The 67,820-nt window shown below is 50.7% G+C and overlaps 6 protein-coding genes across 7 annotated transcripts in view; 5 read left to right on the forward strand and 1 right to left on the reverse strand.

The window, feature by feature from the left end:
- Positions 1-5,952: 5,952 nt before the first annotated feature.
- On the forward strand, positions 5,953-15,826 carry Hsd17b14 (hydroxysteroid 17-beta dehydrogenase 14). The gene is made up of 9 exons (XM_036203816.1): positions 5,953-6,027; positions 6,772-6,970; positions 7,160-7,242; positions 7,982-8,048; positions 9,342-9,433; positions 11,301-11,405; positions 14,538-14,605; positions 14,727-14,823; positions 15,498-15,826. Exons 1-9 carry the CDS (start codon positions 5,953-5,955, stop codon positions 15,669-15,671), a joined length of 960 nt encoding a protein of 319 aa, XP_036059709.1. The 3' UTR covers positions 15,672-15,826.
- A 3,356-nt stretch (positions 15,827-19,182) lies between these two features.
- On the forward strand, positions 19,183-31,039 carry Bcat2 (branched chain amino acid transaminase 2). Its single transcript, XM_036208579.1, has 11 exons — positions 19,183-19,570; positions 24,426-24,500; positions 24,790-24,993; positions 26,751-26,861; positions 26,952-27,071; positions 27,226-27,389; positions 29,249-29,391; positions 29,550-29,635; positions 29,840-29,980; positions 30,053-30,127; positions 30,663-31,039. Exons 1-11 carry the CDS (start codon positions 19,256-19,258, stop codon positions 30,699-30,701), a joined length of 1,473 nt encoding a protein of 490 aa, XP_036064472.1. The 5' UTR covers positions 19,183-19,255; the 3' UTR covers positions 30,702-31,039.
- A 16,935-nt stretch (positions 31,040-47,974) lies between these two features.
- Positions 47,975-49,130, reverse strand: Fgf21 (fibroblast growth factor 21). Its single transcript, XM_036184489.1, has 3 exons — positions 48,896-49,130; positions 48,714-48,817; positions 47,975-48,265 (listed from the first exon to the last, which is right to left on the reverse strand). Exons 1-3 carry the CDS (start codon positions 49,128-49,130, stop codon positions 47,975-47,977), a joined length of 630 nt encoding a protein of 209 aa, XP_036040382.1.
- Positions 49,131-51,798: 2,668 nt separating this feature from the next.
- On the forward strand, positions 51,799-52,932 carry Fut1 (fucosyltransferase 1 (H blood group)). Its single transcript, XM_036176966.1, has one exon. It carries the CDS (start codon positions 51,799-51,801, stop codon positions 52,930-52,932), a length of 1,134 nt encoding a protein of 377 aa, XP_036032859.1.
- A 3,015-nt stretch (positions 52,933-55,947) lies between these two features.
- On the forward strand, positions 55,948-60,477 carry Izumo1 (izumo sperm-egg fusion 1). The gene is made up of 9 exons (XM_036176771.1): positions 55,948-56,176; positions 56,674-56,748; positions 57,659-57,745; positions 58,150-58,170; positions 58,401-58,481; positions 58,591-58,691; positions 59,025-59,178; positions 59,503-59,719; positions 60,259-60,477. The coding sequence occupies exons 1-9, from the start codon at positions 55,948-55,950 to the stop codon at positions 60,458-60,460; spliced, it is 1,167 nt and encodes a 388-aa protein (XP_036032664.1). The 3' UTR covers positions 60,461-60,477.
- A 238-nt stretch (positions 60,478-60,715) lies between these two features.
- The window catches only part of Rasip1 (Ras interacting protein 1), an 11,540-nt gene continuing 4,435 nt past the window's right edge, over positions 60,716-67,820 (forward strand). For both annotated transcript variants that reach the window (XM_036172099.1, XM_036172108.1), the window contains exons 1-7: positions 60,716-60,815; positions 60,966-61,106; positions 61,665-62,329; positions 63,082-63,437; positions 65,362-66,015; positions 67,581-67,618; positions 67,799-67,820. The exon at positions 67,799-67,820 is cut by the window's right edge and continues 130 nt beyond it. In XM_036172099.1, coding sequence (XP_036027992.1) covers positions 60,970-61,106; positions 61,665-62,329; positions 63,082-63,437; positions 65,362-66,015; positions 67,581-67,618; positions 67,799-67,820 — 1,872 coding nt within the window. In that variant the 5' untranslated portion in view covers positions 60,716-60,815; positions 60,966-60,969. The remainder of the gene's footprint in view (positions 60,816-60,965; positions 61,107-61,664; positions 62,330-63,081; positions 63,438-65,361; positions 66,016-67,580; positions 67,619-67,798) is intronic.

A 67,820-nucleotide genomic window follows, 5' to 3' on the forward strand; every position in this document is an offset into this window, starting at 1 on the left:
TAATCCCATCTCCATGCTGCTGGATGACGACCCTGAGGAGCCCATCTGTGATCACATGGAGATGCTGGACTTCATCCAAGGTATGTGACCTGACTTGACAGATGTTCCTCTCTATCGTGGATGCAAATCTCTATATGGATGGCAGCAGCTTCATTCAAGAAGGAACTAGGTATGCGGGGTGGGGGGTGGGGTGGGGTGTGTGTGTGTTACAGGCCAAAAGGAGGTCATTTGGGCACAAGCCTTGCCCTGGGGCAATCTTCCCAGAGAGCAGAAATAATTACTCTGACACAGGCTTAAGATGGGCTGAAGGAAAAAAGGTGAACGTCTACACAGACAGCCAATGTGCTTTTGCCACAGCTCATTTTCAAGGACAGATATATAAACAGGGACTTACTAACCTCAGAGGGAAAGACTATTCAAAATAAACATGAAATTGTCCAGTTGCTGGAAGCCATTTGGCTACCAACTAACCTGGCCATTATTCACTGGCCAGGACACCAAGAAGACAAAAGGCCCCAAGCTCAAGGTAACAGCCATTCAGGAAAAGTTACCAAAAGAAGCTGCTCTTGGGGACCCAAACCCCAGACTGTCCTGGAACTGTCTGCTGTCCCTGAGCCCCCACTGTGCCTCAGTGAATATGTTCCTGAGTAAGATCCAGAAGACATCAATCATATTCTTGGGGGCTCCGGAGAGACATAATGGATTGTGATCTTGCTTGACAGGAGACTCTGCATGCCAAAGGTCCTGTGCCAAAACTGGCTAACTGTCTTGCATCCTGACATACACTTGTCACCTAAGAAGACCTCAGAACTCATCTCCCCTCACATCTGGCTATCTGGACACCTAGAAAAACTTCAGAGCATTTCAGACTGCCACCTGACTTGTACCCAGGTCAATGCAAAGGACATGCTTTTCCCAGGCCAACAGAGTCAAGGTACAGTACCTGGTGAATTTTGGGAAATGGAGTTCACTGACATCAAGCCAGGACTGCATGGCCACAAATGTCTGCTGGCCTCTGTCAGTATCGATACAGGCTGAGCCCTTTTTATCCCCTAACGGAAATGGCCCAAGTGGTAGCTAAGAAATTCATAATGGAAATTTGAGCCAGATTTGGCCTCCCCATATTTCTGGGGTCTGACAACAGCCCGGCCTTCATGGTGAAGTTATCTCAATTGCTCTCTAAGGTTCTAAACATAAATTGGAAACTTCATTGTATGTATCATCCTCAGAGCTCAGGAAAAGTAGAGAGGATGAATGGAACTTTAAAGGAGTTTGTTGTTGTTATTTTTCGAGACAGGGTTTCCCTGTGTAGCTTTGCACCTTTCCTGGAACTCATTTGGTAGCCCAGGTTGGCCTCAAACTCACAGAGATCTGCCTGTCTCTGCCTCTGAGTGCTGGGATTAAAGGCGTGCACCACCACTGCCTGAGATTTTTTTTTTTTTAAGATTTATTTATTCATTATGTATACAGTGGTCTGACTGCATGTATATCTGCAGGCCAGAAGAAGGCATCAGATCTCATTATAGATGGTTGTGAGCCACCATGTGGATGCTGGGAATTGAACTCAGGTCCTCTGGAAGAACAGCCAGTGCTCTTAACCTCTGAGCCATCTCTCTAGCCCCTAAAGGAGATTTTTTTTTCCAGAGCTGAGGATTGAACCCAGGGCCTTGTGCTTGCTAGGCAAGCACTCTACCACTGAGCTAAATCCCCAACTCCAGGAGATTTTTTAAAAAACTAATTATACTCTTTTTCTTTTTCTTTTCTTTTTTTTCTTGATTGTTCAAGACAGGATTACTCTGTGTAGCTTTGCACCTTTCCTGGAACTCACTCTGTAGCCCAGGCTGGCCTAGAACTCACAGAGATCTGCCTGGTTCTGCCTCCCAAGTGCTAGGATTAAAGGTGTGTGCCACCACTGTCTGGCACTCAGTATATTTTTGAGACTTTTGTTAACTGGGTTGACTTCTGACCTTATGCCCTTCTCAGAGTCTGATGTACCCCCTACCAAGGAAAGTTCACTCTATAAGAAGCAATCTACGGGCAACCACCTCCTATGATCCCTTGGGTATATGGCAGACTGTTGTCAAATTGTCCCACTCCAATCTCTGAGTTCTTAAAAGGATTGCAATTAACGTTGGATAAGATTCTGTCTCAGGTCCAGGCTGCTGAATCTGTTGGGTACCACCCACATGATCACCCATTCCAGCCCAGAGATGTTGTATTAGTCTGTGGCTGGCTTGAACCTAGATGGAAAGGACCGTACACCATGATTCTCCAGACTCCTACTGCTGTCAAAGTCGCTGGTATTTCTGCCTGGATTCGTCACTGACACCTTAAGAAGGCACCTGAAGAACCTACGAAAGAGGAGCCCAACCCCCAGAGGTGGAAAATGACTGAAAAAGGACCGTTGAAAATTAACCTTTCTAAGGTTTGACTGTCTAACATTGTGTTCTTGCTGTTGAAATTGGCATCATGATTATCCTATAGCAAAACATACACAAACAGAAACTAAATGCATCTTCACAGGGGAAATAAGAGGCTCCCTACCTTAGGGAACACCCTGATGTTGTCTTGCCATGCAAAAGATTGTCTTTATCCACCAGGGCCCATAGGTTGGACAAAAGACGGGGAACAAACAGTCTTTAGCCCAATGGATGGAGGATACTTGGGATGGACTCATCTAGCTGACCAATCCCAGCATAATAACACAGACTTCAGCGTTACCAAATACTCCTTAAAGGTTCTGATAATCGAAGTTACAGGTAAGCTAAAGTAAGGGGAAGTGAAGATTCATTAATCACATCAATTGAATTTAACACACCCAGAGTTTCCCTGTCTGTAACTGATAATGTGGAACACAGTCTCTGGGTCCATCTAGCACGAAAAAGTGAAACTCCAGCCGGGCAGTGGTGGCGCACGCCTGTAATCCCAGCACTCTGGAGGCAGAGGCAGGTGGATCTCTGTGAGTTCGAGGCCAGCCTGGTCTATGGAGCAAGATCCAGGACAGGCTCCAAAGCTACAGAGCAACCCTGTCTCAAAAAACGGAAAAAAAAAAAAAAAAAGTGAAAGTCCTGTGTCAGAGGAGATCCCTCTATTCCTGGGCTCCTAAAAAGAAACTTACATGGAATGGGGGTTTCTTAGCAAAATTATACAAGGCTAACAGGGGACAAAATGAAGTATGCCCTCCTAATGTTTAAGGGCTGTGGCTGATGTCCCCATTGACAATGTCTTCTTTCTGTGTGGTTTATGTTATGATTGCACAAGTGCCCCTTCTGATTGTAATTCTTCTTCTTATCACACCCTACCCTTTGGTAAACAACTTTACTTAGGATGGACCTTTTTCTGTGAAAATAATACTTATTCTGCACTCCCAGCAGGATATAAGGGCTTGTGTGGGGTAGGATGTGTTACACCCATTTTACTCAGCAAACCTTTACAATCTGTTAATAGAATCACAGGAGCTCTTCCTGAAAACTGATGATTCCTCACATCTATTAGATCCCACTGTAGCTGGTGCTACCTCAGCCTTCCCGTTACCTGTCCCAGGACTTGTTGTTGGACACAAAGAGAGGTTTCTAACACAGCCTGTCTAATTTCAGAAACTACTAATGCCACAGCAAAAATATTAGCAGAAATTAATCAAGAAATGGGAGAGCTGAGAACTGTTATGCCCTGATCTTGGGGACCCCAAAAGACCACCACAGAGAGCAAATCCCAAATGTAAAAGCAAAGAGCCTTTATTATCTTCAAGCTCCGAGCTTGGTCTCTCTGTCTGTCTGATGCAGCGGTGATGGCAGAGCCCTGAGCTCAGGTGGGGTGGGGTTTTTATCATAGCAGAGGTTGGGGTGAGGGGATTTCCAGGGTCTAGGACCCTGACTGGCTGACAATTGTCTAGGGGTATCTGTAAAACAAAAATAGGTGTGTGCTAGACTCAGGGATATCTGGCCACCTTATCTAATGGTTGGAATATTTGGGATGTCAGGTACTTCCTCATCCCTGGGTGGATTCCTGGGTTTGGTATCACGTTAAGGCTTTTCCTGGATCTGGGTGTTGCCTGCCAGTAAGTCTGTCAGAGAAGCTGTTTCTGGGCCCCTAAGCCTGTCATGGCTGCTGTGTGGTCAAGCTGTCTGGGGACCCTGTTGGTTAAGCCGTGGCGCTTGTGGCTGGCCGCTGCCCACGATGGCCATGCTGACGGAGGAGAGTGCTGGATGTATCAATTGTGGAAGAATCACGAGCCATGGTTACCTTTCTAGAGCTTTATTGAGAGAGAGAGGGAGAGAGAATGTGGAGGAGGGAAAATACGGAAGGGGAGGCGATACAGAGAGAGGGCACAGAGAGAGCATGCCCGCTTTTTAGGCTGGGATACCATCCCAGGCTAGTGATGAATTAAGGACACAATCCTTACAGACCCCTCCTCAAGAACAACCATTCTTCAAAATAAAGCTACTGTAGATTACCTGCTGCTTAGACATGCTCTTAGTCATCAGCAATTTCCTGGAATGTGCTGTTTTAATATCTCTGATTTCTGTCATATGATTGACAACCAAACTGATATGTTAAAAAAAAAAAAAAAAATAGACAAAACCTCTCAAACAAATTTAGACTGGCCAATATGGCTAAAATGCTTCTCCTTCTTCATTGGCCTTCTAATATTATTTCTACTGCCAACTGACTTTCCCCCTAAGTTCGACTTCACAGATTTGTTGGCATGCATGAATTCCATTGTTTTTGCATCATAGCACCTGTTTTCTTACTTTCCTGTTGCTGTGAAGGCAGCAGGGTCATAGCAACTTTTTTTTTAAAAGGTTTTTTATTTATTATGTATACAGGAGGGCACCAGATCCCATTATAGATGCTTGTGAGCCACCATGTGGTTTCTGGGAATTGAACTCAGGACCTCTGGAAGAGCAGCCAGTGCTCTTAACCTCTGAGCCATCTCTTCAGCCCTATTTCTACTAATTGTCATAATCGGCCCTGTGCCCTCCAGTGTGTCACTGACTTGATCACCCATCAGATTAACAATTCTAGAATCATTACTGCTCAACATCCCTATTATTAAGACATCCCCCTATCTGAGATTTGACCAGGAAACACAAGTCAAGGGGAATGAGGAACCTGCCTGACTCCATTTTGAAGGCAGGAGCCATTATGCTTTATTGTTAAACCTAAGTTTCTATTACTGTAAGAGCTGAGTTGTTCTGTTTCCTAGAACCTGACCTTCTCCAACCCATGACCTTGATTTGTTTTTGAGAATACCCTGACCCTCCCTGACCCTCCCTGACCCCTCCCTAATCACATGGTGCGTGGCCACGTGATGTTTCTTTAAGGTTTTTATTTTTTTGTATTTTACTGCCCCATTGCCTCCCTTCTGTAAAACTGCTCCGGATTTTACTCCTTAAAAGGGGCCCAAGAGGTGGATTTGATGTGCTCTTTAACCCAATTTAAGAGGAGACAGTCTCTGGCCAGTTCTCGGGTGCACCCCAATAAAAATAAAGCTTGCTTCAGGTTGACTCACGTTGTAGTGGTCTTGTTCTCAGCGTTTGAGAGTAACAGTATGAGGAAGCTGGGAGCCAGATACTAAGATTGGGTCTTAGGGAGAAGGCTGAACCCTTGTGTCTAAGGGAGGAGGCTGGAGACTGGTTTTGTAGGTCAGAGGAAGAGGTGCTGTTCTTACAGGTGTGAGGGAGCAGGATTGGAGTCAATCTGAGCTGGGAGGGCTGGGGTCTGGACCCCAATTCTCAAGGAGGATTGTCAGAGTGGGGACCCCTGGGTCTAAAAACGAAGGGTAAGACCCAATTTCCAGGTCTGATGCAGTTCTCGCAGGTGCGTGGCCTTCCTGGGAACACCCCTCCCAGGGCCAGCCTTCAAGGACCCAGCCTGTATATCTGTTCCATCTCACTGCTTCTCTGGACTTGGGGGTGGAGAGAGGCTGCGAGGGTGTGGGAGACAACCGGGATGGCAGCTGTAACCCGATACTCCGGGAAAGTGGTGGTGGTGACTGGGGGTGGTCGCGGCATTGGAGCTGGGATCGTGAGAGCCTTTGGTGAGTAAGGGTCTTCTTGCTTGGTATCTGAATTTTTGGAAAGGACGGGTTGACAGGTTCACAAATTGGAAGAAAGAGACTCAGTTTCAGTCCTTTTTTTTTTAAAGTGATTTATTTACTTATTCTTAAGTGATTTGTTTATTCTTATTTTTCTGTGCATTGATTTTGTGTCTGTATGAGGGTATCGGATCCCCTGGAACTGGAGTTACAGACAGTTGTGAGCTGCCACATGGGTGCTGGGAATTGAACCTGAGTTCTCTGGAAGAGCAGCCAGTGTTCTTAACCACTGAGCCACCTCTGCAGCCCCCCAGTTTCATACTCTTTTTTTTTTAGTTTTTTTTTTTTTTTTTTTTTTGGTTGTTCGAGACAGGGTTTCCCTGTGTAGCTTTGCGCCTTTCCTGGATCTCACTTGGTAGCCCAGGCTGGCCTTGAACTCACAGAGATCTGCCTGGCTCTCTGTTTCATTCTTACACAAGTCAGTTTGGACTGCTGGGTAAGCATGATATGACTGTCATCAAGAGTTCTTCCCCTGGCTCGGCAGTGGTGGCGCCCGCCTTTAATCCCAGCACTGGGGAGGCAGAGGTAGGTGGATCTCTGAGTTCTAGGACAGCCTGGGCTACACAGAGAAACCCTGTCTCGAAAAACCAAAAAGTTCTTCCCCTGATGGGTCCCTAGCTACAAACGATAGCTTTGAGGAATATACTTCTTGTAGGTTTGGGATTTTTCTACAGCAGCTGGATGAAGAAGGGGAATTTGTCTCAAGACTGCCCTTTGAGAGGCCTGTCATGAGACAGGCCATGAGCCAGGTGCTCTGTGTGGCCACAAGAGGGCAGCAGAGGCAGCGGCCCACGTCTGTAGAGCCTATTACCATTTCTTCCTCTCTGTTGGCAGTGGACAGTGGGGCTGAAGTGGTTTTCTGTGACAAGGATGGTGAGTGAGTAAGTCCTCAACTCTGCCTTTCTTCCGTTGACGCAGGGACCCCAGCCTAGCCCTCCTCCCCTCAGACCCAAGTCTCTTTCCCAAGACTCAGGAGTTCAAGCTCCTCCCCAGACCTCTACCCTCAGACTGGCGTCCAAGCCTCAACTCTCCTCCCTCAGACCCAGAGTCTTCCTCTTGCAGAGGCCAGGGGCCGGGCTCTAGAGCAGGAACTCGTGGGCACTGTCTTTGTCCCCTGTGACGTGACTCAGGAAGGAGATCTGCAGGTGAGTGGTCCCTGCCCCTACCCCCCATCTCCAGTACCCAGCACCCTCTCTAGGGCCTCTTTGTCAGCTCAGTACAGCTGGGTCCTTCTGTTCCTTCTCTCTCGGGTCTTTAGGAATGAGCAGAGCTTGAAACCCATGCTTTAACAATTCCTGTAACAATTTCTGACTCCCCTGCCGCAGAATCTGTTCGGTGCTCTCGGGTCTGGTCCCAGTCTTCCACAGTGGCGGCCTGGTTACTGTTTTATCCATTTGACGCAAGCTAGAGTCATGTGGGCAGAGGGGACCTGAGTAGTAAACATGGCCACACCACACTGGCTTGTGGACGAGCCTCTGGGGCATTTTCTTAATGAGTAGCTGGTGTGGGAGGGCCCAGCAGCTCTGGGGTTATGACATCACTGGGCAGCGGTCCTGGATAGCATGGGCTGAACAAGCTGTAGGGAGCCTGGTGTCTGGATCCGCCCTGCCTCCAGGTTTCTGCTTTGTGCTCCTCAGTGTGACCCTTTCCTCCCCAGGCTTTGGTCGTGGTGTTTTGTTACGGCCATGGGAACCCTGACCATGACGGATGGTAGCTGTACCACAGTGCCTAGGCTTTTGGTCTGCTTCCCCAGCTTCCTGCCTCCTCTGCTCTTGACCTATTCTGTGACCCTGATCCCACCTCACTCTCCCTTGTCTTCCTCAGCGGAGCTTGCCCAAGGCTGTCACCTCACTGCTCTCCGCCTGATGTTTGTTATCTCCTCAGACTCTGGTTTCTGAGACCCTCTCTCGATTTGGCCGCTTGGATTGTGTGGTGAATAATGCCGGCTACCGTAAGTTGTGTGGCTTGGGGGCTAGTGTCCTCTGACGCCTACTCATATCCTATTCTCCCATTTCTTCCCCTTAAAATGATTACAGAGGCGGGCGGTGGTGGCGCACGCCTTCAATCCCAGCACTCGGGAGGCAGAGGCAGGCGGATCTCTGTGAGTTTGAGGCCAGCCTGGGCTACAGAGTGAGTTCCAGGCTCCAAAGCTACACAGAGAAACCCTGTCTCGGGGGGAAAAAAAAGTTTAAAAAATTATTACATTTATTTGTGTGTGTATGTATAATATGTGTGTGCTACACAAGTAAGCAGCACACACTCGTGTGTAGTACTTGTGTGGTCAGAGTACAACTGGAGGGGATATGTGTATTTTTACTTGCATATCTGGTGCCCACAGGGGTCAGAAGAAGCAGCTGGATCCCCTGGAACTGGAGTTACAGACAGTTCTGAGCTGCCATGTGGGTGCTGGGAATTGAACCTGGGTCCTCTAGAAAAGCTGCCAGTGCTCCTAACCACTCAGCCAGCCAGCCAGCCTTCCCCCATCTTCATACACAGCTCTAGCCTGAGCTTGTCCTCTTTCTCTGCCATGTCCTCAGGCTCTGCTCTCTCCATCTCCGAGCCTCAGTTTCCATCTTTGAAATAAGAACGATCACCTTTTCTGTTGGGGGTGCCGTAGTCTCTAAAGGAGACAGTGTTCCTTAGGTTATTCTCAGGGCCTGGGGAGCTCCTGCTTTGCTGAAGGCCCGGGCCCTTGCTGGCACCCCAGGCACACTATCAGACACTAGATGGTGTGGCGCTGGAGAGTTTTCCTCTAGCCTAACAGCCGCACTGTAAGACAATGTGTCCCCATGCAAACTAAGGCTCAGAGAGCACCCAGGCCCTCCGGGGTCCCCTCCAAAGATGGAGGTGCAGAGGACTGGCCCCTGGCCATCAGGGCTCCCCTGTCTTAGCTGCTTTTCTTCACAGCATGTAAAGACTCACAGAGTTGCAGGGAGTTCATTGTTATCTCTGTCCTTCTTTTCTTAGGCTGAAGTGTATTTAACCCAGCCACATAATTTCCTTGTGGGGAGTGCGGTGAAGTTCACATTCCACAGTGAGGAGAACAGATATGAGCTGAGGCAGGCTTGGCTCAGAGACTTGAGTGCTGGGATGGCAGGGGCCCAGCATACCTCCTCTGCAGAGCACTCACCGCTGTGCAGCCTCCTTCCTTGGCTTGCTCCCAGCCCTTTGCCTCTCCTGGTCTGTCACCCTCTCCTTCTCCCTCTTCCCTTCCGGGCCTGGCCTCATCTCTCCTTCCCTTTAGACCCACCCGCGCAGTGGCCTGAGGAGACTTCTGCCCAGGACTTTCGCCAACTGCTGGAACTGAACCTACTGGGGACATACACCTTGACCAAGGTGAGACATGGCGGTTAGCTGCAATTGGCATGCATCCCTCATTTTATCAGGAGTACATTGTTTTGTGCCCCTTATCTTCCTGTCCTGTTCTAGAGCATCGGTTCTCAACCTGTGGGTAGCAACCCCTTTGGGAGTCGGATGGCTCTTTCACGGGGGCTGCCTAATAGCAGAAAACATAGATATCTACATTAAGATTCACACGCCTTTGATCCCAGCACTCGGGAGGCAGAGGCAGGTGGAGCTCTGTGAGTTCGAGGCCAGCCTGGGCTACAGAGCAAATTCCAGGACAGGCTCCAAAGCTACAGAGAAGCCCTGTCTCAACCCCCCCCCCAAAAAAAAAGATTCATAACTGTAGCAAAATTGCAGTTATGAAGTAGCAATGAAAATAATTTTATGTTTGGGGGTCCCCACAGCATGAGGAACTGTATTAAAGGGCCCAGCATTAGGAAGGTGCACTAGAAGGATTCTGTTCTATATAGGAAACAAACAGGCACAGATCTGCATCCACCTGCAGCTACAGCCTCCTCAGAATCTTCCAGAGCCTTCCAGGCCTGCTCTGAGGTGGCAAAAGATGCTGAGAACCCGGGAGGTGGGGCCTGGGCTCAGATGGTACATGTTTGCCCAGCAAACACGGAGCTCTAGCGTGATGGTGGAAACTGTGATCTCAGCACTTAGAGGAGGATCAGAAGTTCAAGGCCAGTCTTGGCTACACAGTGAGATTGTGTCTCAAAAACAAGCCAGGAAGGAAAGGGTGGGGTGCTTGTGGTGTTTCCATAGGGAAGGGCCTATGAAGGGCCAGTGAGAATATGTGCTGGTGTTGATGGGTGGAGAGAGAGGCTTTAGGTATAAAGGCCATGCTGGCAAACCCAGTCTCCCAGCACTCAGGACTCAGAGGCAGTCAGATCTCTGTGAGTTCAAGGCCAGCCCGGAATACATAGTGAGACCCTGTATCAAAAAACAACAGCAACAACAAAAAGGAGTGGAGGCATGGGAAGGGTTTTGCTCCCACAAATATTATTCTGGCCACACTTAACTGTCACTGTCCCATTTGAGAGGAGAGAAGGGGCCCTGGTTATCAGGGAGTCCTTTTACTCAGGATGGTCTCATTACAGAAGTGATCAGTTACAGGATCAGAGGGCATGTGACAACCCAGAACAGTCACCAGGGTCCCTCATTCCTAGGCAAGCTGACACAGTCACTATGTAAACTGTGTGGCATTCTCAGGATGGAGCAGTCCAGACAGAGGCTCTTGGGTTGCAGTGTCCAGGCTGCATTTGGGAGTGGTGTGGTGAGCCACAGACCCTTTTAGGTTCCTGTTCTAGGAGGCTCCGGGGTGATGGTTTGTGCTCAGTGATGTTTATTGGTAAGAGCAGGCTGTGCCTGGCCAGCTCCAGTGCCCACAGCACTCGGAAGGAACAGACTGAGCTTATCAAGGTCACACAATGAATCAACACACCTGGGGAGGAGTGGCCAGAGAGGTGGCAGAAAACAGGACCCACTTCCTGTGGTTTCCCACATCACATTCTGACACACCATCTCCGCCATGCGATAAAAGATTCTCCTAATTGTGCCGGACAGGCAGAGTTCTTCCCGGTGCTAGGTTTTTCTGGCCTAATGAGTGCTGGACACTGAACAGATGAAAACTCAGAGAGGAGAGAACAGAGGAGAGAGAGGGGAGTGAGGGAACTAGAAAACACATTAATCCTTCTCAGAGGCACTCTGGCATACCCTAGATACATCATTGCTGTGCCTCTGCCCACAGAGACCCACTGAGAACATGGGCCATAGTCTCAGTCCCTTACTTAAGGGTGCTGGTGGCTGCTCTCCAGGGACCAGGTGAAAATGGCTGATCTGTCTGTCTCCATAGCTTGCCCTCCCCCACCTGCGGAAATGCAGAGGCAACATCATCAACATCTCCAGCCTGGTTGGGACTGTCGGCCAGTCTCAGGCAGTTACCTATGTGGCCACCAAGGTAGGGCAGCCCCTCTCCTCACTAGTGTTCTTTCCTGGCTCTTTGGGCCTCAGCTTTGAGCCTGTAACCTCTCTGGTTTTTTGTTTATTTGTTTTGTTTTTGTTTTTACTTCTTGTTTTAAAAGTGTGTGTGTGTGTGTGTGTGTGTGTGTGTGTGTGTGTGTGTGCTGGTCAGGAGGAATCAGCTCTCTTCTACCACATGGGTCTCAGGATTGAAATCAGGAACTCAGGCCTAGCAATAAACGACCTTATCCTCTGAACCATCTCACCAGTTAATTTTATTTATTTTATTTTATAATTTCTATAGACTCATTATATAGTTCTGGTTGGCTTGGAACTCACTCTGTAGACCAGGCTAGCCTAAAACTCAGAGATCCTCCTGACTCTGTGTCCTGAGCAATGAGATTAAAGATGTGTGCCACCACACCTGACCTGTTTTTGTTGTTGTTGAGACAGGGTTTCTCTGCATAGCTTTGACACCTTTCCTGGGACTCACTCTGTAGCCCAGGCTGGCCTCCAATTCACAGAGATCCACCTGCCTCTGCCTCCCAAGTGCTGGGACTAATCACCACCACCCGGCCTGTTTTTTGTTAAGAATATTTTGGGGTGGGCTAGACAGATGGCTCAGCAGTAAAGAGCGCTGGCTGTTCTTTAAAGGACCAGAGTTTGGTTCCAAATGCCTACAGTGCAAGGCTCCCAGCTGTACTTCAGCCCCAAGCATCTGCTGACCTCTTCTGGCCTCCCGAGAGCACTTGCATATCCATGTATATATTTAAGAGATAATATTTGTTCTTCTTGAACAATTTCATAATATGTACAATCTATCTTGATCATACTCACCTCCCCTCACCTCTCTCAAACCACTGTGCCCCTAATTCATCTCTCTCTTACCTGGTGTCTCTCTCTCTCTCTCTCTCTCTCTCTCTCTCTCTCTCTCTCGTTTTTTTTTTTTTTGTTTTTTTGGTTTTTCAAGACAGGGTTTCTCTGTGTAGCTTTGCGCCTTTCCTGGATCTTGCTCTGTAGCCCAGGCTGGCCTCGAATTCACAGAGATCCACCTGCCTCTGCTTCCCGAGTGCTGGGATTAAAGGCGTGCACCACCACTGCCCAGCTCCTCTCTTGTTTTTTATTTAAGTAACCCACCAAGGGCATCCACTAGAGCGTGGGCAACCTACCAGTGACCACACCCCTTATCCCCAGCAGCCATCAGTTGCAATATTCTTCATTAAGGGGTGTGACCTCATGTCCACCCTGGAATGATAACTGCTTCACCTTGTGCTAGTCTCCTGTGGGAAACCATAGCTGAAGTTAGTTCATGAAAGCAAGGGCTGTGTCATGACCAGAAAACTGCATGTCACAGGACTGCTCTCTGCCTGCCCCAGATCTTATTCACTTTGCCTTCTCTTCCATGTTGACCACTGAGCCACAGCATGGGGTTGCTGTGTAGATCTCTCTCACCTCGGGCTGAGTGCTTAGCAGTCACTAATTCCCAGCATGTGAGTCTTCACATTAACTGTTGCACACTGCCAACACAGGCTTCTTACTGGGCATGGTAGAGCTCACATTCTATCCCAGCACTCAGGAGGCAGAGCCAAGTCTTTCTCGGTCCCTCTAGCCAGCTCCCAAATAATGACATGGACCCTCATTAATTATGAAAGCTTGGCCTTAGCTTAGGCTTGTTTCTAACCAGCTCTTACAACTTAAATGAACCGGTTTCTATTAATCTGTCTTCTGTCACCCATCCTGCTTCTTCCATGTCTCCTGGCATCTCTGCTCCACCTAGATTCATCTCCTACTTCCTCTCTCTCTGCCTGGAAGTCCTGCCTATACCTCCTGCCTAGCCATTGGCCATTCAGCTCTTTATTGAACCAATCACAGCAATATACCTTCACTCCCTGTACAATTATCCCACAACAGAGGCAGGCAGATCTCTGTGAGTTCGAGGCCAGCCTGGTCTACATAGGCTGTAGTGAAACCCTGTCTCACACATCAACAACAAAGGAGGAAGAAAGAGCATTTTTTACTGAGGCTGAACTGTGGTGGGTTTGCCCCTGGGGGCTGTGACCTCCTGAGCCATGGACTTTTGACCAGGTTTTCAATATTAGGCATGAATTCTGTCCTTTAGAACTGGCTTCATAGCCAAGCAGAAAGCAGTTAGATACCCCCATAACATTAATGCCGCTATTGTACCAGCAGGCAGATCTTCTCGCTTGGCAGGTCAGTACTGCAGCATGCAAGGTCCGAGTCTGGGTAAATCTATTGATGACTTCTCTCTCCCAGTGGCCTGCATAACATTTTCTGGGACCGTAAAACTTAGCCAGCAAAGAGGAAGGTTTTAGGCCAGTTCTAGCTTGCTTTCCCAATGTCCTACAACCAAAGTGTGTTGCATCTTCAGCAGTAAGGTCACTAAAACTACATACTCTGTATGTTGTGAGTGTTTTGTCTGCATGTGTGTATATTTACTGGGCTTTCTGGTTCATAGGGAGTTCAGAAGAGAGAATCTGATCCCCTGGAACTGGGCCATCATGTGGGTGCTGGGAATGGGACCTGGTTCCTTACAGGAACAGCCGGTTCTCTTAACTGCCGAGCCATCTCTCCAGCTCGGACTTTTTAAACGACATTTTTATTTATTCATATGTGGCTTTGTCTCTGTGTATCTCTGTGCATATGTGCATGTCACAGCACACATATGTAGGTCAGAGGACAACCTGGAGGAGTCACAGCTCTCTCCTTCCACCATGTGGGTCCCAGGAATCCAACTCAGGTTGTCAGACTTGGCAGCCAGTGCCTTTAATACTAGGCCATGTTGCAAGGCCCTTCTTGACTTTATTTGAACCAGAGTCTCTCCCTGCAGCCTGGGATAGTACTAGATTCATCGCAATCCACCTGTCTCAGCCTCCCAAGTTCTGGGACCATAGGTGCCTAAGCCCAGAAATGTCCCACACTACCTCCCTCATTTAGTCCTGAGTTAGAGCAACCTGTAACAAATTGACTTGTACAGAGCCCATGCACAGGGAATGTCTGCAAGATGGCTGAGACTATCTCACCGAGGCTAAAGCTTGCTGTCCCCCTGCCTGGAAGAAGAGGATGGGAGGGCCTCCATCTTCAGAGACTCAACCCTCTCTGGTCTCTGCAGGGGGCAGTGACAGCCATGACAAAAGCTCTGGCCTTGGATGAGAGTCGATATGGTGTCCGCGTCAACTGGTGAGCTCTGAGAGACAGACAGACAGACAGAGGACAACAACGTGGACAGAGGCTCGGGGCAGCTGGGGATGCCAGGACAGAATAGCACACCCTCCTCTCCTTCCTTCTCTCCCTTACCCAGCATCTCCCCAGGAAACATCTGGACTCCACTGTGGGAAGAGCTGGCAATGTCAACTCCAGACCCCAGTGCCACCATCCTAGAAGGTACCTTGGCCCAGGTAGGACGGGTTGAGAGCTGGGAGGGATGGAAGTAGCTGGTGTGTGTGTGTGTGTGTGTGTGTGTGTGTGTGTGTATGTGTGTGTATGTGTGTGTGCATGTGTATGTGTGTGTGTGTGTGTGCATGTGTATGTGTGTGTGCATGTGTATATGTGTGCATGTGTGTATGTGTGCGTGTGTGTGTGCATGTGTATGTGTGTGTATGTGTGTGTGCATGTGTATGTGCGTGTGTGTGTGTATGTGTGTGTGTGTGTGTGTGTGTGTGTGTGTGTGTGTGTGTGTGTGTGTGTGTGTGTGTGTGTGTGTGTGTGTGTGTAGATCAGGTGGTTGGTCAGGTCTTTCTCCTCTTCTTGCCTCCTTCTTTCTCTGTCTGTCTGTCTGTCTCTCAGAGCTTCATATAATCCATTCTAGCTTGGACCTTGATATGTAGCTGAGAACATCCTTGAACTTCTGATTTTCTTGCTTCTGTTTCCTGAGTGCTGGGGTCACAGACATGTACCATTCTTGTGTGTGTGCTCACTAGAGTACTTGTGTGACCATCTCACTCTCTAGCCCAGGCTGGCCTTGAACTCAGGGCAAACCTCTCAAGTAGGCCTCTCTTGCTGAGATGACAGGTTTGAGCCAGCATGCCTAAGGGAGGCTACTCTTAATTCTCCTCCTGCCTTCTCTCCCCAGCCCCTGGGCCGCATGGGCCAGGCAGCCGAGGTGGGGGCTGCAGCCGTGTTCCTGGCCTCTGAAGCCACCTTCTGTACAGGCCTTGAGCTTCTTGTGACAGGGGGTGCAGAACTGGGGTATGGATGCAAGTCTAGTAGGAACAGCCTCACCCAAGCCCCCATCCTTCCACCATAATGTCCAGTGGGTTATGTCTCACCCGTCCCTCTTTCCTCCTTCCTTTGTGGTACTGCAGATTAAACCCGGGACCTCTTTTGTGCTAGGCAGGGGCTCTACCACTGATCCACACCCCAGCCCCTCACTGGGGGATTCTAGGCAGGGGCTCTACCACTGAGTCACACCCCAGCCCCTCACTGGGGATTCTAGGCAGGGGCTCTATCACTGAACCACATCCCAGCCCCTCACTGGGGGATTCCAGGCAGGTGCTCTACCACTGAGCCACACCCCAGCCCCTCACTGGGGGATTCTAGGCAGGGGCTCTACCACTGAGCCACACCCCAGCCCCTCACTGGGGGATTCTAGGCAGGGGCTCTACCACTGAGTCACACCCCAACCCCTCACTGGGGATTCTAGGCAGGGGCTCTACCACTGAGCCACACCCCAGCCCCTCACTGGGGGATTCTAGGCAGGGGCTCCACCACTGAGCCACACCCCAGCCCCTCACTGGGGGGTTCTAGGCAGATGCTTTACCACAGAACTGTCTATTCACGAAGAAACCCAGGACTAAGCACAGGCTAACTGTGGTGCCTGTTAGCACACCAAAGCCAGGCTGGCAGCCAGACTCCCTCAGTACTTCCCCCTGCTCTTCACACCTTGTCTCCTGTTCTAAGCCTCTCCAGCCCAGTACTTAGCTTCTGATTCCCATTCAAACCTGCCGTTTTGGACATGAGCACTCCTGGTCCCTCATCCTCTCTCCTGTTCTTTCCCCCCACCCTCAGCCCCCATAACCCAGTTCAGTCTGGACTCTTCCAGGTGCCTCTGGCTGTATTCTCCTTCTTATATATAATAAAACCTTCTCCTCCACCATACCGTGGTGTAGTCATGTCATTATTTCATTCATGAACCACACCCCAGCCCCTCACTGGGGGATTCCAGGCAGGGGCTCTACCACTGAGCCACACTCCAGCCCCTCACTGGGGGACTCTAGGCAGGGGCTCTACCACTGAGCCACACCCCAGCCCCTCACTGGGGCACTCTAGGCACGGGCTCTACCAATGAGCCACACCTCCAGAACCCCACTGGAGGATTCTATCAGGTGCTCTATCTACTACTCAGCCACACCCCCACCTCTCGCTAGGGAGTTCTAAGCAAGGGGCTCTACCACTGACCTACAAATTACCCTTGTCTAGTATTTCCCACCCCAAATTCCAGCCTGCATCACCTACCTCCCAGGGTCTGCCCCACATCTTAGACTCTCTACCCACTTATCATTGGTCCTGCACTCATGAAAACAACTTGTATCCAGAAATGAAATCTCATGTTTATTTCCTGTTCTTTACACAAGTCTGTCCACACTAGCATTGTCTCCTTCCCAGCTGCCGTTAGGCCACGTGGGTGTTCCTGACCCCTGAAGAACTCCTGGAGACCTTGGGGCAGGAGGGAGAGGAGCTGCCTTCGGTCGCCAGGGAGCGCAGTTCTGCTACACCTGGGCTAGTCAAAAGGCCCGCGGGGGAGGATAAATTAAGTGGTAATTGGTGGATAATGAAGGAGTCTGCCTTTATTCTTGGTCCTTAGGGGAGAGGAGTTTTGCGCTCTTGGCAGTGCGGTAGTGCGGTGGCGGAGGAAGAATCTCGAGCGCTGAGGTGGGGTGGAGTTGGGACAAGTGGGTCAGAGGGAGGAGGCTGGGACTGAAGGACACTGCCGGGGGTGCACTGGGGGAAGATCAGGCCCTGGACACTCCCCAGGTTGGGCGCGGGCGCAGCAGAGTTCCCCGCACCCCAGGTAGGGGGTGGAACTGCGAGGCTGCTGTGGATTGGCCAAGGCCGGGGTGTGCGGCAATCACTGATTGGCTGCGGCGGGGGCGGTTGCTGCTGTAGGGTCCACCGTGCAGTTCCGAGGTGGTAGGGAGGAGGGCGGGCTTAGCAGCAGAGAGCCTGAGATCCGGGGTAGGGTGGGGTGGGGTGTGTGTGAGAGAGAGGCGGGAGATGGCAGAGGCAGTGTCTGCGGGGGAGGGTGTGTGGTTTGGTTACTGTGGCCTGGGGCAGTGTGAAGAACAGTCTGTGCTGTTGGGATTTGGGAGCAGTTGTGGATGTTGTCCAGTCTGAGAGCCTGCTGTAGAATTACATAGACACCTGTGTATAGGTGTGTGTGTGTGTGTGTGTGTGTGTGTGTGTGTGTGTGTGTGTGTGTGTGTGTGTGTCTGGACCCCATAGTCCCCGATAGACTTCTGATTGGGAAGAAGCTGTGGCATAGTGACCAGGAAGTACACAGTATGGAACAACACTGCCACAGGTGTAAATGGCAGGGTGTAGCTGGGCTAGACAACTGTAGTCCCTATGCTTGTGAAGTTGAGGCAGGAGGATGGCAAGCTTGAAGGCTGTCTGGATAGAGAGTGAGGCCCTGTCTAAATGTATTATGTGTGTATTACGTAGGTTTTTAAATGATGCTGGCAAGCTCCTGATACACTAACTAACCCTGAAACCCTAAAGTTGGGGAGCTGTGGATGACAGGGTGTGGCTTGTGCACCCAAGCTGTAGGCTGCTGTGAGGTTCTGTAGTGAGCTGCTGTGAGATACTTTAGCCTTCCTCTCTAAGGAGACCGGAAGGAGAGCACAATGAACTGTGTCGTTACAAAGAACACGTCTCCTCAACACGTCTCCTCGTGCAGAGTGAGGAGTCTTCCTTCGCCGTCCGCCATCCTCTTTCCCCAAAGTCCTGTTCTTTTTGCTTCATTTGTCTGAGACAGGAGACTAGCTCTCTCACCTAGGATGCTCTCACATTTGCAGCAAATCTCCTGCCTCAGCTTTCAGAGGGTTGGTGCCACCAGGCCCAGCTTCCAAGGGCCTTTCTCTGCACCCACTGACATTGACAGTGAGCTTTTCCTTTTTATCAGAGGACTGGTGACCAGAAAGGCTCTCCCACCCTTGCTCTGGCGACTTTGCCACTGACAGTTCCTCTGAAGATGCATTTTTTTGTTGTTTTATTTATTTTTAGAATATTTTTCATTTTCCCAGACAAGGTTTGTTATATAAACCAGAGACTGTTATATAAATAGTCCTGGCTGTACTGGAACTTGCTCTGTAGACCAGGCTGCCCTTGAACCTCACAAGAGATCTGCCTGCCTCTGCCTCCTGATTGCTGGGATTAAAGGTGTTCACTATCACCCCCTGGCTGGAAAATATTACATTTTTATTTTACGTGTTTGAGTGTATTGCCTGCCCGTATGTAAGTGTACCGTGTGCATGCCTAGTTCCTGCGGAGTTCAGAAGTGGATGGAGCCCTTAGAACAGATAGTTGTGAGCCACTATGTGTCTACTAGGAACCAAACTCAGTCCTCTAGAAGAGCAGTCAGTGTTCTTAACTGTTGAGCCCTCTTTCCAACCCCTTGCTGTTTTGAGGCAGGGTCTCACTATATAGCCCTGGCTGGCCTGGAACTTATTAGGTGGACCAGGATGGCCTTGAACTCACAGAAATCCTCCTGCCTCTGCCTCCGAAGTGCTGGGATTAAAGACATGCTCCACTATACCCAGCAATCTAAATTTTTTAAAAGGTCTGGAGATGTAATTTCAGTGGTTAGAGCGCTTCCCTAACATACATGAGGCCATGATAGGTTTAGTCTCCAAGTACCGCAAAACAAAACCAAGGCTGGGGCCGAGCAGGGCAGGGTGGAGGGCTGGATGGAGCGAGTGTATGACAATTCTGGACTGTTGCAGGAATATGTTCTTTGCAGCAGAGCCTGGCTCCCTGAGGTCCTATAACTCAGAAAGGCCTGGCACAAGTGAGGCCTGCAGAGAGCAGCCATCTGCGGGAGGGGGCGTGAGCAGGGCGGGGCCGGAATGTCTTTCACCAGGCCGCGCCCCAGGCGTGCACAGTTACTGGCCGCAAGCACGGATCATGGCTGCAGCAGTCCTAAGGCAGGTGGGTGCGCGGCGGACCGGCGCTCCAGCCTCTGGGGAACCCGATGGGGGCACACTTCCGGATGGACCACTGGCGTGCAGCCTTTCCGGCTTGGCGTCGTTCCTCTGTGCCTCGGGTTCCGCTGCGGGACGCAGAGGCGGCTGGGCCCCTTGGAAAGGAGTGCCGGTCTTTCTAACGGGCGGTGGAGTGGGTAGACACGGGTGGGGTGAGGGGGTACCTGATGCGAGGATCCTTGGACCGGGAGCTCGGAAGTGGGGAGCATGGAGGAGGGCTGTAGAGGGAGAAGCACAGGGTGGAGGGGATGCGAGGAAATTTTGGCTGGGGCATGCAGCCCGCGGGTTTTAAGGGCCAGTCACTCTTGTGTTCCTTTAGAGAAGGGCCCAGAACTTCTGGGGCTTGGTGTATGACTAGGCATGGAGACTTGTCTGGGAATTGGAACCAAGATTTTATTTCTTGGAACAAAAGGCACATAAAGACGTGTGTAGTGTCTGTTTGAGGCTCCGTACCTGGTTTTGTAATCCGAAGCAAGTGTCTGTGTGTCCGAACGACGCAGATCCTTCAGGCAAGAGTATTTTGGTGCTTACGGATGGTGGCAAGCAGCAGAATTTGGGAGATTCTATGATCTTAAGAGAACATGATTTACAAGTGAGGGCGCAAACAGCTGGGCCATTGGGAAAATGTTTGTTGTTAGCTCATTCCTGACTATCTGACGCTCTTAGTCCAGGCTTGTGAATTCCTGAACAGACCTTTACATTTCCCAGTTGTTAATGATGGACAGAAATGTTCTAGTCAGACACTCTTTGGATATGATAGGGATAACAATCTAGGTTCTGATGGTGTGGTGTTTTTGGATGGGTACAACTTCGCCATACTGGGCCAGTCTCCAATTCTAATGGGACAGATCTGGGCTCTGAGGAAGATAGATTTATCCTGTAATGTAGAAGCTCCAAAACAAGCCTGCTCAGAGCTATGAGTGCCCGGTGGTAAATGCCCACATGGGGAAATCCTGGATTATAAGGGAGACAGTGCTGGCTGGGGTTTGGAAGGACTATCTTGTAGGGACTAGTCTAGAGTGACATTGGAATAGTTCTTGGGTCTGAAAGAGACATCCCTCAGACTTGCCAAGGACAGTCCTAGGCTATGGAGGGGAACATGTGTTTGGAATGGGGCAGGAAACAGCCCTGTGTTAGGACAGCACATGGCTCTGCAGGGGACGGTCCTGAGGTGACAGAGAGGTCTCTGTTGTAGTACAGAGAGCAGTGGACTATCTGCAAGTCTGATGGAAGTATAATCGACAATCAGGACAGCCTGGGTTATGGAAGAGCAGTTCTGGAATCCGATGGGAGCGTGGTGTAGGGACAGTTACCTGGGACAGGGCAGCACTGTACAGTGGTCTTAGTACTTTGCTGACCTGTGATGGAGAATGGAGCTTTGACAAGACCACCCCTGATCTTTGGACATCCGGGCTGTGTTGAGGTTCAGCACTCAGGGCTGTCTGGGACATGAAGGGAGCACTACCATGTCAAACAGAACCCTGCCTCTGCACACTCGCCTTTAATTTCTTAACTCTGCTTCTATCCCTGTTACACTTCATTCCTGCAGCACACCTGCCACTTGGTGCCTCCTTTGGGCTTAATTCCCAAAGTGTCGTGGGAGAGGGGTGTTCTTTGAACCCAGAGAAGACTGCTGGCCTTAGAATTGCTCCGAGAAGATGAGACTAGCACATCATTGTCACCAAAGCTCTGTGGCCAGTTCAGACTAATCTCTGGGCCTTGGCACAGTGCCTTCTCTGGACCTCGAGGCTGTGTGATCATTTCTACCTGCTTTTCCTGCATCTCTTTAGCTCAGTCTAGAACTTGTGCTCTTCCTGACTTAGCCTCCAGAGTTCTGTGACTAAGGTGTGTACCGTCAAACCCAGTTTAGAATTTCTCTGCCTGGATCTCTGCTTCTCCTTCCTCCTAGTGTTGCTCACCTGCCCGTTCCCTGCTACACTTTTATTTATTCCGTATGTGCACGTGCGTCATGGTACCTGTGTGGAGGTCAGAGGGTAATGAGTCAGTTCTGGCCTCCCATTGGCTAGAAGGTACCAGGTATTAAACTCAGGTCCTCAGGCTTGTGGACAGGTGTCCTTACCCAGTAAGTCACCTCAATAGTCCTGTCTTTGTAATCCTATCTATTTGGACATCTCTTGGCCTCCATTTCTTTTCTTTTCTTTCTTCCTTTTTTTTTTTTGTTTTTTGTTTTGTTTTGTTTTGTTTTGGTGCCTGTCCTGGAGCTCTCTCTGTAGTCCAGGCTGGCTTCGAACTCACAAAGATCCACCTGGCTCTGCCTCCTGAGTGTTGGGATTAAAGGCATGTGCCACCACTGCCCGGCTCTTTTCTTTTTGAGACAAGTTCTCAAAATGTAGACCAGGCTGGCTTTGACTCAGAAATCTGCCTGTCCTTGTCTCCTCAGTAATGAGATAAAAGGGGTGCACACACACACACACACACACACACACACACACCCGCGCACCCTGCTCCTTCATTTCATTATTACTGAGGCAGGATCTTATCTAAGCTAGGCTGGCCTCAAACTTGCTACATAGTCAAGAATGGCCTTGGATTCCTGATCCTCCTTTCTCTACTTCCCAAGTGCTGGGACTGCAGGGTTTGTGTACTGCCGGGAAGAAATAAACCCAGGGACTCCATTTTTTTTTCATTTCTTCATCTCAAGATCTCTTTTCTGCATTGTTCAGCTTTTCTGGCTCATTCTGTTAAACAAAAACAATTTTTTTTGGTTCCCTCTGCTCCTGCCTCCATACCTGCTGCCCTACCCAGTGTGGTCTTCCCCTGTACTATGAGTGATGTGGGTGGTAGTGTTGGGCAAGCTTTATGTTACCACCCAGAGACATGGGGGGTTGTCACCCTCAGGTCACCCCAGAAGCCTTCGGCCACCACACCGTTAAGACCATACCTGAGGGTGGGAGGCATGGGCACAGTTGTGAAAGTGTTTACCACATGAGCATGGGAACCTGAGTTTGATCCCCAGAACCCAAGTGGAAAAAATAGGTGCGGTGACTCACTCTTCAAATATCGTCTTGGCTGGGCGGTGGTGGTGTACACCTTTAATCCCAGCACTCAGGAGGCAGAGGCGGGTGGATCTCTGTGAGTTCAAGACCAGCCTGGTCTACAGAGCAAGATCTAGGACAGGCTCCAAAATTACACAGAAAAACCCTGTCTCGAAAAACCAAAACATACACAATATATATCTATATGTATCTCATCAACATCGTTGGTGAGGTGGAGACAGGAGGTTCCTGAACCAAGTTGGTAAGCCTCAGAACCTAATCCTAGTGCCTGTCTCAAAAAGCAGGATGGGCTGTGGAGTGAGGGTGGTGCACACCTTTAATCCCAGCACTCGGGAGGCTGAGGCTGGTGGATCTCTGAGTTCAAGGCCAGCCTGGTCTACAGAGTGAGTTCCAGGACAGCTAAGACTATGCAGTAAGACCCTATCTCAAAACAACAACCAGGATGGGGGGCTGGAGATGTGTCTCAGTGGCTAAGGGCATTGGCTGCTCTTCCAGAGAACAATTCCCAGCACCCACATGGCAGCTCACAAGTGTCTGCAACTTAAGTTCTATTGGATATGACTCCCTTACACAGACTTATGCAGACCAAACACCAATGTACATAAACAAACAAAAACCAGGATGGATATCACCTGAGCAATGACATTTGAGTTTGTCCTCCATACACACACACACACACACACACACACACACACACACACACACACTCACACAGAGCTTATCTGAGCCAAGTGTTGCGCACATCCCTATCATCCCAGCTAGTGCAGAGTCTGAGGAAAGAAAATCATGACTTCAAGCAATGGGCTACAGAGTGAGTTTGAGGGTAGTGGGCAACTTAGTGAGACTCTGTCTCAACCTCCCTCCCCTCAAAAAAAAAGAAAAAGTCTGCTTCTGGCCCAGACTCATCCACATGGCATCCAGGACTCACCTATTGACCTGTGACCTCTGCTGGACCCCCTCATCTCATTGGCCATCATTAGCTCTCCCAGCAGGAGCAGGCTATTTTCCTGTCTTCTGAAACTCAGGACCCGAGGCTTCTCCATGGTCTGCAGAGAAAAACGTGAGGTCAGAGGTCAACAGGAAGGGGCTTCCTGTACATAACTGGTTCTGCACTCCATGGAACCTCGGGGAGGATCAGCAGAGATCTGTGCACTGAGCCTGGCCAAGGGCAAGCACAAGGTGCCCTTCAGCCGCTGACTGTGAAGAGCATAGCACTGGGTGCCCCGTGTGAGGGTGTTCCAGCTGTGTGCCTGGGGCTGTAGCAACTCTTTAGATGTTCCTGAAGAGTAAGCATTAGGACCCCTATGTCTGAGGAAGGAGGACTGGAAGCTTGCACTTGTGGATCTGAGGGAGGAAGATGAAGGAGGACCACTGGGTCTGAGGGAGGAGGTTGGGGTCTGGGCTGCTCACTTCAGGGATAAACAGGACCCGTTTTCTTCTAACTCTCCTCGGGTTTGGGCCCCCAGGCCAGGAGTATCCCCTTACCTGCTCACTGTCCCTGGTCGTTGTCTAAGCTGGTAACAAGCTGGGGGCCAAAGTTCTCTAGTAGGAGGCACGCCTCTCTCGACTTTGCCCTGCATGGTGGAGGGGCGGGAGCTGACTGGTCTTTTGAGGGATAGTCATCCTGATAGGAACTTGGGCAGGACACAGGGTCTGTCTAGCATGTGCTGGAACTGTGACAGAGCCAGTGTCATGGGTCTCCCAAACAAGAGGGGCAGATGAGTGCCAGGGCCCTGCTCCTCCTGCCTCTTGCCTTGGCCATATTTATTTCTCTCCCTACCGCAGGTCTGGGCTCAAAAACTTCTCCCTGTCCCCTGGCTTCTGTGTGGGCCCAGAAGATGTGTGTCCTCCAATTTCAAGGTAAAAAGGGGCGCTGGGTCAGAGGGAGGCAGGTCTTCTCTCTCTCTCTCTCTCTCTCTCTCTCTCTCTGTCTCTCTCTGTCTCTCTCTGTCTCTCTCTCTCTCTGAGGTTGCCTAGTCTTCTGCTCTCAGGTGTTGTAAAGAGATAGTGCTGCATTTCTTAGAAGCCTCGTGGCTCCTGACCCTCGGTGGGCCTGAGGCTGGGGGCCCTGGAAGCTCCAGTCTCTGGGGTTGGGGACTGCAGTCCCATCTGTTGCTGGTTTTGTTGTGGTTTTGTTTTTTCCTTTCAGGCCGCAGACCTCCAGGTTCAGGTGACCAGAGAGCCGCAGAAGAAGCCGAATGCTAGCCAGCCACTGCTATTTGGAAAGACGTTCACAGACCACATGCTGATGGTGGAGTGGAGCAAGAAGACAGGCTGGAGCCCTCCAAGGATCCAGCCCTTCCAGAACCTCACGCTGCACCCAGCCTGCTCCGCTCTGCATTACTCTCTGCAGGTAGGACTAGCTGCCCACCCTGCGGCATCTTCTCTCTGCGTGGCATCTGACTGAGGTCGCCTCTCTGGCGTGTTGCACATGTCTTCCTCTGTGGATCTGTCTTCTTTTCCTGAGGTCATCTGTGTTCTGGGACCCAAGCTAGGTGACAGTCAGTTCCTAAGATGAACAGATCTTGGCTTTGTTGGAACTCTGTGCTCTGAAAGAAAGTGGGGTTCTGGCAAGACAAAAACAGGACAGGACAGCTCATGCAGACAGAAGAGCTAGGTTGGCAGACGCCGTGGGGTCTCAGAGTGGCAAAGGAGGCCTAGGAGGTCATGAGGGACACAGGGAGGAGGAGCCTGGATATAGTAAGACCTCCACAGGCCCTGTGGGAAGTAGTATAGGTCCAGCATTCAGGAGGTTGAGACAGGAGGACTGCCGTGATTTGGAGGCTAGCCAGGGCTATAGCTGGAGTTGAAAAACCAGCAACCCGACTTTGCTGTGACATTGCTTAAGGAGTCTTGCCCATCTTTGTTGAGGCAGTATATTCCATCTGACAGTAGACAGTGCCTACCTACTGTGGGACAGACACTTGGGTTCTTTTCAGCCCCGAGGTGTTATAAGGAATGGTGTAATAACAGCAGGTGCCCATGTTGCTTCTTCTAAATCAAGTTATCTCTGCCCACTGCCTAGAGTTAGTGAGTCAAAGGGCACCTGTGCAGACTTGAACCAGATTCCACACTCACTGCCCAAGCCTGTTTCCCAGAAAGAAGCCTTGCCAATCTTGTAGAATTCTTCCAATAGCGGAAGAGCTTTTAAAAGTTCTCAAAGTGACCGGGCAGTACTCCTTTACTCCCAGCACTCGGGAGGCAGAAGCTGGCAGATCTCTGTGAGTTCGAGGCCAGCCTGGTCTACAGAGCGAGATCCAGGACAGCCAGGGCTACACAGAGAAAATCTGTCTCGGAAAAAAAAAAGGGACAACAAAAAATTTCTCAAAGTGATTTTTCCCTGTGTGAGTGTGGAGGCAGGGATTGGCTGCAAGTGTCTTTCTCAATTGTTCTGCAGCCTGTTTGAGGCAGGGTCTTTCCCTCCCTCCCTTCCTTTTTTTTTTTTTTTTTTTTTGAGACAGGGTTTCTCTGTGTAGCCCTGGCTGTACTGGAACTCAATCTGTAGACCAGGCTGGCCTTGAACTCACTGAGATCCACCTGCTTCTGCCTCCTGAGTGCTGGGATCAAAGTGTGTGTCACCATCAGCCATGGGCCAGCACCACCTGGCTATTTTATTTATTTTTATTTTATGTGTACTAGTTTATCAATGCATAGAGTTGTGTCCATGTCGTCACTGTGCATGCAGTCCCTGCAGGGGCCAGAAGAGGGCATCTTGGAGCTGGATTTACTGATTGTGAGTTCCCATGTAGGGGTTGGAAATTGAACCTTGCCATCCCTCCAGCCCCCTAGGGTAGGCTTTAAAAACTATGTAGGAAAACTTTGTGTATTATGAGCTTTTTTTTTTTTTTCTTGCGTGGGGTGATTTTGAGACAGGATCTCACCCTGTGGGTCAGGAGTCTCTCAAACTGGCACTAACTGGGCATGCTCCTGCCTCTGCCTCCTGGTAAAAGGCTTGAACTACATGGCTGCCTTGCCCTGTGCTTTCTAAAGTCTCCAGGTCTTGGTCTCCATCACTCTGCCCTTCTCTGTCTCCATTTGTATCCATGTGTCTCTTGCTGTCGATGCTGTGGGACTTGGCCCTGAGCATCCCTCCTCCCGTCTGCCCTGCAGCTCTTCGAGGGCTTGAAAGCATACAAAGGCAGGGACCAGCGGGTACGCCTCTTCCGGCCATGGCTCAACATGGACAGGATGCTACGTTCTGCAAGGCGCCTCTGTTTGCCAGTGAGTGGCCAGTCTGCCCTAGAAGGAGAGAGGGCAGAGGGTGGTTGGGGAAATCTGGACCCCTGCCTGACTCCTATGGGATCCACCCAGGACTTTGACAAGCAGGAGCTGCTGGAGTGCATCCGCCGGCTCATTGAAGTGGACAAAGACTGGGTTCCTGATGGCAATGGAACCAGCCTCTATGTGCGGCCTGTGCTGATTGGGAATGAGGTGGGCATTGCTTCGGGAGCTGCTAGTGTGGGGCCATGCATATCCATATCTGTGTCAGAGGAACAGAAAGGCTGAGCCTGGACCCTGGGTTCGGAGGGGGGAGGAGACCGGAGTGTGGACTCCTTGGTCTGATGCCGCCCTGTACACATCATAGCCCTCGCTGGGTGTCGGCCTGGTCACACAAGCCCTCCTGTTCGTCATTCTTTGTCCTGTGGGATCCTACTTCCCTGGAGACTCCATGACCCCTGTCTCTCTCCTGGCTGACCCCACATTCATCAGAGCCTGGATGGGTGGGGTCGGAGACTACAAGGTGGGGGGGTAAGTAGCTCCCCATATCCGTAAGTAGTTGTGCCCTGGGGGGAGGGGATGCTATAAAAAGGTGAGCCATAGTACTCCCACGCTTCTTGGTTGGGGCTGGGTCCCGGGTTGGAAAACCATTTTCACTGACTGTAGTTAGGCTCTGGGCTTTTTTTGTGTCCTTTGTTGTCCTTGGTGTCTGAAACTAAAGACAGAGGAGGATGGGTGCCTGCCTATGGACAAATGAGGTCGGGATGGAAGCAGGAAAGCCGAGCCCGAGTCCATGGGGGCCTCTAGAAAGCAAGATTGCCCCTAGCTCTTTCTTCTCTGCCTTGAAACCTGTGCTGAGTTGTGTCCATGCATAGCTTCCAGTACCACTTGGGCCTCGGTCCCCAATCTCACCCTCTGGGCTTCCCACCATTCTGTGTTGCCCAAGGCCTTAGCACAGGATATTGTGAGGTGGCTGAGTCTCCTGGGGTCAGGTCAGGTGCAGGCTACTGGCATACTGGAACAAGGAAGTGTAGTGACACAGTAGGGCTACTCAGGTCCTCTCAGAATACACATGAGGTCTTCCTGGTATCGGGCCCTGAGTTGGCTGCCCAGGCTGCAGATGGGCTGCTGGGAACTTTGGTGTCCAGATCTACACGAGCTCTAAGGCAGGGTTCACAGGGCCGTGTGGATGCTCCATGTAAGAGGTGGCACTTCATTTGTGGTTTTTTTTTTGGCTACATAGGTAGTGGGAGAAGCTAGGCATGGTGGCATACAGCCATGTGTGCCATGTAGTCACGATCCTCAACCAGCTGAGGCAGGGGGACTATAAAAGGAAGCTAGTGGACAAGGATCAGCAGTAGAGCCCCTGCCTAGGATCCCCAGAGAGGGGTTGGGGATGGAGTTCAGTGATAGAGTGTTTACCTAGCATGTGAGCAGTCCTGAGTTCAAACCCCACCACCCAAAGAAAGAAAGAGGTAGCACTGATTCTCGAACTCTGGGCCCTAGTAAAGGATGGGATCACAGTTGGCACAAGGGAGGCAAAGAAGGCCGGTGTTTGCACAAGCCTCAGAACATGGCTTGGCTTGGGATCCTGTCCTGAGACAGTGGGAGCCTGGGGCGATGTAGGAGTGAGGAAGAGGTGAAGTCTGGTGCGGGTAACACCCTGAGGTTAAAACAGGATGAAAGCCAGCTGTGACCCCAGCACTTGGGAGGTGGGGACAAGACTAGCTTCAGCTACATAGTGCTTTTGAGGCCAGCTTCTACTCAAAGACAGCCTGCTCCCCAGACCAGCTGGGTGTGGTGGCATGTCTTTAATCCCAGCAATGCACAGGCAGCCTGGTCTACAGAGTGAGTTCCAGGATAGCCAGGGCTACACAGAGAAACCCTGTCTCAAAATGTAAAACAAAAAAAAAACAAAAAAAAAAAAAAGAAAGAAAAGAAAAGTGGAGTAAAACAGGCCAAACCACTGGCATCACTATGCCCTAATCTAAATACTCTGGGGTAGAGAGAAGAGGAGCTGGAGAGGCAAGAAAGGGGGCCCACCAACCACACAGGGCCCCAACCTTGACCCCAACTGTTAGGTTAAGAATTATGGCCGGGCAGTGGTGGCACACGCCTTTAATCCCAGCACTCGGGAGGCAGAGGCAGGCAGATCTCTGTGTGTTCAAGGTCAGCCTGGTCTCCAAAGTGAGTTCCAGGAAAGGCGCAAAGCTACACAGAGAAACCCTGTCTCGAAAAACCAAAAAAAAAAAAAAAAAAAAAAAGAATTCTGTCTTGCAGGTATGGGGAGCCCTCACAGGAGGGCTATCTTGGGGAAGGAGACTCCTCCTTGGCTGTGTTGTGGGGAGTGTGGGGGATTCTCTGCCCAGTCTGACCAGGCTGCCCTCCAGGAATTATGGGCCCACTGTGGCTGTGCAACAAGAAGCCCAGAAGAAGGGCTGCGAGCAAGTCCTCTGGCTGTATGGGCCAGACCGCCAGCTCACTGAGGTGGGCACCATGAACATCTTCGTCTACTGGACTCATGAGGACGGGGGTGAGCCTACTTGTGACTCAACCCACACCCCGTATGGTGTCCTGCCTAACTCCTACTGGGTTGCAAGGTCCCCGGGTCCTGGGCAGGTTGCTTCTGAAAGAAAGGGGAGGTCATTTAGGGGTGGGAGGCAATGACACCCATCTTCATCCCCGACTTAGTATTGGAGCTGGTGACTCCCCCACTGGATGGCATCATCCTGCCTGGAGTGGTTCGACAAAGCCTGCTGGACCTGGCTAGGACTTGGGTAGGACCTGCATCTTGGGAGCATAGCATCTGAGCTGTGTCGCTGTGGTGGCAGCTGGGCCCACTGCCATGCTCTTTCTTCTCTGAGTCTGTCTCCCACGCTTGGGCCTCTGTCTTTCCCCGCAGCCTTAGGGAGGGGGTGATGGTGGTCTGCAGCGGGGCAGGAGTATGGGGACTGGAGTGTTTCTGCCCCCTTGTTATGCAGGGTGAGTTCCGGGTGGCCGAGCGCAAGGTCACCATGCAGGAACTGAAGCGGGCGCTGGAGGAGGGCCGGGTGCGGGAAGTCTTTGGCTCAGGCACGGCTTGTCAGGTCTGCCCAGTGCATCAGATCCTCTACGAAGGCAAGGTGAGGCGGAGCTGCCAGGGTAGGTGGGAGAGAAAGGGGGAGCGCCCCATCCTCATGGCTCCTTTTCCCCAGCAACTCCACATTCCCACCATGGAGAACGGGCCGGAGCTCATCCTGCGCTTCCAGAAGGAGCTGAAGGCCATTCAGGTGAGCATGGGAGCAGCAGCTTTTATAATGGGTCCTTCCCTCTGAATACCTGTGGCCAGAAGCAGAGGCATGTTCTGTACTTCAGGTAGACCCCTCTCCGTGAGTCTCTACGGCTCTGGGTCCTGGAGAGATAACCCCTTTTTTATGAGCCTCTCACGACTCCCTGGGTCCCTGGGCTGTCCCTATGGCAGGATGAGCCGTCCTCCCTTGCCCCTCCATGGCCTGGAGTATTCCCATTCTTGTGAGCCGAGAGCTTCCAGAGGACCTCTGGGCTCACTTCCCGGTGAGCTAGACCGGAGGTGACTGGGTATCCTGGCCCCAAGCTGGCTCCATGCCTTTTCCCAAGAGCCTTCAAAGCTTTGCAACTCCCCTGCCTTGATGTCCCTCTGGACTTGTGGGCGGGCCTCTGAGTCTAGGACTACACTTCCCATGAGGCACTGGGGCGCAGCTCTGTGAGCTGTCAGTTGCGACGTTGCGGATCCTGCTGGGAGTTGTAGTTCAGTTGCCTCACTGCAGCAACTCTGTTGTCCGGCAGTACGGAGCCAGTGCCCACGATTGGATGTTTCCGGTGTGACGCTGCCAGCTGTGCCCCCACAGATTGGATCCGCGGACCTATAGCATCCAGTCCAGAGTCCGCGCCTCTCAAGAGACTCACGAGAAGTGCAATAGAAAAAGGTCTGGCCAGACACTTGGGTCTCTGGCGCCCTCGTGTGGTCGCTACACTCCAAAGCCTTAAGGGCGGGACCCAGACAATTTGAACCCCTGCTAAAGGGTTGGGTCTCAGGGCTCAGATGCCTCAGCTGCTTTGAAGGGGGAACCTTGGCATATCATTCTCAAGCTGGATCCCCGGTGCTCTCCATGATTCATTTTTTCCCCTCTCTGCCCTTGCTGCAATTTTGAAATAAAATGCCAAAGAACAAGATATTGTCGTGTTCAAAGCGCCGCCCTGGGATCCTAGGGGCTCAGCACATTTTATTATCAGGGACCCAGCATGGAGGCGTCTCTGACCTGAGGGTTCCTTCTGTATTTTAGTACCGAACCCAACTTACTGGATTCTCCCTGCCACATCAGGTCTCTCCGGATCTTTTCTCTTCTTACAGGGCACTGGTATCCAAGCCCTGTTCCTGGAGTCCTTGCTGGCTCTGTCCTTTCTTGTGTGCTCCCTGGCCTGACCTCCCAGCCTGGTCTTCCGCCTATCTCTGTGTCCCAGCTTCCTCTTTGTCTTCTGGCCGTCACATGCTCCCATCTGACACCAAAGGCTGTTTGTATAATTGTGCCTATCTTAGGGTTTCTATTGCTGTGAAGAAACAGCATGACCTCAACAACTCCTTTTTTTTTTTTTTTTTTTTGAGACAGGGTTTCTCTGTGTAGCTTTGCGCCTTTCCTGGAACTCACTTTGGAGACCAGGCTGGCCTCGAACTCACAGAGATCTGCCTGGCTCTGCCTCCTGAGTGCTGGGATTAAAGGCATGGGCCACTCTTATAAAGTAAAACATTTCATTGGGGTGGCTTGCTTGCTGTTCAGAGGTTTAGTCCATTATGCCATGAAGCATGGTGGCATGTAAGCGCACATGGCGCTGCAGAATTCTGTATCTTTCCAGCAATAGGAAGTCAACTGAGACACTGGGTAGTATCCTGAGCATAGGAAACCTCAAAGCCCACCTCCACGACCGCACACTTCCTCTAGCAAGGCCATACCCACTCCAACAAAGCCACACCTCTTTTTTTTACTTTATTTGCATTGGTGTTTTGCCTGCGTGTGTGTCTGTGTATGGATGTCATAGCTTGGAGTTACAGTCAGTTGTTAGCTGCCATGTGGTTGCTGGGAATTGAACCTGGGTCCCCTGGAAGAGCAGTCAGTGCTCTTAACCACTGAGCTATCTCTCCAGTCCAAAGCCACACTTCTTAATAGTGTCACTCCCTATGAGATTATAGGGTCCAATTCAAACTACCACATTCTACCTCTTGGCCCCCATGAGCTTGTAACAATATCATAATGCCAAATGCGTTTAGTTCAATGTTAGAAGTCCCTGTAGTCTATCATAGTCTCAACAATATTTTAAAGTGCAAAGTTCAAAGTCTCTTCTGAGATTCATTTAATCTCTTAACTGTAATCACCTGTAAAGATCAAATAAAAAAGCAGATCACATACTTGGCACAGGATATACATTACTGTTCCAAACGTAGGGAAAGGAGCATAGTGAGGAAATACTGGACCAAAACAAGACTGGAAACTGGTTGGGTAAACTCCAAACTGCATCTCTGTGTCTGATGCCAAAATTCTCTTTAATCTCCAACTCTGTTCAGTTTCGTTGACTGCAACACATTTCTCTCTCTTGGGCTGGTTCCAATCTCTGTTAGCAGCTTTCCTCAGCAAGTATTCCACAGCTCTGACATTTCTAACATCTTGGGGTCTCCAAGGCAATCCAGGCTTCACCTTCACAGTTTCACAAAATGGCCTGTCTGAGCCTCCATTCAGGGACATCCAGACCCACTCCTGGCCTCAGCAGCTTTATTCCATAACTCCTTTCTTCTATCGTTAACGCTAAACCCAGAACCACGTGGCCAAAACTGCCAAGTTCTGCTGCTTGCTGGGGCTGGAACATGGCCTGCTCATTCAGTTACATCTTCACCAGCTTTCTGTCTTTCACTGCCTAAGCTTGGCTGTCCTGAAACTTGCTCTGTAGACCAGGCTAGCCTCAAAAATCAGAGATCTGCCGGGTGGTGGTGGTGCACGCCTATAATCCCAAAACTCGGGAGGCAGAGGCAGGTGGATCTCTGTGAATTTGAAGCCAGCCTGGTCTACAGAGCTAGTCCAGGACAGGCTCCAAAACTACAGAGAAACCCTGTCTCAAAAAACAAAAACAAGCCAGGCTGTGGTGGCACACGCCTTTAATCCCAGCACTTGGGAGGCAGAGCCAGGTGGATCTCTGTGAGTTCAAGGCCAGCCTGGTCTCCAAAGTGAGTTCAAGGAAAGGTGCAAAGCAAAGCTACACAGACAAACCCTGTCTCAAAAAACAAAACAAAACAACCAAAAAAACAAAACAAAACCAAAACCAAACAAAAAATCAGAGATCTGCCACCTTCCACCAGTGCTAGGATTAAAGGTGTGCCCCACCACACCTTGCTCTAAGCTTTTCTTTAGTTCCTTTTCACTAGTTGGAAACTTACCTGGGTGGGATCTTGCCCTGAGGTTACCACTCCCTTTATTCCGTGTCTTAATCTCTCTATCTCCTTGATACAGGACTTAGCTCCATCCCACTTCCTGGTGCCCTCTTCTTCTCAAACTGTACATTTTGTAAATTTTCCTGCCTAGCTTGCTCGTTTTCATTATAAATCTTCCTTAGAGAAGAGAATGGCTCAATTGCCTTTAGCCTACCGGCTATGGGTAGGTTAAGACTTCTGTTGGTCTTTTCTGTGTCGAACACTCAGATTGCAAGCCCAGCACCACTTAGAGATCTTTGGCAGCAGTTAACTCTGTAGCTCTCACACGATTGAGCCTGTATGATAATGAGTATTCAGAGACGGATAATGCCTGGGGAGCACTCATCAACCTAAGACAGAATACTTGTGTGGCCTGGACAGGTGTCTCCATGACGGGTACGATGACCTGCTGACATCCCACGCAACCTAAGTCAGAAGCTCATTTTTTAGTAAAAGTGTGTGTGTGGGGGGACCTGTAGGGCCCTGGCCCCCATTTTGGGTAACTGTTGCCTTGCTTGCAGACCTTGACCTTGATATCCTCCCTATGCTAATTCCCTGCAAGATTCCACCCTCCTGAATGCTTAAGGGAAGTTCCTTGTCTGTGTATCCAGCATATTGGACGTTAATAGTTTAGATGCAAGATTGTAAAACATCAGAAGTGGGGTTGGGGATTCAGCTCAGTGGTAGAGCGCTTGCCTAGCAAGTGCAAGGCCTAGGGTTCTATCCTCAGCTCCAAAAAAAGAAGAAAAAAAAACAAAACATCAGAAGCGAACTTCTGCCCTCCGGGGTTCTCCCATTGTGCTGTAAGCCTGTACTTAAGACCTCCTCCTTCCTTCAATAAACAGCCCTCGGCATTAAAAAAAAAAAAAAAAAGAAGAAGAAAGAAAGAAAGAAAGAAAAGAAAAGAAAAGAAAAGAAAAGAATAAATAGCAAATGATAGTTAAAGGGAAAAAAATCTTCCTTAGAGTTACCACTAATAACCACACAACAGAGTCCATACTTGGCTGTTTTGAGATTTCCTCTACTGCGGAAATTAATCCAAAACTCTTCACTTTAGCCTCAGGCAGATTCTTCAACAAGGGCAAAAGGCAGCCATGTTCTTCACCAAAATTGTAGGGAGTCACCATTCTAAGATGGCACCGACTTCCTGACAGCTTTGCTGTAAACAACTCCATATTTGGCTGTGCTTGCTGGGCTGCGCTCCTCGATGCTTGCGCATGCGCGTATATGGTGATTTGGCCTTATGTCCTCAGCCTATCCCGTGGCTCCCCGTGCTTGCATTCTGGTGGGATCCAATCACAGATTGACCCGTTCACTTGGTTCCCTATATAAGCAGCTGCCTTTTGGTTCTTGGGGCCCCTCACCTCCCGCTCTCCCTCAACCAAGAAGCGCTCCAATAAAGTGTGATCTGAGAAGAATCCTCGAATGGTGGTCGTTCTTCCTCGCTGGTCGAGGAGCTCGCCGCACAAAATGTCACAAGAATGATCTCTAGGCCACATGTTAATATCTTTTCTGAACCCCCCGCCCCATACACAGTGCTTCTACTAGTATGCTCCATTAGGCAGGCTTACAGTATTCCACTGCTTTCCTAACCCAAACTCCCAAAGTTCATATTACTCCAAACAAAAACATGATCTGGCCTGTCACAATAATGCCTCAGGTCCTGGTACCAACTTCTGTCTTAGTTAGGGTTTCTATTGCTGTGAAGAGACACCATGACCATGGAAACTTCTATAAAGTAAAATATTCCATTGGGAAGGCTCACTTACACTTCAGAAGTTCTGTCCATTATCATCATGGTGGGACATGGCAGAGTGCAGGCAGACATGGTGCTGGAGAAGTAGCTGAGAGTGCTACATCTTGCTGGTAACAGGAAGTTGACTGAGACACTGAGCACAAGAAAACTCAAAGTCTGCCTCCACAGTGACAAACTTCCTCTAGCAAGGCCACACCCACTCCAACAAAGCCACACCTCTTAATAGTGCCACTCCCTGAGATTGATGGGTCTAATTATATGCATACTGCCACAGTCTCTCTCCAGGATGTTGGCTCCTCTGGCTGTGGGACAGGAAACCTCTGAGGAGGCATGGAGCGAGGCCCGAATTCTCTGACTGCTACAGCAGTTAGAAGGATCACACCTCTGTTCCCATTCTGGCTCTTGTGATTTTGTGTGTCCCAACCCTGGCCTCCTCACACACACACTTTAATAACTACCACACGTGCATACAGAGACTAATACCTGGCAGCCAGATGCAGATCTGGATTCAAATCCTGCCCCTTTTTTCTGCTAGCTTTTTTTTTTAAGATTTATTTATTTATTATGTATACAGAAGAGGGTGCAAGATCTCATTCCATGTGGTTGCTGGGAATTGAACTCAGGACCTCTGGAAGAGCAATGAGTGCTCTTAACCTCTGAGCCATCTCTCCAGGCCCAGGGACATGACATTTTATTGCTGATCAAGTTAGCTGGAGAGAAAGGAGAGTCTGCAGCACCATTTGTCAGATATGGTTGGTGCAATCGGTGCACAGGAGCCTTGGGATTGGAATTCTGATTTCTTAGGGCACCAAACCGACCCATTGCCACATCTTGTTCTCTTTCTGCCAATTATTGCTCAAGCAAAGATTAAGGGCCAAAGGGACCCAAGGGAAAATCCGCAGGCCCCTGGGAAGCTTTCTTCTGTCCATCGAGAAATCTGAAAGGACTACCTCTTCCTCCTTCTTTTACTGATAACGTGGAGCTGCCGCACACTGAACCGGGCGGCGCTTTGAAGAGTCTCTCTACTTTCTTTTGGTCAGGCAGTGGTGGCGCACGCCTTTAATCCCAACACTCAGCACTTGGGAGGCAGAGCCAGGTGGATCTCTGAGAGTTCAAGGCTAGCCTGGTCTACAGAGTGAGATCCAGGACAGGCACCAAAACTACACAGAGAAACCCTGTCTCAGGAAAAAAAAAAAAAAAAAAAGAATTCTCACTTCTGGCCGGGTGGTGTGGCACGTGCCTTAATCACAGCACTCAAGGCAGAGGCAGGCCTGGTCCACAGTGAATTCCAGGATCAACACAGCGAATTCCAGGAGAGTCAGAGCTACACAGTGAAACTCTGTCTTGTAAACCAAAAAAAGAAAAAAGACAGAAAGACAGAAAGGCTGAAGCAGGTCTTTGTGAGGAGCTGGTGCAAGCATTTGCTCAGTGCTCATCTTTCTCTTGGCTTCAGGTCCTTCAGTGCTGCGTCAGCCTCTTGGGTCCTTCACTGGTTCTTTCTCAAGGTCGTCTGCGTATCCGGTACATTTCAGGGGTCTGTGTGTCCGGTGCATTTCAGGGGGCTGTGTGTCCGGTGCATTTCAGGGGGTCTGTGTGTCCGGTACATTTCAGGGGTCTGTGTGTCCGGTACATTTCAGGGGGTCTGTGTGTCCGGTACATTTCAGGGGTCTGTGTGTCCGGTGCATTTCAGGGGGCTGTGTGTCCAGTACATTTCAGGGGTCTGTGTGTCCGGTGCATTTCAGGGGTCTGTGTGTCCGGTGCATTTCAGGGGGTCTGTGTGTCCGGTGCATTTCAGGGGGTCTGTGTGTCCGGTGCATTTCAGGGGTCTGTGTGTCCGGTACATTTCAGGGGGTCTGTGTGTCCGGTGCATTTCAGGGGGTCTGTGTGTCCGGTGCATTTCAGGGGGTCTGTGTGTCCGGTGCATTTCAGGGGGCTGTGTGTCCGGTACATTTCAGGGGTCTGTGTGTCCGGTGCATTTCAGGGGGTCTGTGTGTCCGGTGCATTTCAGTGGGTCTGTGTGTCCAGTACATTTCAGGGGTCTGTGTGTCCGGTGCATTTCAGGGGGTCTGTGTGTCCGGTGCATTTCAGGGGGTCTGTGTGTCCGGTGCATTTCAGGGGTCTGTGTGTCCGGTACATTTCAGGGGTGGGGGACACGTTTGTTCATCTAACAACAACAACAACAACAACAACAACAACAACAAACCTCATTGCTGGATCGTTTCGTTTTTAAAAAGTCAAAATGAAAGTCTACTTCCGCTTTTTTTGTCAGGTCACTTGCAGTTTGAGTGACGGCTGTGGGCAAAGCCGTCTGCCGCCTTTGTATTCTCTTTGGCCAGAGCTGGTTCAAAAGTGCCTCACTGATTACCTACACAGGGTGTGATCAGCGTCCTTATGGAATTATCTAGAAAGGGGAAGTAGCTCTACCAACTGAGCCATATCCTGGCCCTTGAAATTAGGTTTTGAAGGTCACTTATTATTAAATAAGGTCAATTAAAAAGGACACATAATGGGTTAAATATTGATTTTTAAGTGAATCGATATTTTCTTTATTTTGTGTTTTAATTTGATTTAGAGAGCATCCATAGGTGTACCCACACAAAGGAATGTTCTTGGGGATCTGCAATGCTTTAAAAATAAATCTTTTTTTTTTTTTTAATGAGCATGGCTGTTTTGCCTCCATGAATGTCTGCACTACATGTGTGCCTGCTGCCTGGGGAGGCCAGAAGCCCACTAGAGTCTCTGGAATTGGGGTTACAGATGGTTGTGAACTGCCACGTCGCTGCTGGGAACTGAACCCAGGTCCTCTGGGGAAGCAGTCAGCGCTCTTAGCCACTGTACCATCTCTCCAGCTCAATGCTTTAAAAACAAAACAAAACAAAACAAAAAACAAAAAAGCAGTGTTTGGCTATGTAGCCCAGACAGGCCTCATACATGAGTGTGTATGTGTGAAACACATATATGTATGTAGATTATATATGTATTTAGATAATACGTACACACAGGCAGGCAAACACACATATACGAACAGGAAAGGACTTCCCTTAAATTTTAAAATGATATGTATTTATTTATTGTGGCTATCAGATGACAACTTTCAAGAGATCGAACTGAGGTTGTCAGCCTTGGCGGCAAGCGCCATTACCCGCTCAGCCATCTCACTGGCCACAAGCCAAAGATTTAAAGGAAACTCCAGGAAACAGAGCCCTGGGGAAGGGCCCAGTTCAGACACAGCGGCATGGTGCTGTAGCGCCACCTGGAGGCCAGTGTGGGGCATGCCGTCTCATGGGAAGAAAGTCATTTAGGAAGGTCAGTTAACAGAAGGGCTTCCAAAAACAATTGTCTATGTGTAGATAGTTAAACGTCTGTGTTAAAACCATCTCAATGAGTTTTGAAATAACTCTAAGTGATTTTTGAACAGGCAACTTCAGGCATGTAATCCCGTGACTGTGGAGGCTGGAGGGTGCAAAGCTTGCCTTGGCTACAACACAACAATTTAAAAAAAAAAAGGTCATCAACTGGGCTCTACTGTCAGCCACTCAAGGCTGAACACTGGACACATTTATGAGTTTTGTTTGTTTGTTTTTTGGAGCTGAGGATTGAAACCCAGGGCCTTGCAATGCCAGGCAAGCACTCTACCACTGAGCTAAGTCCCCAACCCTCCATTTATGGGTTTTCTTCCTTCTAAAGTTTATTATTTTTTTCTCATTTATGCCAAGACTGAGGACCTGAATTTGATCCCTGGGACCCACATGGTAGAAGAGAGAACTGATGTGTTCTCTCTCTCTCTCTCTCTCTTGAACACATACACACACACACACACACACACACACACACACACACACTCAACTATACACCTCAGATGTCCACCGACAGATGTAATAATCAAGAAAAATTCTATCAATCCAGTGTAGCGAGACACACCTTTAGTCCCAGCTCTTAGGAGGCAGAGGCAGATGGATTTGTGAGTTTGAGGCCAGCCTTGTCTACATAGCAAGTTCCAGCACAGCCAGGGCCATGTAGAGACTTCATCTCAAAGAAACATAAAAACAAAAAAAAAAACAAAAAACAAAAAAAAAGAAAAAGAAAAAGAAAAAGAAAATATGTTATATCGACAACAATGAAATAGAATTTGTTTTAAGGGCGTTTTTTCGGGAGAGGGGGTTTGTGTGTGTGTGTGTGTGTGTGTGTGTGTGTGTGTTCCTTGCACATGAGTTTGTAGGTGTGCTTCAGTGTGCATTCCTGCAGGAGTGAGAGTGTGTGTCTGCTGTGTGCATTCCTGCAGAAGCCAGAACAGGAAAAGAGGTGTCTGCCTCTATCATTGTCCATCATGTTCACTTAAGACAGGGTCTCTCACTGAACTGCAGGATCATAATTTTGGCTGCCTGTCTAGGGAGCTGGGGCACACAGGTGCAGCCATGCTAGGCTTTTTACATGGGTGTAGGGGACTCTAACTCAAGTCTTCATGCTCAAATGTCAAGTGCTCTTACCCACCAAGCATCTCTCTAGCCCCTGTTTCTGTTTCTGGGAGTCTCAAATATCCCAGGCTTGCCCCACATTGTGTGTAGCAGAGGATAACAGTGGAGTGGTGGTCACCCACTAAAATGGATGAAGCTGTAACACATATGGCAGCAAGCCCCTTGGAAACATTGAGGGGCAGCTGTGTGTCAGGATGCTGTGTGTTTGCCCCTGATTGGACCTGATGAGAAATATGGTGACATTATGGGGTTGCCTTTTTCTGTTTTTGGTTTTTTGAGACAGGGTTTCTCTGTGTAGCCATGGCTGTCCTGGAACTCACTCTGTAGACCAGGCTGGCCCCGAACTCACAGAGATCCACTTGTCTCTGCTTCCTGAGTGCTGGGATTAAAGGCATGTGCCACCACCGCCAGGATAACAAAATAAAATTTAAAGAAGAAGCTACAAATTGTTGTGTGGTTACCCACACATAGATGCATCTCAGGTCTGCATTTCAGTGGCTGACCTCTGACCTCTTTGTCCTCCTTTAATGAGTGAAAGGAGCCAGGGAGACAGCTGAGTGGCTAAGAGCACGTGTTGCATTTATAGAGGACCTGAGGTCGGTTCTCAGCACCCACACCAGGCAGTTCCACATTAGCACCTCTGGCCTTGGTGGCTCCTGCACTTGTGTGCAAGTCCCCCCCCCACCTATTGAAAAATAAAAAAATTTTTAAAGATTTATTTATTTTATGTGTGTTGGTCTTTTGCCTGTATGTCTGTGGAATGTGCCAGAGCACCTGGAAATAGAGTTACAGGCAGTTGTGAGCTGCCATATGGGTGCTGGGAATCGAACTTGGGTCCTCTAGAAGAGCAGCCAGTGTTCTTAACCATTGAGACATCTCTACAGCCTCCCTCCTCCAGCCAAAAAAAAAATTTGTTTTAAATTGTGTGAAAGAAACACAGACACCTCCATGCTCCAAAAATTCCTTCCACTTTTCCTTGTCAGCACTCAAGTTGACATCAAGGTAATACCTCTGCTACTGCCCATAGCCAAAGGGACAGGCGGCTGTGGAGACACTACACCGGGGTCCAAAGGCTGGGAAGTGTTCAGAATGTTTTACCCTCACAAAACGCCCTCAAGAATGTGTCTCACTATTGGTGGCCCTGTAAGCTTCGAGAAGCCAACTGCACATTGCCTGTAGGTGTCTTTCGAGAACCTTCTCTGCCTAGCTGGTATTGGTATTCTACTAAAGGCAGTGTTTGGGTCTGGAAATGTGGCTCAGTTTACACAGTGCTTGTCTAGCATGCAGGGAGTCCTGGGTTCCATCTCCAGCACCACTAAAATTTGTTCAAGGTCATTCTCAGCTCTATGGTGAGTCCCAGGCCAGGCTGTGTATTAGTTATTTTTCTGTTGCTGTGACAAAAGCAACTGAAAGGATTTGTTTCCATTCAGAGTTCAAGGGTACAAATGCAGAGAGGTCACAGAAGCAGCTGGTCACACCACATCCACAGTCCGAGGTGAATAGCAGTGAATGCTTGTCCTCAGCTAGCTTTCTCCTTTCCCTGTTCAGGAGTGGGGCAGGGGACGGTGTGCTCACTTTCAGGGTGAATCTTCTCACTTTAGCTAACCCAATCAACAAATGACCACCACAGGCAGAGGCCAAAGCACAGCCACAAGCGTTGGGAAGCAATGTCCTCCAAGTTAAAACACCTAAGCCAGGGTGGCGGCGGCGCACACCTTTAGTCCCAGCACTCAGGAGGCAGAGGCAGGGGAGTCTTGAGCCTTGCCTGGTCTACAACTCTAGTTCCAGGATAGCCAAGGCTACACAGAGAAACCCTGTCTCAAAAGACAAAACAACAACAACAAAAACCAAACAGGGGAGAGAGAAGAAAACAAAACAAAAAATTCCATCTTGAAAGGAAAAACAGTAAGACTCAGGAACTTCAATGGGAAGCTTCTCAAGATTCAGGAAGAAAACATCTGCCTGCCTCTGCCTCCTGAGTGCTGGGATTAAAGGCGTGTGCCACCACCGCCCGGCTGGAATTCTTAAATATTGAGCAATTTCTCTAGCTTTTTAAAAAAACATTTATTTACTTATTATGTATATACAGGCCAGAAGAGGGCACCAGATCTCATTACAGATGGTTGTGACCACCATGTGGGTGCTGGGAATTGAACTCAGGACCTCTGGAAGAACAGTCAGTGCTCTTAACCTCTGAGCCATCCCTCCAGCCCCTCTAGCTTTTATTTATTTTTTTAATGGGTGTGTGTGTGTGTGTGTGCGCGCGCACGTGCACGCGCGCATTGACCATGGGAAGTCAGAGAACAGCCCCCAGCACTTAGTTCTTTTCTTCCACTATGTGGCTCCCAGGAATCAGACTATGAGACCTTTGAAGCAAACATCTTTTTTTGTTCTTCTGGTTTTTCAAGACAGGGTTTCTCTGTGTTGTTTTGGTGTCTGTCCTGGAACCTACTCTGGGATTAAAGGCGTGCGCCACCTTCACCGTCTTGAAGCAAACATCTTTACTATTGCTGAGCCATCCCACTGCCCCACCCCCACTAGTTTCATAGTTTTGAAAAGATTAAAACATAACATAAAACATTTCACTAGCAATATCTACTGGCCTGTTTTGTATATAAAACCTGAAGCCAGGCATACATAATGAAGTCAGGACAAAAGAGGGCAAACCTGTCCTTCCATGACAACTATTGTCTTTTCTCTCTGATCTTGCACATGAAGGTCAAAGGCTTGATGTTCCCTCACTACAGAATCACCAACATGGCATTTTGTTTATCCTGTGACTCAGCAAACTCCTGTGTTCACTCCTCTGCCAAATCTGATTTTGTCACAAGGTTTGCGGGCAGCTGCCCATGCTTTCTTCCGCCAAGTCACTCTTTTCCCCTCTGTAAAGATTAGAAATTTTACCCAGGTGGTGGTGTCGGCACAGCACGGCACACACGCCTTTAATCCCAGCACTCGGGAGGCAGAGGCAGGAGGATCTCTCTGAGTTCGAGGCCAGCCTGGTCTACAGAGCTAGTCCAGGACAGGCTCCAAAGCTACAGAGAAACCCTGTCTCGAACAAACAAACAAAAAAAAAAAAAAAAAAAAAAGATGAACAGCAAATAGCTAGGCAGAGGAGGGATGGCAAGGCTGGCAGGCTGGCAGAGAATAAGGAGGGGGAGTAGGTAGGGGGAGGAATCTGGGCTTGAGAGAATGAGGGAGAAAGACAGGGAGACAGACAGCCGGGGCCAGGCAGCCACAAGACAGACAGACACAGTAGGACATACAGAATAAAGAAAGGTAAAAAGTCCCAAGGACAAATGTTAAAATAAGTTACAAGAGCCAATGGGGCCAGCGTAAGATAAGGCTGAGCATTCATAACTACTAATAAGTCTCAGTGTCATGATTTGGGAGCTGGTTGGTGGCCCAAAAGAAAACCTGCTACAACACATGTATGATATATTAATATATATGCATACACATCTGTATTAGTTTTCTATTTCTATGATAAAGTACCTTTACAAAAAAAAAAAAAAAAAAAAAAAAAAAAAACGCCAAAAAACAAAAACCACAACCTAAAGAGGAAGAAAGGATTTCTCCTGGCTTACCCTTCCAGGACAGAGTCCATCATGCAGTAGGCGCAGGGAGCCAGCCGGCCACATTTCATCCACACACAGGAAACAGAGAGAGCAGAGAGCAGGGTAGATGTATAAACCCTCAAAGCTGGCTCGCAGGGACACACAGAAATGCTCTACTTCTTACAGGCTCTCAGACCCCAAACAGCAACCGCACTGTCAGCTGGGAACCACGTGTTCAAACGTGTTCAAACACACAAGGAGGGGGGGTGGGGGTGTGTGTGTGTGTGGGGGCTCCTCATTCAAGCCATCACCACATTTTTGTTTGTTTGTTTGTTTGTTTCACGAGGTAATTTCTCTGTGTAGCCATTGGCTGTCATGGAATTTGCTCTGTAGCCCAGGCTGGCCTCAAACTCACAGAGTTCCGACTGCTGCTGCCTCCCAAGTGCTGGGATTAAAGGCATGCCACCCCCACCCCCCAGTCTATCACAACAATGATAAAGGTTTTTTTTGTTTTGTTTTTGTGTTTGCTGGAATTGGAGACCAAGATCTTGAACATTCTAGGCAAACCCCTATTCCTGAGCCACACCCCAGCTCCTCACTTGGGGTGGGTTTTCTAGGCAGGGGCTCTACTTCTGTGCCACCCCTCCAACCCCAGGTGTCTTATAAGTCTGTGAGTAAATATGCTCTCTAATTTATAAACAGAAATGCATACCGAGACCGCGCTTCCCTGTTACCATCTGCTTATCAGCTAGACAAAGATCCCAGAGTCTGATAACGTGCCTTGTGTGGAAATGAATGCCTGGGTTGCCAGCAAGAGTCTAAGCTAACAAGATTTTATTGAGGCCAATTTGACATCATGCTGAAAATTAGTTAGCCTTTGTCCCAGCCATCCTGTATGGGAGACTAACTTCACAGCAATTTTTTTTTTTTTTAAGACAGGGTTTCTCTGTGTAGCCCTGGCTGTTCTGGAACTCAGGTCTGCCTGCCTCCCAAGTGCTGGGATTAAAGGCATGTGCCACCTTTACCCAGCCGCAGTAAATATTTTCAAGTTTATTCACTGTAGCATTTTGTGGGAGAACAAGAGATGGAAAGAGACCAGGTAGAAATCAAAAGGAAGCAGGTGCATCCAAGTATGATTTGTGTAATCAATACTGAGGATAGCTCCCGGACACAGCAGTAAGGGGAACAAATGCCAATGGTGCATGGCTTGCCCTGAATGCTTGGTTCCTTCCTCCCTTGCTTGCTTGGTCTTGGTGTGCTGGCCAGGCTGACCTCCATCCACCTCCTGATCTTTCTGCCTCAGCCTCTAGACTCAGACTCTGATATGTTAATGGATCAGCCAAAGGCAGTTCCAGTATGTACCAAAATACTGTATTGAAAGGAATGCTTGAGTGAATTTACTAAGCACATTTGAACGGCAAATCTGTGTGGACCTCCTAATTGCCCAGGGCCTCCCATACCAGAAGAGGCCCTGTCACCAGGCCCTGCAGATCTCACCCAGTTTTGAGGGCTCAGGAATCTAAGGTGGAAGTGCGGTAGATTCCAAGTGAGCGTGGCTTAGCTCCCAGCAGTAAACTCTGCCTCCCGTGGTAGGAGGGGCCAAGGAGCTCAGCACAGCTTCTTTTGGCCTAAAGATGTGGACTGTTGCTAGAGTGCTCCTGTCATACCTGAAGCCTCAGTTCCTTCTACAGCACCACAGAAGCCAGGCAAGGTGTGATGCACACCTGTACTTAATCCTAGCATTTGCAAGTTGGGCACAGGAGGTTCTGGAATTTAAGACCTTTTAGCAAGTTTGAGGCTAACCTGGGCTGCAGGAGTCCCTGTCTACAAAAAAAAAAGTGGGGCTAGAGGGCTGGTTCGGGGAATAGCGTTGCGTTGCTACTCTTGCCGGGGAATGTGAGTTTAGTTCTCAACACCAGTGTCCAGTGGCTCACAATCACCTGGAACTCCACCTTCAGGGGATCTGATACCCTTTTCCAGCCTCAGAGGCACCTGTACAATGTGCACATAACCACATAGATACACACATACCATAAATAAAAATAAAACAAACCTTTCAAAGAAGTTAAAAGACACACTGGGCTAGCGATAGGGCTCAGTGGAGAAAGGGGCTTGCTGCCAAACCTGACAACCTGAATTTGATCATCAGTACTCATAGTAGAAAGAGAGAACTGACACACCCAAGTTGTCCTCTGACCTTTATATGTACACTGTGAAACAACATGCCGCTCTCTTCCCCAGGCTGGCCCTGAACTTACTCAGCCGAGGGTGACCCTGACCCGGGTCCTCCTGCCTTGCCTTCACCTACCAGGAATCACCACCCCCAGTTTAAGTAGTGCTGAGGATACTAGTGAGTGCTAGATTAGCATGCTACGGACTGAGCCACATTTACAGCCCAGAAGTCCCTTGATTATACTTACACTGTTCAAATATTTGAAGAAAATAAAAATTGTGAAATTCTTGGCTTGCTATTTTTAGTTGTGGAAGCTTGGTGGTGGACTGTGGAGAGGAAAGTTAATTCTTTAAAAGTTAATTGATCATTAACAAAACCCAAACAGGCACGGCTCTTTCTTGTCTACACACAAAACTCTAGTCAGATGTGAAAAAGTTCCCCCACAATCTTTTCAACAAATGGTCCTGGGAAAACTGGCCCAGAATTTACGGAAAGGAATGAGGAGTCAGTATGCCGCAGACATTGCTAATGCTTGCTTTCAGTGGTAGCACGTCTGTAATCTTAGCACTCTGAAATGCTAGGGGCTGGGGCAGGAGGATTGCTGGCAGTCCTAGGCCAGCTTCTGCTATTTGATAAGACTCTGTCTCTAACAACAAAAGCAAAAAGAAGAAAAGTTCTGAAGATGGAATGTACGCCATGTTTGGGGAGTCACAACTATAACCTCGGCACTCAGGAGGCTGAGATAGGAGGGCTGTGAGTTGCTGGCAGCCTGAACCACATGTTGAGAACCTGTCTTAAAAACAAATAAAGAGTTAAACAACAATATGAACTTACTCACTACTTCTAACTGTACGCTTAGGGTTAACATGGTAAATTTTATGCTTAAGTGTTTGTTGTTTGTTGGTTTTTGTTGATGCTGTTTTGACTTTTCTTCCCTCCTTTCTCTTCTTTCTCTCTCTGCTTCTTTCTTCCTTCCTTCTTTCTCTCTCTTTTTATACAGATCTCACTATGTAGCCTGGCTGACCTGGAATTTCACCATGTAGACCAGATTGGTCTCAAACTCACAGAGATACAACTGTCTCTACCTCCTGAGTGCTGGGATTAAAGTTGCGCATCACCATGCCCAGGTAGATGAAGTGTATTTTGCCAGGATAGAGTTGAATAGTTCTATCACTTATAGAACTGGGTAGACTGAGCAAGGGTGAAGCTGTCTCTTGCTCCTCAGGCCACCAGCCATTATGTGCCTCATGGCTGGATGACCACTGCTGTATTGTATGAGGTTGTATGAGCTCAGGCAATACTGCTATAGTCGGGGTTGGGGATTAGCTCAGTGGTAGAGAGCTTGTCTAGCAAGCTCAAGGCCCTGGGTTCGGTCCTCAGCTCCGACAAAAAAATAAAATAAAATACTGCTATAGAGATAAGACTGATGGCCCAAGTCTGTTCTCTCACTTACTCAAGAAGCTGAGGCAGCAGGAGGATCACACGCTCAAGGCTAGCATGGGCAACTTAGATTCTGTCTCAAAATAAAAACGTAAATGGAAAGCCTAGGTGTGACAGGACAGTAGAGCTTCTGCCTAGAGTCCCCCAGTGACTATGATTGAGTCCTTGCCTAGCAGGACTAAGGCCCATGACTCCATCTTCAGTACTGGAAACAAGAAAGAGATATGACCCTTTAAAACGATACATTAATTTCCTAACCTCAGCTACGGTGGATGTGACTTTACCTAGAAAGAGGAGTCGGATACGATTGTGCACATTATTAACCCCAGCACTAGGGAAGCAGAGGCAGGTAGATCGGTGTGATTTTGAAGCCAGCACTGTCTACATTGTAAGTTACAGAACAGCCAGGGCTACCAGTAAGACCCTGAGTCAAAAGAAGAAAGAAAAAAAGGGAGGGGGAGCCACCATAGGCCCTAAGATTATGAGGAGGAGGAGTTTTTAAGTACCTTAGGGCCACTGAGCTGGCTTGGCTGGTAAAGGCACTTGGTGCCAAGCTTGATGCCCTGAGTGAGAACCAGAACCAGAACCACCAGAACCTCCATGGTGGGAGAAGAGGACTGGACGCTTTTTTGTTTGTTTTGGGGACAGGGTTTCTCTGTGTAGCCTGGCCTTCCTGGGACTCAATCTGTAGCCCAGGCTGGCCTTGAACTCGAACTCAGATCCGCCTGCCTCTGCCTCCCAAGTGCTGGGATTAAAGGCATGTGCCACCACGGCCCGGCGGCTGATGAGAACTGACTCTTGAAATGTGTCCTCTGACCTATAACACACACGCTGTGGCAATGCCCCCCCCCCCAAAAAAAAAGGCAATAGTGGGAACACATAGAGTATTATCAAAATCTACCTCTCTCATGAGACTGTGCGGTGGCAGTGTCCTACAAAGCTACAACAAAAACCTCAGAGTGCCCCATGCTGAGGTAGTTTTGATGAACAGTTCTGGACTGCTAACATAGGCCGTGGTACCAGGAAGGCTTTAGCAGAGTGGAAGATGGTGCCCAATGTGGGGTGGTACCTCAAGGCTCTCACAGTCAAAGGCACACGTTTCAGTTCTTCTTAAACACAGTTTTCTTTCGGACTCTTTATTTATTATCCCAAGTAAGAAAAAATTTAAAATAAATAAATAAGATAAATACCCATAATAAATAAAAAGAAATCCAAAATGATATATCCCCAGCATCAGGAAGATTCAGGAAGCATAGCTGGGGCTTCGGCCCTGCAAAGGCCCCACCATGCTCAGTGGGTCAGAGGAGCCCACGTCTGGGGGCTCTGGCGCCAGGAACCCTGGTAGTTCCTGGGGCTGGTGAGACAGGCCTGGTACAGGCAGGAAGCGCACAGGTCCCCAGGATGCTGGGTCCTGGTTTGAAGAGTCCCTCTGGGGCAGGCGCAGGGGCAGGCCATGGGCTTCCGACTGGTACACATTGTACCCATCCTCAAGGAGCAGCTCCCTGAAGCTGCAGGCCCGGGGATCAAAGAGAGGCTGGAGGACAAAGGAAAGAGCCAGTGACCCACAGCACATTTCCATTTGCCAAGCCCTGACCCAAGGTCCAGCCCCAGACTCCTCGGTCAGACCCTGGGTCCAGACCTGAGCCAACTCCCCTCACACCTGGGGTTCCGGCCCCGGCTCCTCCCTCAATTTTTCTGTATTTAGGTTGGCAGTCTGCCCACCACCTTCAATCATATCACTTATTCGTCATGGGTACCAGACTGTCCCACTGTCAGCAGGAGCAGAGCCTGTGAGAGTTCATGTGGTCACGTACAGGGTTACAGTCCTGACACCTGGCCTCTTGGAAGGCCAGCCTGCCTTTCACAGGACTTGAACCAGTGGTGATCTGCCTGGGCCTAGTTTTCTCCCTTTGCAAACACAGACAATAGGACCATGGCCAAGGGAGAATGCAGCTCTGAGAGAGGAACAGAATGGGACTCACCGATCCGTACAGGGTTCCATCGGGCTGTTGGCAAAGAAACCTAGAAGCCTTGATACCCAGTATTTGAATCACCCCTGGCTTCAAGGCTTTGAGCTCCAGGAGACCTGTGGACAAAACAAAGACATTAAGGTTCTCTCTACACCTGGGAGGACCCAGGACCCCAGCCCTCTCACCAGACTCACTTTCTGGGCTGCGGTGTGTGGCGCCTACCACTGTGCCGTCCTCCCTGATCTCCAGGTGGGCTTCAATGTCCTGGTCGTCATCTGTGTAAAGGTGCCTCTGCCGGACTTGACCCCCAAACTGGAGGAGGGGGCTAGAGTCAGGAATGGGATGTGCCTGGCAGACCCCCAGTAGGAAGACAGCCAGCAGAGGGACCCACAGTCCCAGGACCCCAACTCTAGATTTCATCCAGTCCATCAATAATGCACTTCTCTATGAAGAGCCCTGGCAAGCAAGCGTCGGAGGGCGGTTGTCTGGAGCCGGCTTCTGACTTGGATGACTTGGATGGCCCAGCAAAGCAGGTGCAGGTTCAGACTGGAGCTCAGGTAAAGTGAAAGGCTGTGTCTCCAGTGGAATCCCCAGCTGACAAGATACTAAAGCTGTGTGGTGAATGCAGAAGTCCCAGAATTTATACCCAGACAGGCCCGCCCACGTGCCCTCCCCACTCCTGACGCGTGATATTTGACACACTTGGCAGAAACCTGAATTCCACCGTGGCCAGGGCAGCCTGGACAGATGATGCAATGGAGGGGGGGGGTGGTCTTTCCAACAGGGGTCTGAAGGAAAAGAACTGGGCATGGCCCCCTGGGTCTCAAGGAAGAGTGCTAGGGTCTGACTCGTGAGTCTGGGGGAGGAGGCAGGGGTCTGTGTTCCTGGCTCTCAGGGAGGAGGCTGGGGTCATCTGGCTCCTGGGTACAAAGAAGGAGCCCTGGGCCTCAGACTTTGTGTGTAAGCAACTGAATTGTGTAGTCCACCCTATTTGAACTTCAAGGTTCAAGGGGTGTTGGGGGGGTCTGAGTCTTTCTTTAATCATCGGGAAAGCTGCATCAACTGTGTGTGTGACAGAGGAGTCGCAGGTGGAAGTCTCCCAGCTGGCCCCAGGCCAGTCACCCTCAGCACCCCCTGCTCAGCACTCAGATGCTGTGCCGGCCTCCCTGACGCAATCCTAGGGTTTCTTTCAGGAGAGACAGTCCAGCACTGGTGCTCCCCAGATGCCCGGAGGGAATGGGTGGGGTCAGTCTCTTTCCCACCGAGCCAGGATCTGTGAGGGCGAAGAAGAGCTGGATGATTTCTTGCAGCCAAAGGCATGCTAGGGCAAATATCTGGGTCTGAAGGAAGAAGCCTGAGCAAGGGCCCTTGGGACTGAGGGAGGTCTAAGGGAGGAAGGAGGCTGGGCAATGGACCTTCCTTCAGGTCTGAGGCTGGCCTGAGTGAGCTTCGGTAGCTTGGAGAAATGATCTAATCTTGGAGCAGCCAAATGGAATTCCTGGGTCTTTGTAAGGTGTCAATACTCAGGTAAGGGCGAGGCTGTAGGGCGGACTCTGCATAATTAAAGGCTCAGGACACCAGGAGAGCTAAGGCCTTTGTCCCCAGCCACACCAGCTGCTTGCCCAGAAAGAAAGACAACCCTTTTCACCTCTTCCTAGTCAGAAAAAGTTACGTGCTCCATTTGCCAGTCTAGAAAGTAACAGCTTGGACTCCGGTCTTTAGGATCGCTCCAAAGAGGGGGGGTTTCGGGCGAAGACTGGGTGATGCGCACTCGACTACAGGCCGGTGCTTGGGTTGTGGCAGCTGGTAAACAGGTTCTTTATCCTCCTGGGAGGGCGCAGCTGGAGTGGATGGAGGAGGGGGCGGGTGTCCAGACCTTGCTCCACTGGGGCGTGGCTACTCCCGGAGTATCCAGGTAAGATAAGCACCGGAGAAGGAAACGAGCGTGGGACCCGAGCTCCCGGAGTCAGCCTTGCAGCCGGGCGCTACACCCCGGGTCCATGCAGAGGGTGTGGCAACTTCTGGGGACCAGTTGGGCTGCCAGTGATCCGAGAGCAAGGGGCAAGGGACAAGGGGCGCGGCGCCCATCCACCTGGGCGGAGGACCGGGCGTTGTGCCTCCCGCACCTGAGCGATCCGGTGAGGCGCCCAGCAGGACGCGGCTCCGCCTCCTGCTACCTGCCCGGCCCAAAGGGCGGAGGCTGCGCACCTCGGAACCGTGCCTTTCTCTCTCTTTCTCTGTCTCCCGCCGGCTCTCCAAGTCCTCAGCCTTCTCAGTCAGTTGAAGGAAGGAAGCCTAGAGGGGAGGGCTACAGAGCAGGGGCTCCCGACCTCCAAGAGCGGCCGATGAAGGCTCTATTTTGGGACTGGAAGCTCAGACTAAAAGAATCCGTTTGTACCACCAGCAAGGAGCTCAGGTTAGTCCATACTGGGCATGCCAGACCCCTGGAGATGAGGAGGGTATCCAGGCCACTCTAACCCTATCCCAGGCTTCCTCAAAACCTGGATTCCAATCCCTACCTTCCCCTAAGAATCTCTTCCCTCCTGCCACAGCGAGGCTCTTGATTCAGGAAACTAAACCAGTTCATAGTTCCAAGGTTCAAAGGCTCCTTCCTCCCGGGATGCTTGCAGTGGGCTTTTCAAAGCTTTTCAGCTGCCTTGGATTCACCCGAGCTTTTGTGTTGACCAAGCCTGACAGACTTGGGTTGAATCGTTTCTTTAGCATGTAACTGGTCCTTATGTGAGATAAATTTATTTATTCCTATCTCACAGGGAAAGTTATACAACATCCAGGTGCTTGCTTTTGCAGTTCTAAAATCCTCCTTACCTGGGCTTCCCCTGGCCTGTGGAGGTAGAATGTACCCCTTCCATATAGGTGCACCTGAGAAAGTAGTTGATGTGGTGTTCCCAGCAAGCCTTTGCAGCCACTCATTCACATGTCTCCTAACCCCATCCCAAGAGATTTAAAGCTTTACAACCCTGGATTTAGGCTCTCAACTTCTGACCCGGGAATTGCTCACTTCAGCTCCCAGAGCCGGAGTCCCAGACTCTTCGGCTCACACTGTGTGCCTTCTAATCCGCCTTCCCTTCCCACAGCCATGTGGACCCCCAGCCGGAGGCAGCTGTGCCTGGTCTTCTTGCTGGTCTGTGTGCTCTCCACCGGCTCCTTCTTTTTCCACCTGCATGGAAGAAACTTCTTTCGAAATGAGCTAACTCTCTCTCTCCTGTGTCCAGACTACCACCTGCTGAAGTCCCCAGTGGCCATGGTATGCCTGCCCCGCCCATTGCAAACAGTCAATGCCTCCCCTTCCTGTCCCGGACAATTCTCCTCACTCTCTGGGACTTGGACCATCTCCCCAGGAGGCAGGTTCGGTAACCAGATGGGGCAGTATGCCACATTGCTGGCCCTGGCCCAGCTCAATGGCCGCCAAGCTTTCATCCATCCTGAGATGCATGCCACCCTGGCCCCAGTGTTCCGCATCTCCCTGCCCGTGCTAGACCCTGAGGTGGACAGCCTCACGCCTTGGCAGCATTTAGTCTTGCATGACTGGATGTCAGAGGAGTACTCCCACCTGGAGGACCCCTTCCTCAAGCTGTCCGGCTTCCCTTGCTCTTGGACCTTTTTCCACCACCTCCGGGAACAGATCCGCAGGGAGTTCACCCTGCATGACCACCTTCGGGAGGGCGCCCAGCACCTGCTGAGCGGGCTCCGTCTGGGCCCCTCGGGCATCCGCCCTCACACCTTTGTGGGTGTCCATGTGCGTCGTGGGGACTATCTGGAAGTCATGCCCAATCGTTGGAAAGGTGTAGTGGGTGACCAAGCTTACCTGCAGCAAGCCATGGACTGGTTCCGGGCCCGACACAAAGACCCCATCTTTGTCGTCACCAGCAATGGCATGAAATGGTGTTTGGAGAATATTGACACAGCCCACGGTGATGTGGTCTTCGCTGGCAATGGACAAGAGAGTACACCGGGGAAAGATTTTGCGCTGCTTACACAATGTAACCACACCATCATGACTATTGGTACCTTTGGCTTCTGGGCCGCCTATTTAGCTGGTGGAGACACTGTCTACCTCGCCAACTTCACCCTGCCAGACTCAGAATTTCTGAAGATCTTCAGGCCTGAGGCAGCCTTCCTTCCCGAGTGGGTGGGCATTAATGCAGACCTGTCCCCACTTCAGGCTCAGGTTGACCCTTGGGAGCTAGACAGTCTTTTAAGATTGGTTTGAACCATCTAGAGTCATCCATTTGTATCTCTAGAGACCTGTGGCTTTTGGAATGTGTCTATGGTAGTGCAGGAGCTGGGGGGTGCTCATTTCCAGACTTGCAGGAATGTTCTAGAGACAGTACAACAGAACATCATTGTTTAATGGCCAGAGAAATCCAAGTTTTAGCCCTGTGAGGCACAGTCCTCTCCTCACCCACCCAGCTTACCTTCGTAGAACTTCTGCATTACAGAAGAGAAGAAACTCCTGACTGGCCAGCTGGCCTCCTGGGTTCCTGGAGCCATTCTAGGGGCCTTGGTGGCTGTGTCTGAGAGCCTGGTCCTGTGAGTGCACAGCACACTTCGGGTCCTGCCAGCACTGTAGAAGGTGAAAAGTGTATGCAAACACAGGACCGCTCCAGTGCTGCAGACACGGAATGATGAGAGATCCTTTAAAGAGCTAGCTAGCATCATGTCAGAAAGATGAGAGCTTGAGCAGACCTGAATTCTGCCCAGCTCCTTGGCCCCAGAGAAACCTCACAGACTTATTTAGGGTTGGGAGAGAGTAAATGGGCTAAACTATGGGAGAGAGGAGAGAGGAAGGGGCTGCTGAGGGGCTGCACTTGCCGGAGCAGGGTCTCCTAAAAATCCAGGGACTTTTTTTTTTTTTTTTTTTTTTTGATTTTTCGAGACAGGGTTTCTCTGTGTAGCTTTGTGCCTTTCCTGGAACTCGCTTTGGAGACCAGGCTGGCCTTGAAATTAGAGAGATCTGCCTGGCTCTGCCTCCCGAGTGCTGGGATCAAAGGCGTACGCCACCACCGCCCGGTGGGACTTTTTAAAAAAGAGCAGGAAACTTAAAGAAATAGATTAGCCCTGAGTTTAGGATCAAGGATTTCTTCTCTGATGCTACAGGTCCCCTGGGGTCTGTTTTCTGGAAGTGACCAGGCTTATAGAAAACAAGGGTGTGCCCCTAGGCTCACAAAGCCACTAAATCTGGCCTTGAGAAGGTCCATGGGTTGGGGATTTAGCTGAGTCAGTGGTAGAGTGCTTGCCTAGCAAGCCCAAGGCCCTGGGTTCAATCCTCAGCTCAAAAAAAAAAAAAAAAAGTCCAGGGTGAAGGGTCTGAAGGTGTTCCAGACCCCTGAAGGCAGCTTAAGGCCCAGCAGGAGCACAGGCTCAGAGCAAGAAGGATGGATGTTTGACTCAGCTGTCCGGTATCCTTGATGCTTTTTTCAAGAGTGAAGTTTCCTTAGATAGCATTTAATCTAATCTCAGGGAGTTTCTGGGTACCTTTCCCCAGTTTGGCCTATACAGGCTGGAGAGAGGGCGCTGTGAATTAAAGAGTCACATCAGCAATCCATGTGTCTGAAGTTTTTGGTGTACTGCATGTGTGAATGTGTAACACAATGTGTGAGCGTGTGTGTGTGTGTGTGTGTGTGTGTGTGTGTGTGTGTGTGTGTACCGGGGGACATTCATGACTCATGGATACTGTACATACTCAGACCTGGCAACCTTTGTTGCTAAGTTTGTGGTCCATTTTCCCTTAGTACCTTTCTCTGGAAACTTCAGTATTGGCCACCAGACCTATCTTGTGTTTGTCTTGAGACGTCTCTGTAGCCCAGGCTGGTCTAGAACGCAGTATGTAGACCAGGCTGGCAGGGAATTCGTGGCAATCTTCCTGCTTCAGCCTCCCAAGTGCTAGGCCTACACGTGTGGGTCACCAAGCTTGGATCCAGATCTCCCCTTATCGGGGTTTGAGGTGAGAAGACAAGAATATCTCTATTGAACTACATTTCCCATGCTGTGGGACTGGTCATAGAGAAAGAGAGAAGCTCCAGTGCCTTCTGGGAGTTGTAGTCCTAGTTTAGAAGACTAGCCACTTCCCACATCTTCTTATCTGGATGCCAAGGTTTCTGGCCAGCCAGAGGGCGTCCTGCCGTAAACTTGGGGGGCAATGAAGACCAGAAAGGAGGCCAGAACAAGTCCGCGGCTTCCATTCCGTAGGTGCTGGGAAAGTTCTACGGAAGGGCCGCCACCCTGTGACGTCACGGAGGGACGGGCGGGGCTGCTTTGTTGCACTCCAATCAAACCTAGAGTTGGACTTCTGGGTGGGGCCAAAGAGAGTCCTAGGAAATATTTCTAAGGGAATTGGGGTCCCCCACGTGGGATGTGGCCCAAGTGTTTTGTGAAGAAGGGGCGACCGGTAACTCTCGGAGCCAGTAGAAAAACCCTAAATTCTTCTCCCCAGTATTCCAAGAAAAACCTTAATCTTAGTCGTGATAAAGTATCTGGGCGAAGCATTAGCGCCTGAGGGCACAAAGTTGAAGAGCCGCTGTTAAAGAGTGTTATTTAAGGTACTGGGGGCTTGAGAAGAGTGTGTCCTGAAAGTTAGGGGTCTCGGTCTTGAGGGAGAGTCGACAGGTACTCCAGAAACTGGGAGATGGTTTGGAGGAATGCTGAAGTTTTTGTAGGACCTTCAGATTCAAGGATTTAGGATATTTATTTATTCTGAAGACCTTTTTAGTTTGTTAGTTTTAATTAATTAATTTGGCGACAATTTCAAGTAGGCCACGGTGGTCTTGACTTCCTCCTGCCTCAGCTTCCTAAGAATCGACCCCGGCTTTTGATAGTTTATCTGGTTTTGACTGTTGAATAGATGTCTAGTCTACGGTGTCACGGGCTTGAGCGTCTGAATGTCGATCCAGTACAGGCTCAGAGCTACATGAGTGTGGGGGAGTTTTGGAGTTAGCCCATGGGTTGAAGTTTGAATGGGGCAAGGTTGGGGATCTGGTTTAATAGTTTGCAGGAATGCAATGAAGACCCTAAGTTGTGAGGTTTCCTGGGCTGGGGGACAGTCTGAGTTCACATTTGGGTCTCTGATTAATGTCTCATTTTCACTTGGGAATTTCCCAAAGACCCTCGTATTGAGCTTTGGAATCCTCTAAGACTGTTTTTGGCTTCTGTTTAGTGTCCACCCCGCCCTTGACTTGGGGTGAGAAGATCCTCCAGCGGTGCTGGCGAGCTGGGCGCTCTGGCCTCCATGGGGCCGCGTTTTACACTCTTGCTGGTGGCTCTGGCCGTGTGTCCGGCGAGGCCCTGCATCATATGCGACCCGTTTGTAGTGGCTGCGCTAAAGACTTTGGAGCAGAGTTACCTGCCTGGCCACCTGGCACCCGAGCATCATGAAAACGTAATGAAGAGGGTGGTGCAGGCAGTGAAGGACTTCAAGGATCTGCCTTTGAATCAAGATACCTATGTGGGGGCCGTGGGTAAGGAGCACAGGCCAAGATGCAGACCTCGGGATCCTGGGAGAAGAAGGGCTGGGGCCAGAAGTCCTGACATAGGCTTTCCTGAGTTTAAGAATGGAAAAGTCACTGGGCATAGTGGTCCATGTCTTTATCCCAGCACTTGGGAGGCAGAGGCAGGTGGATCTCTGAGTTCAAGGCCAGCTTGTTCTATGTAGTGAGTTCCAGGACAGCCAGAGCTAGTGGGACCTTGTCTCAAAAAAGAAGAAAGAAAGAAGGGAAAAAAAAGTGGAAAAGTCTTGGGATACAGAATCATAGAGTCCCTCCCCATAGCTTACAATATTGGTTCTCCCAAGATTTTGTGATAAAAAACAATTCCCAAAAGGCAATGAGCTGTTACCTCTTTAACCAGGCCTCTCTTTGCCCAATGGCCTCATGGGAATTATAGTTTCTATGTAGCGGCAAGCCAATGACACAGAAAAGCTGGACTCTGGTGTTCTATGTCTGCCCTCCACACACAGATGAGGACACACTGGAACAGGCATCCTGGAGTTTTCTGAAGGATCTGAAACGTATCACAGACAGTGATGTAAAAGGTAAATGTACCAGAGGATGAGGCCAGAACCTCTGAGAAACTGAGGTCGGTGATGCTCAAAGCTTCAAGCCTTTGCTTGAGTGACATTCTAGCTGTGCCACGTCCTAGTCATGTGGCCTTGAATCTGGGGCTGGGCCGCCTCTTCAGCCCTAAATGTGGAAGATTACAATCATCTCCCTTTCTCAGTGGCTTTGAGGATTAGGATAATTAACAGAGCCAGACAGTGGTGGCACATGCCTTTGATCCCAGCACTGGAGAGGCAGAGCTAGGCAGCTCTCTGTGAGTTCAAAGGCCAGCCTGGTCTACAGGCACCAAAACTACACAGAGAAACCCTGTCTCAGGGGGAAAAAAAAAAAAAAAGATAATTAACAGATGTGCATTTCATAACCCGGTGGCCCAGCGCTGTGTTCCGTGCTTGTTCTTCCCTGGAGGGCTAGAGTGTGGAATGCCCGTGAAGACAGGCGGGGCATCCCTGTATCAAAGCTACTCAGGGGGCTGAAGCAGGAGGATTGCTTAAGTCCAGGATTCCAGAGCAGCTGCGGCAACGTAGTGACATCTTCTCAAGCCAATAAGAAAGAGAGGTGGAGCTGTTGGTGGTGGTGCAGGCCTTTAAATTAATCCCAGCACTGGGGAGGCAGAGGCAGGCAGATCCTTGAGTTTCAGGCCAGCCTGGTCTGCACAGAGAGTTCTAGGACAGCCAGGACTACCCGATGAGATTCAGAGAGGAGAGATAAATGAGAGGTGGGGTATGCTGGGGCATGCTTGAAGGTGGTGACAGAAAGATTGGGTGTTCAAGGTCACCCTGAGCTACACAGTGAGTAGGCCGCATGTAGTACCTACAGCATATGGATTGCTTTATTACACCTCACTTGAGTCTGGAGAACACCTTTCCTGGCTCTGCTTCCTCCTAGGAGAGCTCTTTGTAAAGGAATTATTCTGGATGCTCCGTCTGCAAAAGGACATTTTCGCCACCCTTGCTATGCGTTTCCAAAAGGAAGGTGAGGGAGATGGGAGTCCAGAACCCCAGCCATCGGCTTCCTTAACCCTCTCCTCCGTCCATGCCCTCAAGAACACCTCCCCCAAGCCCTTCCCCTTTGTGCCTAAAAGCTCCTAAACCTCAGACCTCTGCTCAGCACCCACTCCCATTAATTTAGAAAGAAATAGCCTGTAATCCCAGCGCTTGGGAAGCTGAGGCAACCTTGGGCTACACAGGCTGAAAGATAGAAAGAGCCTGTGATCTTGGGACTTGGTGGGTGGTGGCAAGAGATAAAAAGTCCAAGGTCATCCATCCTCATTGACAGAAAGTTTGAGACCAGCCTGGGCTATAAAGACTCCTTTCTGAAAACAAAAACAAACCTGCTTTTCTTTCTCTTCCTTCCCTCCTTTCCCACTTCGGAGGCAGTTTATTGTCCCAACCAATGTGGTGAGTCCAGTGTGCATAATCTGTTCCTCTTGCCCCAGGAGCCTCCCCCATGGGTGATTTTTACTCTCCTTCATTTGAGCTCTCCAGCTTGGACTTCTTAGGCAGTGGGTGGCATTCTAGGGGGTGCTAACACTTGCTGTGAACAGCTGCCCCAGCCCTTGACCTTGCCAAATTCTCCTTTTAGCCCCACCTCTTAGTGGGAGAATACAACTTTAACCTTCGCCCTTCAGGAACGATGTTGCAGACTCTGATCTGGTGTAATAGGTGTGAGAAGCAGGTCCACTCCTGTCGCAAATCCATGGATTGTGGGGGTGAGCACATGACCCAGCCCGATGGCCTAGTGTGAGAGGGTGGGGACCAGGAGAGAGGCTGCACCGAAGGGTTCCCCCAGAAGTAGCCACAGGCCTTCCTTTTGCACAGAGCGCCGGATAGAGGTGCCTCGATTGGAAGATATGGTCCTGGACTGCCAGCTCGGTTGGCATCATGCTTCTGAGGGACTTACGGATTACAGTTTTTACAGGGTGGGGACATCCAACTCCTGTGACCCTTGACCCTAAGTCTGTTAGATTTGTGTGAGCCCCCTGTCCCCTGCCCTGAACCCGACCCTCATGGCCAGTTAGAGGTGTCCTCTACTGACCCCCAGAGAGATCCCACGCCCTAACGTGGGCCTTTCCCATCCTAGCCACGACACCACGAACGGTAGGGGAGTCTATGATGTGTCCTGTCATGATTAGGGAGATCAGTAGTCCTGATTCCTGCCTCCCCTGCACCGAGGCCCTGTGACCTTCTCACCCCTCTACTCCCCCAGTCCCCAAGTTCCCCAGGCCTCTGTGACCCCTTGAGCTTGGGTCTAGGTTTGGGGGAACAGTTCTGAGACCTTGCTGTCCAAGGGGAAAGAACCCTACCTGACCAAGACGATGGTGGGTCCAGAGGATGCCGGCAACTACCGCTGCGAGCTGGGAACCATCAACTCTGGTCCTGCCACCATCATTCATTTCCGTGTCATAGGTCAGTGTGGGGTGTTGAAGAATGGCGTTTGGGAGGGGAGACTCTCTGGAGGTGTGGCCTCACCCATGGGACTCGATTAACTATGGGAAGGGCCTCCTTGCTTTGGGTGTGTGGCTTCGGCTATAACCAGTCTGTGGTAAGGGGTGTGGCCCCCCTATGGAGGTGTGTTTTCTGGTCATGGAGGCGTGGCTTCTTGCCTAAAAGGTTGCCTTAGGTCTCAATTGGACTTACTGGGGTGCACCCATCCCCTAGAGAGGGCTAGAATTGTGGGGTAGGCATGCCTTTACCAGCTGCTGCCAGGACTGCCTTTTGGCTCTCCGTCAGTATTGCCCCAAAGGACAGCAGAAGAAAAACCGGCACCAAACATCATAACCCAGGAGGAGGAGGAGGAGGTGGCCCCTGGACATGTGACTGCAGAGACCCTGGAGCCCGTCATTTCAATGGCCAATCACCTCAAACCACCGAGAGCTGCGAAACACCACCGCCTCTTAATCCTGTTGATCCTTGGCCTCATAATTCTGGTGGCCAGCATCATTGTCTCGTGAGCTGTCCGCTGGGAAACTTGGAGGAAGGGTGGGGCTTAAATGAAGTGGACTTGTACGAAGGGGAGAGACTTGGATAACAGTCGAGTAAAGGCTTGGACCAGAGATGGGCTTTGGGAGGGGGCATGGCTTGGAGAGGGGAGTGGAGGGCCTGTGTAAGAGTGGGGCCTGAAGGGGGAGAAGCAGGATTTGAATGGAGATGTAGTCTTGGGTAAGGAGAGGAGATTGAATAGAAGGGTGTGGACAAGGGCTTGGATGGATGGATGGACGGACAGATGGACGGACGGACGAGGCTTCAATGAAAGGACAAGGCCTTATGGAGAAGATTTGGAGGGGGCTGGGCTTGGGAAGAGGGCAGGGCTTCCAACAATCCAGTGCTGGCAGAGGACCAGAAGCTACTGAGCACTTTCCTTTGGGGCTCATTTAGGAGGACAAGGCTTGTGTAGACTGTGAGGTTAGGTTTGTTGGGGTCTAGGAAGAGTGCACTTCACTCAACCCATGATCTAACATGGTTCTATGAACTCCTGGCCCACCACAGGGTACTTCACTTCAAGAAAGCTAGAGGTAAATCCAAGACCTCAAGTTTGGACGTGAAATCCTCAAAGTCAGAATTCAAGTCGTCAGATCAGGAAAGGTCCTCTTTCCAGCCGGAGTCATCCCCTCCGGTAGAATCGAAGCCCTCTCAGGGTGATAGTGTTGCCGAGGACACCGAGGACAAGGGCGAGGAATCAGAAAGCTAATAAAGATTTGACCTGTTGTCTCCGTTTCTGACTTACTCTTGGGGACTGGTCCTGACTCCTGGCTCCAAGAGAGGAGCAGCTGGAACATGGGACCTCCCTCTGCCGGGGGCCCATGAATGGTGGGCCCAGAATCAAGGCATAGGCCAGGGCCAGCCCTGCCCCATCTCCTCCCCCAGGCCCGGTCTCCTCACAGGACGCCCCCTCCCCGCTCTTCCTGCCGGGCTTCCTCTTGCCTTTTCCTGTCCCCCACCCAGTGCTGGGAGCCCGGGCAGAGGAAAACACTTTTCAGAGGGATTGGTACTTAACGGAGGCCAACGGCACCAGGGCCTCCGGGTGCTACAGGACCCGAAGCAGGGTAAGAGCCACAGCAATGACCCATCCAGGGACCTAGGAGTTCACTGTTCCAGCCCTCTAACTCCCTGGAATCCAGGAGCTGGAATTCTCTCATCCGTTCCCACCCGCCTCCCGTGGCCTTAGCACTTGGGGCCTTACCCTCTCCCCTTAGGGCCATGCTATCTGGTGAACGAAAGGAGGGCGGAAGCCCCCGCTTTGGGAAACTCCATCTCCCAGTGGGCCTGTGGATCAATTCCCCAAGAAAGCAGCTGGCCAAACTGGGGCGGCGCTGGCCCAGCGCTGCCTCTGTCAAGTAAGTGATCAACCTCTAGCATGCCTGCCATCTGTCCCTGTTTTATCACTGAGTCATGCCAGGGACCCTAAAAGATGGGCAGTGGTTCCTGTCCTAAACAGACGAGCGAGCTGGAGCGGGTGGGGTGGGAATGGCAGTGGAGTACAGTGACATCTAGATGCAGGGAGGGAAGAGCTGGGCCAAGACATGGGTCAGGCCGGATGGGCACTGGGACGAAACACTCTAGGCAGGCCCAGGGATTGGATTCACTTTCCTTCCTCCCGTCTCTGTTCACCTTGGAATTCCCTGCCAAAGGTTCTATCTTTATTAATCATATTGCGAATCTCTTTTACCTCCACTCTTCCCACCCCACCATCTTGGTTTTCTGCCCCCACCCCACTACTCCTGTCTGTGTCCCCCCTCTCTCTGGGTCTTTGTCTCTGAGTTCCTGCCCCCCCTCTTTCTTGGTTTCTGTGTCTTCGGCCCCTCTCTCGGGGTCACTTGCTCCGGGATTGTCTCTGCCTGTCTCTCCGCGTCTGTCTGTCTATCTGTCCTCTCTGCCCACTCGTTCCTCCTCAGGTCGTCGTCCTCCGACACGGGGAGCCGCAGCAGCGAACCCCTGCCGCCGCCGCCGCCGCCGCACGTGGAGCTGCGGCGCGTGGGCGCGGTGAAGGCGGCGGGGGGCGCGTCGGGCAGCCGCGCCAAGCGCATCTCGCAGCTGTTTCGGGGCTCGGGGGCCGGCGGTGCCGGGGGCCCTGGCACGCCCGGGGGTGCGCAGCGCTGGGCCAGCGAGAAGAAGCTGCCTGACCTGGCGGCGGGGGTAGCCCCGGAGCCCCCGCTGCCCACGCGCGCCGCTGTGCCCCCGGGCGTGCTCAAGATCTTCGCGGCCGGGCTGGCGTCGGGCGCCAACTACAAGAGTGTGCTGGCCACGGAGCGTTCCACGGCGCGCGAGCTAGTGGCAGAGGCGCTGGAGCGCTACGGGCTGGCGGGCGGCCGCGGAGCGGGCGACGGCGGCTGCGTGGACGCCTACGCGCTGTGCGACGCGCTCGGCCGGCCCGCGGCGGGCGTGGGCGGCGGCGAGTGGCGCGCCGAGCACCTGCGCGTGCTGGCCGACGCCGAGCGCCCCCTGCTGGTGCAGGACCTGTGGCGCGCGCGGCCGGGCTGGGCGCGGCGCTTCGAGCTGCGCGGCCGCGAGGAGGCACGCCGGCTGGAGCAAGAGGCCTTCGGGGCTGCGGACCCAGACGGTTAGCCGGGGAAGGGTACAGACGCCTGGGGCGGGGCCTATACGGGGGGAGGCGTGGCCCTGGAGATATGGGGGCGGGGCAATTAAGGGGGCGGGGCATGAGCTAGAAGCAGGGCTAGTAGAGGTATAGCTTATTTTATTTTAACCAGACTAGGATTCTGCCATGTAGCCCAGGATGTCCTTGAACGCTTGATCCCCCAGCCCCAAGTAATTACAGTACACCACCACACCTAGCCCGGCCATTCCTTAATTCTAGGTGAAGATTCTATGTAATAACGTATATAAAGGGCTTGGTATATGCTTAATAAAGATTAGGGAAATAGAAGAAAAGTAACCCCTCAAAAGAATGGAAATAATGTCATCCCTTCTCTGACAACCGACCAAAACACAAAAACCTTTACTGAGCACGCAGAGTGAGCCACACGTTTTTGGTCTCTGGTGTCCATGGACAAGCAAAGTTTCCAGTTTCTCAGATCTTACAAGCTTAGTGGAAAACGTGTTTATTCATTAAGCTCCTTCCATGGGGAGCCTACTGTGTGCTGGGGCCTAAGAACTGTTAGAAAGGTGGGTGTTTCCAGCTTCCTGAGGACAGTTTTCATTGTTGATGCCTAGACGGGTCCCTGACACACAGGAGCTGCTCCCTGAACGCTTGTTAAAAGAATGATTTTCTAAGCTGACAACTCCAAGTTGGAGTCAGGTGAAACTGAGTTACTGAGCCAGGGAAGAGCCTCTGTGTTTTCCAATTTCCCATAGGCACCAACGCCCCATCTTGGCGGACACAGAAGAACCGGTCTCGGGCAGCATCTGGTGGGGCGGCTCTGGCCAGTCCAGGTCCAGCGTCAGGATCGGGGACCCCCACTGGGTCTGGGGGCAAGGAGCGGTCTGAAAATTTGTCCCTGCGTCGCAGTGTGTCTGAGCTGAGTCTGCAGGGGCGGAGACGACGGCAGCAAGAGCGCAGGCAGCAGGCACTTAGCATGGCCCCAGGGGCAGCTGACACCCAGATGGTACCCACAGACCCCGGAGACTTCGACCAGTTGACTCAGTGCCTCATCCAGGCACCCAGCAACCGTCCCTACTTCCTTCTGCTCCAGGGCTACCAGGATGCTCAGGTTAGCACTATCTCCCTACGCACAGAGCCACACCAGACATAGCAGGCTGACAAAACCACACACCAAGAACACCTTGGGTTGAGGCCCTCTCAAGTATAGTGACAGTTCCTACAAGGTTCCCAAATAGGAAATCGCATGGGAGGAGCTGAGGTGTAGGTCAGATACAAAGACCCCGTTTGAGAGGTATAGTGAATGTTTCTTTTCATTCAGAGGTGAAAGAAAATACAGTCTTTGGTCAGAGGCCAGTCTGTTATCAAAAAGACACCGCTCACAAACATCTGTTCCTTGAAGGAAAGTCTGTCCTAGGTCAGGGACATTTTTGGTATCTAGATCCTTGTTCTGGAAAAGGCAGAGAAACAGACTAGTAATACATTATAAAGGCTCACATGGGAACCATCTGACTCCTTGTTGAGGGAGGCAAGAGGCACTGAAACCTGTATGAATTTTTATTTTTGCAGTATTGAGGGTTGAACCCAGGCCCTGCACCTGCTAGCAAGGTGCTCTCTCTCTGAGCAAGGCCCCCAAGCCTTCACCGGTGGGTTCTAGGCAGGCGGTGTATTGGTGAACCATTCTTGCAGCCTTTGAACTTAAGAGATAGGAGCTCCATCGGTTGCCCAGGCTGGTCTTGAATTTATGATCCTCCTGCTTCAGCCTGAGTAGTTGGTGAGACATACCTGCACCATCCAGGCCACATTTCTATGTTTTAATAATGAGAACCACGAGAACATGAGCAGTAGGTTTGGTTTAGGAAGGGGTGCATCCAGTTTTAAAGATGGAGGTGATAGCCCACTATTAACCCAGGGTCTTCTGCAGTTTACCTCTCCATTCAGTGGATGAAATGAGGCATGCTGTAGGAAGGGGACTCTGCAGCGTGTATAAGCATTTCTGAGAAGGGCCACGGTCTCTGTGGAGGTCTCTGGAGACGCTTACTTTGGGAGGGAATATTGAGAGCTTCCATAATGGACAGTGAGCATCTTTGAACTCCAACCTGAGAAAGGAGTCATGGATGAGTCCATTGTAACATTTGTTTCCTTGGGAGTGAGTCCACCACTGGTGGAAATAAACAAAAGCCAGTTGTAGAGAGATCCTTTTGAAAGTGCTCCTTCACTGGACAGAGATCATGGAATCCTCTTGCTTGGTTCATGGGATATTTCTATGAAGACATCCATTGCTTGCCTGGGATTTTGATAGAAAGGAAAATACACTGAAGAATTGACAAGTAAGGCTATGGATGGGAGATGCCAAGTTCCTTGGAGAGGTCTGCTCAGGATGGCTATGGAAGCCCCTGTCTGTGGGGGCTGTATGGCACAAAGGTACTGTAGGAACGGCACAGTTCATTCAGGAGAGTTGAGAAGACAGTTTATTGGAGAACAATCTGTTTGGAAACCTCTTTGAGCCAGTAGAGTTATTACATGTGCATTTGGTGTGAGGGTGTCAGATCCCCTGGAACTGGGATTATAGACAGTTGTGAGCTGCCATGTGGGTGCTGGGAGTTGAACCTGGGTCCTCTGGAAGAGTAGCCAGTGCTCTTAATGGCTGGGCCACCTCTCCAGCCCGTGAAAGGTCTTTTTTAAAGGGGTAGAGCTAGTCTTCAGGTAAAAGCACCCACTCCCGAGACTAAAGATCCGAGTTATACCTCGGGACCCACCCACAGTGCAGGGAGAACACCGATTCACAAGTTATCCCTTGACTGCTAGAGGAACGCTGTGGCGCTGCCCCCCACCCCAGCTTTCTTTTCCCCAAAAACGGATGAAGCCGCAAAGTGTCTTGGAAGAGGTTATTCATGGGCAAGGGAGTCCTTTGAGAACCCAGGAAACCTCCCTTGAGGTTTTCATCACTTAGAGGAGGTGTGGTGGAGTGAGAGTCTAGTGTGGGTAAGGATTCTGTTTGGACAAACCCATCTCCACCGTCTGCTTTCCTCTAGGACTTTGTGGTGTACGTGATGACCCGAGAGCAGCACGTGTTCGGCCGAGGTGGACCCTCATCGTCCCGCGGCGGGTCCCCAGCCCCATATGTGGACACCTTCCTCAACGCTCCAGACATCCTGCCGCGACACTGCACGGTGCGTGCGGGCCCCGAGCCCCCGGCCATGGTGCGCCCATCCCGGGGCGCCCCGGTGACGCACAATGGTTGTCTTCTGCTACGCGAGGCGGAGCTGCACCCTGGAGACCTGCTGGGCCTGGGAGAGCATTTCCTGTTTATGTACAAGGACCCCCGCTCCGGGGGCTCTGGGCCCGCTCGTCCACCTTGGCTGCCTGCGCGCCCCGGGGCCGCGCCACCCGGGCCGGGCTGGGCCTTTTCCTGTCGCCTTTGTGGCCGTGGCCTGCAGGAACGCGGAGAGGCGCTGGCCGCCTACCTGGACGGCCGCGAGCCGGTGCTACGGTTCAGACCACGAGAGGAAGAGGCGCTGCTGGGCGAGATCGTGCGCTCTGCAGCCTCAGGCGCAGGGGACCTGCCCCCGCTCGGGCCTGCCACTCTGCTGGCCCTGTGTGTACAGCATTCGGCGAGGGAGCTGGAGCTGGGCCATCTGCCGCGCCTGCTGGGCCGCCTGGCCCGGCTCATTAAAGAGGCCGTTTGGGTGAGTGGGGCTCCCTGTCCCACAAGTCTTTCTGTGGCCCCCACTCTTTCCCATCAACAGCCACCCACCTGCTCCACAGGGCATTTCTGCCATATTCCTGCCTTCCCCATAAGTTTTCCATACTTATCTCTTCTACTTCAACCAGCTCGCTCTCTGTTCAAGCCTTGAGCAAGTAAAACTACTTTTTCCATGATGCTTTGAGATGGGCTGAGCTAATGGCACTCATGGAGTACTGGATTCATCCACTGTGCTTCAAGAACTAACTACCTTTGGTTTCAGATTTGTTTAGCAGTACTGGGTTAGATCCCAGGTCTTATAGCATGCCAAGCGGGTTCTCTACGGCTGGGACCTCTGCCCAGTCCCTCATTGATGGGTTCTGGGCAGGTGCTCTAATGTTAGCCTCATCCTCAACCCCTCATGGAGGGCCTCTAGACAAGCACTACACCCTGGGCCACACCCCAGCCCTCTTTTTAGTTCTTATTTTGAGAAAAGGTTTCACTAAGTTGCCCAGGCTGACGAACTTAAGATCGGTCTTCGTCAGTCTCCCCTTTGGAGCTGTGGAATCATGGAGGAGAGCATTCTGGGATATGGGGGAGGTGCCATTGGATGAGAAGCATGGGAACTGCATGGGTCAGCCCCTTGGGCCTGGAACTTAGTAACGACAACAAACTAGGAAGATCCATCCGTGGGACCAACACTGTAGAAGTAACAGGAAGGGATAATCCAGAATGAGGGGGGATGTCTCATTGCATGAGGGTCTAGAGAGGTCAGAGATTTTCTTGGGAGTAAGAGGAAGCCCCAGGAGAAGGGAGAGAAGTCAAGTAAGCAGAGATTACTTGTGACTCTAGAGTTAGAATGGGAGAACAGTGCCCGGTGACACATACCTGCCATTCCATCCACAAAAGAGTCTGAGGCAGGAGGATTGCACGTTCAAGGCCTGCCTGAGTTACAGAGAGAGTTTAAGACCAGTGCCTGGGCAACAGCGAGACATTATCTCGAAATAAAAAGTTAGAAGGCCTGAAGGTGGATGTGGTGGCATACCCTTGTAATTCCAGCGCTTGGGGAGGGCAAAGGCAGGAGGATTGCACTGTTGGGGATCAGTCAATGCTACATGGAGAGACCCTGTCTTTAAAAAAAGGTGTGTATGTCTGTGACACTGGGAAGGTGGCTCAGTGGGTCAAGTGCTTGCCTCCTAAGTCTGAGGTCCAGAGTTCAGATCCCCAGAACCCATGTAAAAGCTGGGCAGACATGGTGGCCACCTGTAATCCCAGCAACCAGAAGGCAGAGACAGCATTCCCTGGACAAGATGGCTAGCTAGACTAGCTGGAATTAGCAGGTTCCAGATTCAGGGAGAGTCCCTGCCTCAGCACAGTGGAGGAGAGTGAGAAAGGAAGATACCCAACGTAACTTCAGGCCTCTACACATACATGTGCATCCACACATAGGGAAACAGTGAAATAGCTATGCAACACACAAGAAAGGGGCTTTTAGGCAAACCAAGGTGTAGAGTCCTGATCCCCGCAATCCAGCCTCCTTACATTGACTCTTATCTTACTATTCTACAGGAAAAAATTAAAGAAATTGGAGACCGCCAGCCAGAGAAGTAAGAGAAAGCTGGGCGCACAGATCTGGAGGCTCACGGGGTTGGGACTAGAGCTCAGTGCTCCATGGTGCCTTAGTACAAGTTCTGTGGCATCTGCGAGTGGGGAGACTCAGGCCTTGGAGTCTGGTCTTTATATTAAGGATTAAGCAAAAGTCCTAGGGATCTCTTCTCTTTCCTCAGCCACCCAGAGGGAGCGCCTGAG

Source organism: Onychomys torridus, chromosome 1 (genome assembly GCF_903995425.1).
Source record: "Onychomys torridus chromosome 1, mOncTor1.1, whole genome shotgun sequence".
Lineage (NCBI taxonomy): Eukaryota > Metazoa > Chordata > Mammalia > Rodentia > Cricetidae > Onychomys > Onychomys torridus.

Bases quoted from the DNA above. Each gene is read 5' to 3' on its own strand.
- Hsd17b14 (XM_036203816.1), top strand. From the start codon at position 5,953: ATGGCAGCTGTAACCCGATACTCCGGGAAAGTGGTGGTGGTGACTGGG. The intron at 14,606-14,726 runs GTGAGCTCTGAG...TCCCTTACCCAG, and splicing joins TATGGTGTCCGCGTCAACTG to CATCTCCCCAGGAAACATCT. The intron at 14,824-15,497 runs GTAGGACGGGTT...TTCTCTCCCCAG, and splicing joins TAGAAGGTACCTTGGCCCAG to CCCCTGGGCCGCATGGGCCA.
- Fgf21 (XM_036184489.1), bottom strand. From the start codon at position 49,130: ATGGACTGGATGAAATCTAGAGTTGGGGTCCTGGGACTGTGGGTCCCT. The intron at 48,818-48,895 runs GTGAGTCTGGTG...TTTTGTCCACAG, and splicing joins CACACACCGCAGCCCAGAAA to GTCTCCTGGAGCTCAAAGCC. The intron at 48,266-48,713 runs GTGAGTCCCATT...TTTGTCCTCCAG, and splicing joins ATGGAACCCTGTACGGATCG to CCTCTCTTTGATCCCCGGGC.
- Izumo1 (XM_036176771.1), top strand. From the start codon at position 55,948: ATGGGGCCGCGTTTTACACTCTTGCTGGTGGCTCTGGCCGTGTGTCCG. The intron at 58,692-59,024 runs GTGGGGACATCC...GCTTGGGTCTAG, and splicing joins CGGATTACAGTTTTTACAGG to GTTTGGGGGAACAGTTCTGA. The intron at 59,720-60,258 runs GTGAGCTGTCCG...GGCCCACCACAG, and splicing joins GTGGCCAGCATCATTGTCTC to GGTACTTCACTTCAAGAAAG.
- Fut1 (XM_036176966.1), top strand. From the start codon at position 51,799: ATGTGGACCCCCAGCCGGAGGCAGCTGTGCCTGGTCTTCTTGCTGGTC.
- Bcat2 (XM_036208579.1), top strand. From the start codon at position 19,256: ATGATAGGTTTAGTCTCCAAGTACCGCAAAACAAAACCAAGGCTGGGG. The intron at 19,571-24,425 runs GTGGGTGCGCGG...TCCCTACCGCAG, and splicing joins CTGCAGCAGTCCTAAGGCAG to GTCTGGGCTCAAAAACTTCT. The intron at 29,392-29,549 runs GTGAGCCTACTT...TCCCCGACTTAG, and splicing joins CTGGACTCATGAGGACGGGG to TATTGGAGCTGGTGACTCCC.